General features: G+C 37.7%; 1 protein-coding gene across 1 annotated transcript; it reads left to right on the top strand.

The window, feature by feature from the left end:
• The first annotated feature begins 46,019 nt into the window (after positions 1-46,019).
• Positions 46,020-49,466, top strand: PPDPFL (pancreatic progenitor cell differentiation and proliferation factor like). The gene is made up of 5 exons (XM_054285048.1): positions 46,020-46,087; positions 46,191-46,287; positions 47,312-47,401; positions 47,487-47,586; positions 48,017-49,466. The coding sequence occupies exons 2-5, from the start codon at positions 46,233-46,235 to the stop codon at positions 48,027-48,029; spliced, it is 258 nt and encodes an 85-aa protein (XP_054141023.1). The 5' UTR covers positions 46,020-46,087; positions 46,191-46,232; the 3' UTR covers positions 48,030-49,466.
• Positions 49,467-72,089: the final 22,623 nt, after the last annotated feature.

Genomic DNA, 72,089 nt, shown 5'->3' with positions numbered 1-72,089 from the left:
AGAAAATATAATATATGGCATTACATTCAACATTCTCATCTGGGTACTACTTCCCTCAGAGCTCATCAGCAGTCCTGCTCTAAAGCATGACTTTGATGTAGGTGCATTTTTTAGCTGCATATAGATGAGAATTAGTTTTAAGATTATTAATGAGTCTACAAAGACAGAATCATGGCAGGGAAAGACAGAAAGCAGCCCGTCATCCTCCTTTCAATTGTGTGGTTTCCAGAAATGAAGTAACTTGAGTGAATCATATAATCAGTATTCACACTGTCAGATGCAAATTTATGGTCCTACAGCTCTCTCTAAATGCAAATACTGGGGCTAGATCAGTACTTTGCTAAAGAATCAGATATTGGCAATGTCAGCACATACTGAAATAGGCTTAGTTAAAACAGTTTTAGTGGAATCAAGCTACATCTTTAAAAGTGATGTCCTTTGTCATAGAACTTTAGTTTCTCTATCTAATTTCATAGCAGCACAGAAATCCAGGAATAAAGAACTCCCTACACTTCCTAGATGTCAACATGGGTACAGAAGAAGAAAAGATTATACAGACTTGCTTAACAAACACAATGTTGCAGTCAAGGTATGAAAACATGGTCTGCCAGGCAGCACTGAACCTAACACTGAACCAAATCACATCCACCTCTGATAATAAATTACTAATGCTTTACAGAGCTCCTTGAAAATTAAGCTGAAGGTCTATGGAATTGATCACCAAACTTAATCACAGAAAAATCCAGCAGCCACTCACTCTGCTGAAGTACATATATGTTGTGGCCAACTGCCTCTTAGAGGTGTTCATGTGTAGATATAGGATTGGGTGATCAGAGAGAACTGACCTTGAATTAAGGGGACTCTCTCAACCTTCAGTTTATGATACTGAGTTTGGGATTTCCTCCTGAAAGCCACTCCTTCAGTGAAGAAGATGAGAAGAGTACCTCCTGCCCTGCATGGCCTGGCCAAATGACATTATTTCTGTCTCTTATAGCCTGTGACATAGACACACAGGGGACAATACTGGCAAAACAGAGAGCCTAAAGCTAAAGCAGATTGTATAGGGAGGGTTTGTAGGGAGATCACGAGGGAAAAACACTTTTTACTTCTTTTACAGTTAGATAATTCACTCCATAATTTTTTTATTGAATTATCTTTGGAACTGTTACCTTTTGGGTCTGCCTTAAAAATATTTGCATTATGTGGCTTCTTATTTTTCATCCATTATTGTGTCTCAAGGTTTCATGAGAAGGGCTTTCACGTAAATTGGTATGCAGCATTTATATCTTATCATATGTTACTTATTATGCCATTAAAGAATGAGAAAGAATAACTCCTCTATGCCAAAAGAAAAGGCTTTACAGACATCTCAAAAATCCTTCCTATAGTCTTGCCGCGTCAACAATGTTTGAAAAGAGGAAACAATTTAATGGTAATTAGGATGTAACACCTACAACTTTGCATTGATCTGCACAGAAATGATGTAGGCCAAGAGAAGACAAGCAGAATGCAAGGACAAGGATGTAGCATCTCTAAGCCAGCAGAAATCCCTGTGCTTAACTTCCTTCTCGAGGGCTGCTTTTTTCCTTAAGGATGCCAACACACAGTTTGTGAAGAGAAAAGGGCTTTATCATAATGACAAACGAACAGCTATGTAATAAACTCTCTTTGCATATACAGACATATGCTACCCATCTCTCTTTTGTTAAAAAGTAGTGACTTGATTTTATCCAATCCTATAAAGTGTACCTTTTGCTAAGACTACTACTAACCCCAGAAATTTCAATGGTATGCTGTAGATTGTATTAGGTTTGAAATTCACATGAAAGTGTTGATATTTTGTCCTAAAACCAAAGGAAAATATTAGCTTAATGGCAAAAATGCACTTTGAAATAGGTATTCTCTCTCCTCACCAAAATGGTTATATAATGAAACTGAAATACATGAAAATCTGAAGGGAAGTGAAAAGAGACTGAAAAAGATAGGGTGACACAGCAATACGAACTGAGGTGGGAAATATCACATTGGAGAGATTACAAATGAAATTAAAGGAAAAGATAGTACAAGATAGGGGACACAATGTCAAATGACAAAAGTAGACAAAACCATTAAGAAGATGGGGGGATGTGGGGAGATAGTGATTGAAAACTGTAGCAATGTAGAAGGATGTAAAAGGGAACAATGACAAATTGCAAATGAAAAGGAAGGAGTAGGTAAAGGAATTTAAAGACGTTTATGTCCAACAACATTAAAGGGAATAATTTAAATTACAATGTTAAAAAAATCTATAGGTATACACTACTTAAAAAAAGTAGGAAATGAATGTTGCAATGAAATAACTGTGTTCAGAAAGATTGCCTTCTAATTTGCGCCTTCAGAAAGAGATAGAACAAATAAGTAAAAAAATTAAGCACATCTGGAAGTTTTCCTTCCATGAGTACAGCTAAACTGAGATAAGCTTATGTTTATGTTGGTAATAAGACTTTTCTTACCAGCCCTTATATGTGAAATTCTCTAAGGGAAAAAAAAGGGATGCAGATCATGTTGTTAATAGTTTGACTTCAGAGAAGCTGTGCTTCCCAGCTTTTACATTACATGAAATGAATTTTGCAGTCCCAGAGTACTCAGGAATGGATGAATTCCAAATCATGTAATGTCTGTGGGACTGTGATAACTCATCACACTTGGGAAATCCACCCTTTTTTAAACCTAGGAGTGTAATAAAAGAAGGGAAGGAGAATATATCTAAGCTGCTGTAGCAGAGGGGTGTATTGGATGAATTTTGTAAAATATAGCCACTCTGCCTGTGACTGGCAGTTCTTTTGGAATTTATTTATTCTAAGCTCAGAGAAAACCCAAAATTGCTCTCTAAATGTTCCAACAAAGACTCATGTGTGTCTCTCTGTTATATATAAGAAGAAAAAAAAGATGAAGAAGAATATTTTTTTCTGAAAACAGTATCTCATAAGCAGTAAGACCATGAAACAAAGAGCATGTTGTTGCAACTGATCTTTCCCCTGTGTGGAATCCTGCATTTAATGTTATGAAAGCAAGATACGACTGTGTTTGCCAGCATATGACTGTCTTGTGATTCTGATATAGAGAAACTTCTGCCTAAACTTTGGAAAATGAGTTAATCTTTAGTATGGTTTGATATGTCTGAAGAGAATTATGACTCATAAAATACATAATCCATTAGCATTGATATACAGAAGTGACGCGTTTTGCTTTTGCATTCACATTGTCAGCATTTCCATGTGTTCACTACAGAAAAGTAACTTTCTGTTTGGAAGCCTCTAATTCTAAAGTGAAACCTCAAAGAGATCCAAAACAAATGTTCAAATTTTTAAGAGTGTAGTATTTTCGTATCTGCCTGTCCCATTTGCCACCTTGAGTTTTTGTTTATTGAGATCAGTTTTTTACATTTTAAACTTCCTTTCAATAAGAGAGACAGATCAATCACATTTACCAGTCACATATTTATGTATACAATTTAGAACAAATATTCTGCTATAAAACCAGTAAAAGAATAGTGAAAAAATAAAGCTTTTTAAGATACTCAACAATATCTATACAATTTAAATCCATAATTCACTCATAGAGTTCTGCCATTGTTTACAATGCAGAGAGATTACTAAAACTTAGATTTACTCACTATCTGCCTATGTGACATTCTGCTTTGAGAAAAAAACAAGTGTAAATCCTACTAATATAAAAGATCAGTACCTACGAAAATGGAAATGTTCATCAGTTTATATTATTGCTGCAACTTTATCCAATATTCTGAAGGAAAAAAAAAAAAAAAAGATGTATAGGAAAAAAAGCTATACCTATAGCTGTACATAGGTACATGTACATGTACATGTATGCTATAGCTGTAGTGCAGTGAAACTGTGGCTTCTCTACCTTAAGCTGCCAGAAACTGTAATTTAAAGCTCAATGTATTTTCTTAACTATTATTTTGTACTCCTCCAAATTTTGCTCTAAACTTCCATTGTGATACACAGAAATTAGGTTTGTTGCCAACCTTTAGTGAGGTCTATGAGTACACTTCTGGATAAGACTGGGAAAATGCCATGTAACTCCAAAATTTTTTCTGTTTTAAGAGTGATCCTCTTCTTCCACAAGATAGAAGTATGTACAATTCACAGGAAGAGGCCTTGATCATTTGTGCTTTTTTAACATAGAAATGCAGTTTGTTTTTGAGGCTTCAATACTTTGGTAATAGTGTAAGTGAAGTAGCACTTGCTGTCTGTTCCCACCTATACTTTCTGCCAGGAGCTCTAGAGAAGGTCTTATCAAAGGGTGAATTAGGTTGGCCTAAAGCACATCTTGTGATCACATGATGTGGAGCTTAAGACTTTCCTTCCTTGTTCTCTAGAGTATTGTATGAATTTTGTAATATTTTATAGAGTTTTTCCAATGAAGTCTTCATGTTATGTGTGGTGGCATCACAGCTGTGCACTGTTCTATCAGCATAGCAGTGTACTTAACACAATGCATCAACCCTCAGGCTCTGATCCCTTAGGATTTCTTGCCCTGCAATTTAATGTATTTCTTTTTGGATGCCTTGCTTTCAAAAAAATCCCAAAAATGAAACTAAAACCCAAACGAATAGACCCCCCCAAACAAAGAAAACAAAACAAAAACAAACAAAAAACCCCAAATAAACAAAACTAGAAAAACCCCAACTAACAAACCAACCAACCAACCAACACAAAAACCTCACCACAAAACTAAAGCCAAAACCCCCATATATTTTATTGGTCTTCTAGGTCAGAGAGCCAAACTGCATTTGTCTGAATTTTTCTTTGAAATGCTAAGGGGACACCTTACTGCTATCTCATACTAATACCAGTGTTGATATGTTCCTGCCTTTCATAAAGTGTTCTTTGAAAGTTATTCGCCAATTTTGTTTTTAACAATGAGCTAAATGAACATTCAAGAATAAAACCAAGAGGAACTAAAAGAAGTGTAGAAATATGGGTGCATTTCTAAAGTCAGCTACGTCAAAAAAGAAACCTGAACAGGCCCCCTGCAAAACCAGAGGCAAAAAGATGATTTACTGTATTAAAGCTCACATCTGCCTCAGCACGTGACAGGATCAGCTGCTCAGCCACACCAAAACACTACGTCACACAGCACTGTATTGGAAGACCTGAGTGCAGAAGTTCACAGAAGAGCTTTTTCTGTGGCTCATCTGATGCAATATTGACATTTCAACATGCTTATACAGTAAAACAAATTTTGGTAAGGCTTATCTTAAAAATACCTCATAATCTTAATTGATTTGCTGCCGCTTTCCATGAATCGGTGTATGAATGGCGCAGACATGGCAATAGTTTACAGGTATGATGCCTCCAGGGAAAAACAACCAGCATCATGGAAAGCAGAAATGGTGAAGGCTGGTTTTCTTCTTTTCTCCTGCTTGTGTCAAACAAGCAGTGATTTCCAAATACAGCATTTCCATGGCTGCATTTCCATTCTTCTTGGCAGTAGATTTCTGGATGCGTTTTTGAGAGATCAAACTGCATGGTCTCAGTAAAGGTACTAAGAAAGCCATTCTCATCCAACTGGCTGACTTTTTTCTATTTAAATTTGAGAAACTGACCACATTATAACTTGTTGTTAAATTTAGTTGTGTATACTATAAGCAAAAAATACAGGATATGCAAACTCACATATGATATATATTTATTTATATATATACACACACATAAAAAGTGATTGCATAATTCTTGTGTCTTTGTGATAAAAATGAATTATGGCTTGCCAGAAGCTTGAAAAATAAGGAGATTAAAAGGGAAAAAACCCCAACTGCTTCATCCATCCGCTTTCTGGTGTTTATGTGCATAATTCTCTGTACTGAACTAAGAATTATATCTTCAGATTTCAAGATGTTTGAAGTTATCTGTACATGTGAACATATTTAGCATGTAACATAGCAAGAAATATTTTAATGAAGCTATGATTTGCTGACCAATAAAATATTAAACAAAATAGTTTTATGTTCTTCATTTAACACTCTGTAGCATGTTTTTTAATTACACAAGCTGATAGAAGGTTAAAGTGTCTTTGAAACAAGTATATCTGCTCTTTAAAAGTGAGAGTTTGGTACTCCAAAGGCATAATCATCTCAAGGAAGAATTTAATCTCTTATCCTCTGTTTTATATTCAGAAATTTGACTAGTGTCTTTAAAAATTAAAATCTTCTTATGGGTTAGTTTTCTGTTTCTTTATTTTCCTAGGTAATTATTCACCAACCATTCCACAGTCATGCTAAAAATTACTTATACAGTTAGAGAAAGAACGAATGTCAAGGTTTTATATACAAACTCTGGAATATTTGGAGGACAATCCAAATTTAGCATGAAGAGAACAACATGAGGAACAGAAAAAATTTGTCCTTGAATTTTCTCTTTGAAAGCTGGATATGAAACAGGCTTAAATATTGTACTTGATATATTGCATTTTATGTTTCCTTTGAGCAATTATCTTTATAGCAGTAATAAAACCAAGGAAATAAATTAGATATTTTTAATGCAAAATTACCAAATCAGTGAGAGATGCTAATTAGTAATAACTAGGTATTCAGTTTTTTCTCTTCTTGATTCTGGATTTCTTTCATTATTTCCCTGTGTATATTTTTCCCTAGCTTATGGATGATGGTTGAATTTGGAAAATACAAAATTGTTATAGCCTAATTGAGATCTCTTTCTTGAGTTATGACTCTATAAGTAAATTATTTCACTATTCAAACAAATAATTGAATATCACCAATAATATTTTGTCTCTCCCCTGTGAGTCAAAAAATTTGAAGTATTTTGAGAACTTGAAGCACCTTGCTAGTATATACATGTGGAAGATTTTATGGTGTATGTTTAATTGGGTAGAAGTGAAGACCAGCTGAGATACCACCCTTCTGCAAGCTGTAGCATTCTCTTCCTAAAGGTATTTCCCCACGGCTGAGGAACAAGGAAGGTATTTCCCACCAATTCATTTAATTTGGGTGTGTTCTTAAGCACAATGGCAGTTTATTGCTCACCTTTCTCTGCATCTGAGATCAATGAGAGTGCTAATCAGACAGCTCCAAAGGGGAGCACTGGGAAGAGGTGGATAGTGCTGTGAAGGGGATGACAGCAGCCTCTACTGCAGGATGGAGCCCAGCCCTGCTGTGCCTCACCAGGAGGGCATGTGTATCCCCAGAGGGTGGTTCTTTGGTACCAACCTGCCTCCAGCCCTGCTGGGCCTGCCTCGTGTGCACTCCTGTGTCCCACCTGACTGCTCGAGGCAATGCAGGTCTGGAAACCTCCTTGAAATGGAGGAGCATGGAGGTAGGTCTGGGCTGAGCCCACACCGGCAGGATGAATGATTTTCCTCTGTTCTAGGTTTTGGGTTTTTTTAATAGTAATAATTTTAATAATTCTCCAGGAGACAGTGAAATATCTGAACAGTGATAGACCAGGTGATATAACCTGGGCTTCAGGAAAGCATACCTTGGCCTCTTCAGGGATCTGCCTGGTAGAGTGCCATAGGGTTAAGCCCTGGACAGAAGAGGAACTCAAGAAAGCTGGATGACATTCAAGAATCATCTCCAAGCTCAGGAATACACATCCCAACGAAGAAGAAGTCAGGCAAAATGCCAGGAGTCCTGTGTGGATGAAAAAGGAGCTCCAGGACAAACTCAGACAAAAAAAGGAAGCCTACAGGGGATAGCCTAGGAGGAATGCAAAGGAATTGTCCTAGCAGCCCAGGGATCAGGTTAGGAAAGCTAAAGCCCTGATAGAGCTAAATTTGGCCAGGGATATTGAGTGCAACAAGAAAAACTACTATAGCTATGTTGGTGAAAAAAGGAAGACTAGAAAAATGTAGTCCCTCTCCAAAAGGAAATATGAGATTTGGCTACCTGGCGTAAGGAGAAAGCTGAGGTATCCAAGACTTTTTGTCTCAGTCTTCACCAGCACGTGCTCCAGCCACATTGCCCCAATCACAAAACTTAAAGACAGAGACTGGGAGAATGTGTTGGGTTCCATTGTAGGAGATCAGGTTTGAGACCAGGTAAGGAGCCTGAAGTCTGTGGGACCCGATGAGACACATCTGTGGATCCTGAGGGAACTCAGAGCCATGAAAATGATTGGAGGGCTGGAGGAGTGAAACCAGACTGAGAGGCTTGGGAATATTCAGACTGAAGAAAAGAAATTTCCAGGAAGACCTTATAGCAGCCTTCCAGCACCTAAAGGTACTACGAGAATGATTGAGAAGGTCTTTATACAAGGACATGTACTGACAGGATACAGGAAAATGGCTTTAAACTAAAAGAAGGTAGGTTTAGAAGAAAGAAATACAAGGAAGAAATTCTTTACTGTGAGGATGATGAGGCACTGAAGCAGTTTTCTCAGAGACATTGTGGATGCCCCATCCCTGAAAGTGTTCAAGGCCCAATTGGATTGGACTTTGATTGGATCAACTCAAACCATGCTGTAATACTGTGAAAACCTGTGAATGATAGACTTAAAAATCCATTATAAAAATTAGTATAGGTTAAAGAGAAGGCCATATTAAATTATTCTTTCAGTGTCAGGAGTAATCTTTTTCTTTTCTCTACATGGTTTTCAGGTAGTTAAGTATTTGGAGGCTGTTTCTGATAAATTAACAACTTAAGTAATTTTTCCCGGTGGGGAGAAAAAAAAAGAAGAGCACAAACACTTCTCTAAAACATCTGTTTAGGCAGGTTTTGACATTTGTAATATTTTGTGACAGCTTGAGAATTACTGCCAAAAATCCTGCAGATCTTGTGTTAGAAAATTATTGTCTTGTAAAGGCTGGATCTGGCCACAGGAGAGCACTGTAAATCCAGAGAACACCAGCTTCAGCAAAGTTCACGAGACCCAATGCAATGTTTTCCCCCACTGCTGTCAGAAAGCTCGAGAAATTATAACTATGTTTATTGATGTTAGCACCAGACAGATAATTAATTATTTAGGGTTTTTTTCTGAGAAGTGAAAAGGTCACCTTCATTACACACAACTTTGAAAAATACCGTGCATGATACTGCAGATCATGAAACATTAAAATGCAAGCAGTGATTGAGAATTTCAGAGCTCATGTATTTGCTTTATGTGTCCTTTCAGGTTTGAAATGCTCACATTTCTCCATAAATGAATGGTTTGAAAAATATTTTTCATAGAAAAAATATGATTTTCAAACCCTACATTGAAAAACAGAGGCTGAGGTCTTTTCTATTGTATCTGTAAAGAAGATGAGAATTGCTGAAAAGAAAGGCTGAGAGAGATTGCAGGGTATGGTTTTTCAGTTTCAAGAAAGAGTAGAAACCTAACAAACAAAGGGCCAAGACCAGAAAAGCAGGGAAAAATAAAATCAGAAAGGAAAAAGAAAAAATTAGGCTCTACACAAGAAATATTAAAAGGATAGGCTAGAAGGCAATGTGAGAAACCAGATTTCCAGCTGTACATCCTGACAGCCTCTGGGCACGCAGATGACTGCTCACTGCATGTGTCTTTCTCTCCAAGCTTCTCCAGCAAGCAATGACCATATTCCACACCTGTGGATGGGATTCTCCTTGGGTCTGATCACAGAAGCTTCTGCTAAGCCTTGACCAAACTGTCTGAGCAGTGAAGCATTCTTGGACCTTTCCAGTTGAGCTGTGAGGCACTCACTCCCTGATTGTAGCAGGAGATCTTGCATTGCAGAAGTGGGAATAATCAGAAACCTTGAATGTCCAACCAAGGTGTGGAACATCCATATCCTTTGCACCCTTACTCCATTTTACATTCCTGGCATCCATGTAAATAATTCCAAACTGCTTCTAATTTGATCTTCCTTTGTAAGCTTTACCCCATGTAGTAAGTAATAGAGTAAAACCTTGCCATTGAACTCTGTAAAGTTGTATTTTCACAAATTCATATTAAACCTTGATTTTGCCAGGATCTTTCACCATGTTCCTTTAAGTGATCAAACCACTCCTTCACAACAGCTGCCCAGGTCAGCTCTAACAGCTCTTCCTGTCTTAGGCTTGGGAAGTCCCATCCTCTTCACACATTCCCGCTAATTCTGCATGATGAGGCTGCAAAGAAAGACTCACCTTATTTTCTCTGCTTCCTTGGATGTCAGTTCCAGATATGGGGTTATTTCTTGTTTAAGACTGATAAAAGAGCAACACCCTATCTCCACGTTGCCTTGTAATCCCCTCTCTAATCCTGTGGCTCCCCACTGCCATGGAGAAGTGTGGCCATCTGCAGGTTGGGGTTGTTCTCTGGGGCAGTGTCCTGCATGGCCTTGCTGTGGGAAAATGGAAGAATAGCACAGTGGGACAAGCACCTCTGATCAGAATTTGTGCCAGAGATGCATCAACCATTTGGGCAGGGATAAGAAATGGGTTGAAATAACAGTGGAAAGTATTTTTAAATGATAAATTTTTTTGTATTATTTCTGCTGGGTTAATCAAGTCTATTTAGAAGGGTTAGCAGGGAGAAATTTCAATAAATACCTGTGAAACATGCCAGCTGCAGGGTCTTCCAGCAGTGATTCTTGCAAAATACGAGTGTACAAGCAGCTTGAGAGTTTTACCCAGTTACACAGAATACAAACCTCCTAAACTCACAGAAAATAAGCAGTGAAACAAAGTGTGAATAAAGGGATGGTTCCGTGACATCAAAAAATTATGTCACTTCTGTAGAGATCATATTTTAGTCATCAGAGAGACTAGATTAAAATAACCTATAATTTACTTTATGCTTTATGTCTCTTCTCTGCTGTCTGGCTTTAGCCCTTAGAAAATATCTTGACAAGGAGAAATAGAATGTATAGAACTGTAGAACTCAAGGTGAAACTGAGAAAAAGAACTGCAATGATATGAAAAAGATGAGGTTGTGCATTAAATTTCTTGATAATTCTTTGTACCTGAACTTATAAGGAACATGAAATGAAACTAGTAATGAAATTAAACTTGCCTTTCAGAGTTGTTTACAGTGAAATTTGGTGGTGTCCAATGGGTAATAAAAAGTGAATTTCTGCTAATAAAGCTGCAACATTCCTGCTCAGGTGATTGCCTGCCCTGCTCTGCATGCAAAGCCACATTTTTATGACCATAATTTGGCAAGATTTGGTGGTGCCTCAAATTTCTCTTCTTTTAGATGCTGTCAAAACCTTCCTTGATAACCTGTTTGGTTAAAAGCTGGGTGAAATACAGACAGCTATTCCACTTTCTTTGCTCTTGTTCTTAATATATCCTCTTTATCCAAGAATTATGTTTGGTTTGGTTTTTTTCTCCCTATATGATTTTTTTCAAATATTACTTTCTTGCTGTCTTGCGAGGGAGAATTAAAAAATTGGTAGCTCTAAAGGCAAAGCAAAAAAGAAAGTGGAGGAAAGAAGAGATCTTGAGGAGAATCTTTGGAGTTTTTTTGGTTTTTTTTCCTATTGATGCTGGGTTGTTGCAAGCTGAGCCCTGGGGGCAGGGTGTAAGCCCAGTCTCCATGCTGTGCTGAGGACAGGTTGGGGATTTACTGTTCCAGTGTGAGGTTTGGTTGGACAGTGAGAACCTGGCACGGGCACTTTGATAGTGGAAGCCTTAGGACAATCTCATCCTATAAGACTGAGCCAAGGGATATGCAGAAATCCAGTTTTGTAGCAAGGAACACCAAACTCCTTCCTACTTCCCAAGGAACTGGCTAGCTCCCCGGCTGTAGCAGCGGTGAGTGAAACTGTCAGTCCTAACCACAACAGGTTTTTGGATGAAAACAGGGAGCACATTTGGCTTCTTGCAGTTAATCCAGGACGGAAGCTCAGGATTATTTGACTTCCATCATTTTGCTATTAGGTTCCAAATCCCAGGCAGTGATTCAGCTCCCAGAACACCACACTAATTTGATACTAATCCGTGAAAGGTCATTGCTGGCATAACAGTATCCCATAATAGCAGAACAAGAATATTCAGTGGCATTTTACATGTGTTTGCTGATGTTAAGCTAGCATTTTGTGACACTACAGGTCTTATGCAGTGGTGAATGTTAAAACTAAGCCTTTTCCCCCCCTTAATTCTACCTTCTAATGCAAATATAAATACAGGCTAAGACAAATACATACTGGAAACACTGAGAGGGCAATCGATGCACTGTAAATGTAATGTTAGTCCAAATTTGATATTTGATGAGATGCTATCTGATGAGGCAAAACAGAAGCTCTGGGTCTTGATAACAGAGCCAGGAGGGTCTGTCACAGAGGAAATACTATAAAAGTTGGGAAGTCCCCAGAGCCTTAAGAATCTGGAGAAACTACTTAAAGTAGAACTGACAGGAATGTTGATTTCACTGCGGCTTTGGTTTTGCCACAGGCTCAAAAAGTTCCAGTTTTGTGAGAAATGTCAAGAAAATGTTGGTTTTAGCCTTATCCAGGCCTAGCACTTGTGCATTTTTATCTGCACCTTTTCACTAGATGACCATGTGCTCCCTGACTATCACATCTTCCAACAGACAGACAGAAGAAATTGTGAGTGGGACTGAAAACAATTGCTGTTCTCAAGTCCATTACATGCCCAGCATGAAATACTTCACATGTAACTTATTTTCATAATGCTTGGACCATTATTTGAATTAAAGAGTAAAGCCTTTCTTGTATTCATGTTGAGAAAGTGACAGTCATTAAAATGAACAAGTGCCTGTTACCTATGAAGTAAGCCTTGAAGCAAGTCTCTCTCTGATCCAAGCATCCAAATGAAGGAAGAGATGAGAAGGGGAATGGTAATGAGAAACTGGATGGAAGTTAAAAAGCAGTTGCCTTTGGCATGTTTTTATTAATTTTTGGTTGATATGCAAGAAAGGGTTGGTGTGTTTAGTGATGTTCCAGTGCTTCACAAAATTATGATGAAAAGAGAAGTAACAGCAAATAAGTGTTGAAGTAAAAAATTCTCAGAAAATATTCATATGAAGAGTAAAAAATCAGGCAATAAATAATTTTCCAAAACAGCTGCTTTATGTACTTGTCCCATCAAAGTAACAATTAACATCTACCTGTCACAAAGCAGCACTTTGAGCTGGTGGGTGAGAAAAATATTTCCTGGTTGGGTGAGAAAAATATTTCCTGGCTGTTCATTAAAACCATTGAGAGAGAGGAAGAGCCAGTTACTCTGGTTGTTGTTCCTTTCCTAATTTTGTGCCATTGAATATGAGGAAAATCCAGCCTTACACTCTGTGAGTCTCCTTGCCCTAGGCTGTGATCGTATTTGGTTGAGACTTTCTTCCAAGAAATATTCCAAGAATTAAGCTGAAAGACAACATTTTGATATTGCAGTTCGGGGGTGGGTTTAAAAGGTAACGTCTTCTTTTTTTTTTTTTTTTTTTAAAGTAAGTTAGTGTTTCAGAGCCTTCTTTCACTTTTGCCACTGTTCTATTCAGAGGATGCAGGTCTCTGCAGGAGCTTCTGTTTTTGCATGGAAAGAAGCACATTAATTCTATTTATGCTAGGGACCTCCTTGGAAACATCCTTTGAAAGTTTGCTCTTGTACTACCTGTTGCAATACCACAGGACTGGAACTTCTTCAATTCTTTCAGTTTCTAAAACTTCCAGTGAGAATTTGATCAGTGGTAACCTGGTAGGCTGAGCACAAATGTACCTGTGCATCTGGCTGCAGAAAGCCTTTCCATTATTTGCTTTATTTTCTTGTTCAGATAACAATTTCCTTTGAACTATAGCTCCCTTTTCTATCTCTTTGTGCAACTCCTATGTCTTGGAAATTCTTGTAAAGGAGTTTCCCATTGAAATTCTGGCAATTTTTTTTTCCAAATATAAGACATCACCTTTGTCTGTGTAGTTACATACTCGGTCAATGCCTTTGTAGTTAAGGTTGGTAACATTATAGATTCTGCGCTGGGTTAACAGGCAGACATACACTGAGGGAGAGGAATGATATGGGAAAGGTGGAGAACAAAAAACATGGGAACACCACTTCACACTCAATAAGCCCACAGTTCTTCTAATAAAGTAAGTCACTTCTTTCAGGAATGTGGGGTTTTCATAACATCCATAAACAATTTTACATCTTTTTGTGCTTAACAGCATTTTGGATTTGTAACCCATATAAACCACATCTGTTGCAGAGATGAGATGGACTTGAATTGCAGCAAAGAACTTCTGTCATGTTACAGTAGAGAAGGAGTACAAAAACTCCTAATTTCAATATGCATTGACACTGAACATTTTGCAGATGTTTGGTTTTGAAGACTTTTACAAAGGCGAGATTTACAAAAGAAAGGACCCCAGAAAAAAAAAAATTAGGTACTTCAAAATGAAGAAAAACCTTTCAATTAGAAATTAATCAGTGGCATAAATAAATAGTGCATTACATATCATTTTCATGACGGAAACAGTCAGGTGATATTTTCCTTTCCCCAATCTTTTTCCTGCAGATCTGGGTGTCTGAAGCTCTGTCTCCTTCTGTGAACATTTGTGCAGTTAGTGATTAAGGCTGAATCTATTGCATACATTAGACTTCAGCTGAGCATCAGCTGTGTAACATGAGAGTTCAGTGTAGATGGTTTTGGCCAGTTGGATGCTTTGTGAAATTTCACAATTGCACACCGAATATTAATTAACCAGTTTCCATTTTTAATTTAACTTCATTTAATTTTAATGTTGTTGGAAGAATTACTTAACATTAATATGTCAAAAGCACTATAGATATCATTACCAAATTATTATCAGATTTGTTTTTAGATAACTTCTCTTTTGTCAGGACAGGTGCTATCACATATCCATATCACAAAAATGTTGGATAATCCAAGAAATAGTCAATAAGTTAATAATTATGATAAAATTATTACTTATTTTCTCTGAGATTACCAGGAACATTTGGCATGGTTTATGTTAATAGTGTGTTCAAAACCTTTCTGTCAAATGAACCTGTACAAAGCTGTAGAATCATTTATGTTTGAAAAGACCCTTCAGATTAGGTCCAACACCTCCAGGTCTGCCACTAAACCATGTCCCTAAGCCCCAGGTCCACATGTTTTTAGATACCTTCAGGGCTGGTGATTCAATCACTTCCCTGGGCAATCTCTTCCAATGCTTACAACATGTTTGGTGAAGAAATTTTTCCTAATATCCAAACTAAACCTCCCCTGGCACAACTTGAGATGGTTTCCTCTTGTCTTATTGCTTGTTACTTCTGCAAAGACTGACACCTGCTTGGCCACAGCCTCCTTTCAGGAAGTAGTAGAGAGTGATAAAGTCTCCCCTCTGAGCCTCCTTTTTTCCAGGTTAAACAAACCCAGCTCTCTCAGCTGTCCTTCATAAGTACTGTTTCTATGTTTTATATTAATGAAGAATTATCTGATTTTCAAATAAATATATTCATACTGTTGGTGAGACAAATGTGGAGTCATAAGACATCAAGTATATTGGCTTAAGTGAAGGCACAACAAAGTCAATGAACAGCTTTGAGTGTGTTGAATTTTGTTGTAATTAAAAGTGTCTTTTAAAATATCACCAAGAAAGATACTATTTGCTGTTCTGAAACAGATCTTGCATCCATAATAATGATAGATATCAATAAAGATAGACTAGTATTTTACAAAATGGTCTGCTAAGGTTTAAGGTGAGAAAGGACAGACTTCAGGTTTTTGAATAATTTTCATCTTGGCATAAGCCCAGGAAAATTTAGATGTTATTTTCATAAAAAGTGTAATGTACTGCTGTTCCTAATTATTTCTTTGACATTCTTTTGTCTTGGCTTCTCAAATTCCTATCTTCCACCAGTCTTAACCGTTACTACACCCTAATAATTTTTTGTATCCAAAATCTTTACTGTGCTTATTGTGTGAGTTAGCAGAGGCAAGCAGCTGGGGCAACCACAAATCCATGGCTAAAGCACAAGGAGTAAATTTATTTCCTTTACCTCACTGCTGGGGTATGCCCAAAGCAAACCAGGGCAGAGGCACGCAGGCAGGGACACACATGCTGTCATACTCAGTCCGTGCCAGAGGATTACCAGCCTGCTGTTCACACTTGTTTATCAAGGGTTATTTCCAACTACAAAATCACTTGGGCATATTTACAGTCCTCCTTGCCAGTCACTCCTAATACAAAACTCCACCTTATAACCCTGTAACCAGGATATTTACATCTGAGGGGCACTCTGGAGGTCACCTAGTTCAAAATCCTGCTCAAAGCAGGTCTATCTCAATTAGACTGCTAAGTATTTGTACAGTTAAATATCTCTAAGGATATTTAGATTCCCTATCACCTCTCATAGTAAAATAAATACATAAACCTAATGGGGTAGCAATACCATACCTTTTTAAAAATTTATTTTTTTCTTTTGTAGTTTTTCTAGTTTCGCCCCACAGACTTAATAAGCAGCAAGAGATTTTATATTTGCTTGCAGATCATCTCTTCTAGCTCATCCTTAGCTAAAGAAATCATCTTCCCAATGTGCAGGTACAGTCCATCCTGTGAACCAAGCAGAGACAATGACTTCAGAAGAGCTTTTCTGAGCTCAACTAAAGTGCTTATGCTGTCACACAAGGAAGACCTGTCAGGACCACCTGGTGATTCATTTAAGTTTCTTCATCTTTTCTGTTGACTGCTTTAATGAAAAACACATCTGATTTTCTGTGTTATAACCTGGTAGCAGTGACAACTCCTCCAAGTTTGTGGTCATTTCTAGCAAACATTCATAGACCTTTGAGCTTCCTTTATAGGAAATTTGACATCTGCTAGATTAAGGAGGTGATACAGATCTGCTTTGTAATGTCATCTGTTGGATTCTCTCTGAAACAGGGGGAAAATTCTGGGCTAGGGTAAGATACCAGGTAAATATTGGCTTACAGCAAAGAGATAAATGTTTTGAATTTAGACACAAATTAGAGTTGGGTTTTTTCTTTTAATTTTTTTTTATTCAACAAAGTAAATTTTGTTGAACAGCAGAATTTAGATTATATATTCTTATCCCAAAAAAATATCAGTGAGAGAGGTAGTTTTTGCTTTAGTAATGTGAACAATGCTAGGGGTCTGAAGAGTCAAGACACAGGAGTTTTTCAGAAAATAAGTTTTTCTCTACCTCACCTTGATTCTGAAGAAACTCCTTACAATGTAATCCTTCAAAAAAGTGAGATTTTTGTGAGTTCCTAATAGAAGTTGAGCATTTTGACTGTTAATTGAAACTTGCAAATTAGAGCCATTGAACAAATTATGTTCTTGGTTATGTTGTATAACCAAGCAGTCACTGAGGGCTGTTATATTTCTCACAGTTGGAGAGCACAGTAGTTTTCAATCTAAACTCAATTTAAGGGAAAATAGCAAGACTGAGAACAAACCTGAAACTTTTATGACAACAGAACATGAATTTTCTGTACCATAGTATAAAATTCTCCTTCAAAAATGACCTTTGCCCCTGCAGAAATGGATTTGTGAGGATTTATAGATATGGTACCAAAGCAATCTTTACAAATATGTAGCTACATACACTCTGGTTACACTGTGGTAATTTAAACCTCACAGGCATGTTTGTTCACTGTTTGTTTTTTGTGCAGTCTTGTAAGAAGGTTCAAAAGTTGTGGTTTCTTGGCAGTATGTTACTTTGATGCTCAGTTCCCTTTCTTCCCGTTTAAGTACAAAGACACAGGTCTGACTAAGAGGTAAATTTTAATAGATGAAACTATAATACCCTGAAAATAATACAACCCCTCCTCAACTCTTTCCCGTTTTGTTGTGATTTTTTTTTTCTGAGTCTTCATTCCTGGTCTAACAGGCCCCAGGTGCTGTGATAATCCGAATACAAGATATAGTGAAAATAATGCTAGGGCAGGAGGTCCCTGATCCTTTCTTACCTGAAAACAAGCTCTAGACTGTGTTTATATGCTGAGGAAAATGCTATTGATGGTTCTTCCTAGGTTCTTCCTAGCATGTGTGACTGCTTGTGGCATCGCACCAGAAATGGCAAGAGTGAGATGAACAGAAACAAACACAACAGGATGGGTGCACACGAGCAGGAATGGGAAGGAACATTGGAATACTAAATTTCCCTCATTATCTGGTGCTCTCTGAGGCACTGTTGCTTTTCTCAAGCACTCCAAGCAGTCCACAGGACCTCTACAGAGGGGTGCTTTGTGATACCTTTTATATTAATACATATATCTATCACAAAAATATATAATTTAGGAAGACAAGCAATGTACAACATGTGAACGAGAAAAAAATATAATTAATTAATTTAATAGCAGTGCAAGAGGACTGGTATTAATTTCACTTTTTAAACATGAAGTAAGTTTTACAAAATATAGGATGGTCTTACTTTAATCTGTTTTTCTGCTGACTTCCCTGCAATACCCTGAGGGATAAATCTAGTTGCAATCCTCAAGCAACAAGCAACCTCTTCATTAAAAATGAAACATTCCACTTAATATAAGACATCCATTATCCTATGCTTTGTGTCAGAGGTAAATCTGGAGTGACATAATGGAATCAACAGAGTAGTACTGGGGCTAAACTGTTTGGAAATTACATTTTGCCAGATTAGATTCTTCCCAGAATTTCTCATTAATAGCACATTTTTATGATTCTTCAGTTGAAATTAAACTGGCACAGAAACTGGGTAGGATATATTATGTCCTTTAGTCTCTATGTAAACAAAGCAAAGCATTTTCTAGGCATCATCTGTCTTGCTTGTTGGACTGAGGAAATTATAATTTCCTTTCTACATTTTCTCTCTCAGTTTGAAATGATACTTTCAAACTTCATCTCTGGTCCCCTGATCATCCATTCTAAATTAATTCTATTTTTTCATCTGGGAGACTGTAGAAGAATTAAGTGTGTTTCAGGAGTATGGATACATAGTATGTGAAGATAAAATCTCTCAGCATTTCTTGAGAATGTCTTTTGTGCAGGACAGCCCCAAATATGCCTTGAAGCACCCATGAAAGGAAGCTCAAGTCTCGCTTTTCCCAAAGAACCTGTTTTAGAACTTCTTGATTCTCTTTATTTTGTGTTTGCCTGGCTCTGTTCACTAACAGAGGAGGCTTTTACCTAAGACAGCCAAAAAAGCTATCAGAAAAGAGCAGTAGAGGGTTGCTATAAGCCTGGTGCTAAACATGGCTGAGCATCTTGCTGTTTCTCGACATGACAGATACACCGGATACTGTAAGTCAAGTGCCAAAAAAAAGCTGGTGATCTGCATGAAAATCCCTGACAAGAGAAAGCAGTTATTTCTTTAGCATGGCAAGTTTTGACCACAATGACACCTTGGTATCACTCACTGTCCAAAGATTTCTGGGCATGAGGCCAGGTGTGGTTGTGCAATGATGTCTTTATGCCCTACATCCGTCACACCCGTTTGTTTCAAAGTTGTTTAATAATGGTGTTATAAACTTTGTTCTTTTCTCATATAGGAGGATTTGATTAGGTTTCCTAGATGATAATGAGTACAATAAATAAATGCCCATGCTATTGCCGTGTGTATTCAAAAGCAGTAAATTGCTCATCATTATTCTAGTGCAGGAATGAAGTTAAAAGACTATGCCATTAGCCAAATGATGATGGCTATAACTTTTTAATCAAAACATATAATTTTATGGCCTATAAGTTAACTAATGGTTGTGGAGCCTGACATGTGGTTGATACATGATCATAACACAGGTTTCAGGGAGGATCTTGGTTGGTCTGAAAAAACAAAACCAGTTCAAATATAAGGCCTATGCCTTGTTTCGCATCAGTAGTTGTCACCTTTTGCTATTTCTAGAGCAAACATGAAGATTGATACATCTAGATTTGTACTGTGATGGTGGTTCTCCTTAATATAACCTCCTCTGTCTGCAGTTTTCTTTGTAACAAACTGGCTGTGAGACCTTCATCTGTCAACATTTCAAGAATTGACAGCCCACCTCTGATATGTTTTGGGTACAAAGCGTTGAATCAGACTGCTGAGAAAGTTGTGAAGTTGAGACAAAATTCTGACAATGTTTGCCAAGTCCTTAAGAATTTTTGAGACATGGCAAATGAGGAGCCCAACATTCTGATGAGAAAAATATTGGCCCAACAGGGTATAAAATTTTCAAGGGAAGAAAGTGATGCGGATTCATCCAACTGCCAGTGCTATTGGTGTGTCAGTATTGATGGAACTGGGGTATGACAGCAGCTCAGCATCAGTCAGGGGCTCATTTCCAGCTCCCTGACTCTCCTCCTCCACTGATTGATCCTCCCCTCACTGGCAAAATATCTTTTCAGTATTTTGTTGGGGTGGAGAATGTGCTAATGTCTAGCCTTGAAGTCTGTGAAATCCCAGCCACCACCTTCTGTGTGAGTTGACCAATAAATTACTGCTTCATACTTTTAAGTGTACTGTTTATAGATCACCTTTGCACAGCCCAGGATATCTAAACAAAATGGCCTCCAAACATTAAAAAATATATAGATTTGTATGGCCCTTTCCAGGAACAAAATACACTGCATTTGCCTACCAGAAAACTTGAGAAAACATACTCTTTTGGGAACAATTTGATAAACTATGTATTTTTCTAGAGGCACAGAACTGAGTTAGATAAGCACAACAGCTTGTAAAGAGTGGGAAGTTTGATAGCTTTTGCTAAATGCACCATGTCAGCAAATATATGGAACTAGAGCCCCAAGAATCACACCATGGGCTTAAAAATGTTGTCCAAAATTTTAAATTCTGGCAAGCTTTGTGATTGCTTCCCTGGGAAACCTGTTCCAGTGCCCAGCCATGCTCTGGGTGAACAACTTTTTCCTAATACCCAACCTAAACCTCTTCTGTTATAGTTTCAGACCATTCCCTTGATTCCTGTCACTGGTCACAAGAGAGAAATCACTGTCTGCCCCTTCTCTTCTCCTCCTGAGGAAGTTGTATTCTGCAATGAGATGTCCCCTCAGGCAGGCTAAGTGACCTCAGCCACTCCTCTTACGACTTCCTCTCCAGACCCTTCACCATCTCTGTAGCCCTGCTTTGGATGTTTTCTAAGAGCTTTAGATCTTTCTTACATTTCAGTGACCAAAACTCGGGTAAGGAGGAGTGCGAAAATCCCTTTGCTAGCTTGAAGGTCCAGATATTGTCTAAATGAGAGCAGACAATATTTCCTTTCCTTCACTTGAAAATCAGAGAGAACACAAAGCTTAGTTTTCAGTAGTGGAAGTGGGAGTCAATAGGTTGATCTATGGCTTTAAATCCATCTTTTGTTTGTTTTTTTCCAAGCTTGGATTTTATATTTTCTGATTTGGAATGTTTTTTAACTTGTTTGAAAGTTGAGTAGTGGTGTAAAAAGAATGAATTGCCTATAATACAGGATCAATATAGATATTGAATTGAAATAATGGAAAAGTTTTTCCACTTTGGCAAATGTCAGGTGTGTTCAAAGAGAGCTTGACTGTAAATACCCAGGACAGAATTTTACCTTGTTTACAGAGGTGTGTGTGGCATAAGGAGTTTAACTGTTCAATGTGATAAGTGGAGAAATGGTTTCTGCTTTTTTCCTTCCTTCCTTCTCTTTCTCTTTTTCTTTCTTTCTTTCTTTCTTTCTTTCTTTCTTTCTTTCTTTCTTTCTTTCTTTCTTTCTTTCTTTCTTTCTTTCTTTCTTTCTTTCTTTCTTTCTTTCTTTTTCTTTCTTTCTTTCTTTCTTCTCTTTGTCTCTTTCTCTCTTTCTTTCTCTTTCTTTGTCTCTTTGTCTCTTTCTCTCTCTCTCTTTTTGTCTCTTTCTCTCTCTTTCTCTCTCTCTCTTTTTCTCTTTCTCTCTTTTCATAACTCGAAACTTTGATTCTGTATTTTCAAGCAAATTGTACTGTTGCTGAGGTATAAGGGCTCTTCCTATATTTAAATCTGTTATTAAAATAGGGTTGTAGCAGTGCTGGCTAATGAGATTTCTGCTTGCCTCTCTGAGGGCTTCTTGCTGTAGGGTGAGAGCTCTGGGGCACTCACACTCCAGGGGACAGTGAGCTGCTGAGCTGGCTGGAACACCAGATTTTACCCCGGGGGTAAATTCTCACAATCTGTAGTGTTTTAATTTTAAATTATAAAATTTTAATTTTCTCTCAGGAGATAAAACTTTTTCCAGTGAATTTTGATTTGGACGTTCAAAATCATCATGCTTAAAGGATTTTTCCCCAATTTGTGCCCAAATATTTAATCTCAATAATAAGCCAATGCCTGCTGTAACAACACCAGTTCAAAATTTCCCTCTATGGCATAGAATTTAAGATTCTAGATGGATCTGTAGAGAGGAACCACTGTGTTTTGAGTTTGAATAAGTCTAATAATTTTCCACCAGAAACATACTCAAAATGAGCACTTTGTTTTTGGACCAAACAATGTTTTGCAATAGACAGCTGTGTTATAAAATAAACATTTAAACATTTATGTTTGTTATTTCCTAATTTCAGCCTCATATTGCTCAAGTCAGCACTATAAAAAGCTCTACTATTTCATCATGTAGGGGTCAGTACTAAATGGTGTCTTTGCTTAATATTAAGCTTTCTTTTTTTTATGATAAAAAAAACTCATCCTAAATATAATCAAAAATCAGTGTCTTTAAAATATTAAAGTGATTATAAATGTCATATAAGTGATGCACCAAAACAGGGTAAAGTTCACTGTAAGTCACACCTGCCATCAAGCTCAATATCTGCATCACAATGCTTTTCTGCTCCCAAGGCTCACTTCTGTGGTAACTTTTTATGTTGAGTCTGGTTCATCATAAAAAGAACAGCTGCTCTTTGTCACCCTTAATCTTCCCAAGGTGATTTAGATTGTTGAGATTTTGGGGTTTTTTTTTAGAAAATCCAGTCTATAAGAGACAACTGTCCTATGTACCCAGGGACCTTAGATTTTTTCCTGTCCCTTCTGTTCCTTAATAGATATTTTCCAAGCAACCCTGGTGAGTAATCTCTGCCCTTCCAGAACTGAGCAGGTAAATTAGCCAATTAAAACTCTGATGGTATTTATAACATGGACTGTAACTGCTGGAAAATTAAATAAAACCAAAGAAGCACAAAAAACCATAAGTACAAGTTTTATCAGCTTGAAGATCAGAGAGTGATGAACATTTCATGAATGCTAATAAGAGTGCAAATGCATTGCCATGTTGTGTTGAAAGTCTATGTTTTGGAAGACAATAGCCTTAATTTCAAAACTGATAGACACACTACAAGACTTAGATTGAAATAAAAAAAATCTTTAATTTCTTAAATTTTCTTACCCCAATTATTTTGGGCTTGTTAAAAAAATGGGTAGAAATTGAAAGGGAAAAACACTGGAAAGCTAAAATGGTTAGATGAGAGAGAAATGTAGTTCAGTTTTTTCCTTAATGAGAAGGGAATATAGTTCGAGCTTTTTCTTACATCTTGAAATGCAAGAAACCTTAACATTAATGGCATTATGCAAATAATGGTGAATGCAAACTCTTGGTGAATTTCAGCTGCAATTTCTCATGAAAAGGCTATAAAATCAGAATCAGTTGTACAATACCAAGTGCACAGATTATTATTAGTTTTAAATTGTACTAAGCAGTACAAATACAGAAAGGAAATTCTGCAGTATTACAGTGACCTTACACTGAATAATGATGGCAGTGAACAACACCCCTGGGCTAACATTTTGTGCATCTGCTGGTGATGATCCTGCCACTCCAGAGGCAGGATAGGACGCTGCCTCTGCCTGAAAGAGAGATGCCAGTGTTTGGTAAATTCTGTGCAGGGCACACTGAGGACAAGACAGGAAAGGCTACGGCAGGCATAGAAGCCTTTATGTGGAATTAAATTTTTAAATAAGCATGGGCTGGTACTTAAGAGAGCAATAACTTACCTTTATAACACCCACAGGCTCAGATTCTCTGTGTGGATGTAGTGAGGGATCAAAGCCCTTTTCTGTTAGGTTTATATAAGAAGTAGATAATATGAAGCCATTAATTACTCTCTTAATTAAATGTATTGATTGCCTCTTTTAAACCAGTAAATTAATTACAAAACTTTATTAATCAGCTTATTACCTAAGAACACTTACAGTAATAAAAATAGCCAGCAATATTTATTTTGTTAAAACATTATAAAAGCAGAAAGTATCTGCTGAAATTCATGCATCATGCATTCTGGAACATGTCCAGTTGGGAAAAGGAACTGTAGTACTTGAAGACCAGACATTCATTCACAGCAACATTTTAGTAAATTGCCTGATTGGTGGGTCCTAGGAGTATGCCTGTGCCTTTCTTTGTGTTTGTACATGGATAAGTAAACAGGAGGATATAGCTCATATCAGATCTTGCAGACTGAAAGAGTTTGTGCTCCTGTTAACTCTGTTTCTGTCCTGTAGGCACAGATCCTACATGGCATTGGTATGGATCCAGAGGAGTGCTTTCCATGAGGGAAAATGGTAGCAGCAGAGTTGCTTTTGTCACTATGGTTGAGATACAGCCCCTTCTTTACATGCTGTGAGAAATTTTTTGTGACTGTTAGGATTTGTACCTTGTGTAGAAACTGACTCTGTAACTATTCAAGCTGATGACACAAAACAAGGAAACTCGCTCAAGAATCATCACATAATTGCAGCATGTTGCTGAAACAAATAAAAATTTGTTAGCATGCTTCCTAGCATAATTTCAGTTCAGGCCAAGTAATCTTTGCCACACAATTCCTGTGGGAGAGTGATGTTAGGGCTGGCATAGACCAGGGTTTCTGTACACAGGTCAGTGTGAGGCAGACTGCTCCGGAAAGCAGAAGGTACATCCACATGCCGTGGTTAGAAAGCACGCTATGCCCTTTCCCAGAAACCAGGCCTGGTTCTGTGTGTTTATAGCTGTGCAGCCAGGGATCCCTCTCTGTTTACCAGCTCACCTTAAATGACATGCCCTCCAGAATGGATCATTCACATTAAACAGGCTCTCTCTTTTCTCCCACTGACATCAAGTATCATGAGCCTTCGAGACGAGGAGCTCAGGGCCTGATACAAACTTGGGCAGGAGAAGGAGCAAGAGCAAACAGTAATGAACAAGTATTAGAACATGCTGTAATTTTCTTTGGTCTGCAGTAGGAGAAGATTGTTCCTGACCTCAGCAGCTCTGCTCTATATCAAGGACAAGAAAATGAAAAGGTCTCATTACAGTCAGATGAGATAATGGGGAAAAAGGTAAAACAATAGTATTTTGGTAAGGACTGAAGTTAATAACTCAGCTAGTGCTATGAATCTTCACACACCAATTAGCCCAGCTTTGCCCCCTTTCCGGGATTTTCAAGAAGAAAGGCATAAAAAAAGACTTTCCTAAATTCTAAGCATACATATGCACATACATATACACCTATTTAATTATATAAATACTGGAGAGGTCTACATGAGATGTCTCATAAGCCGTTGATGTTAGTGGGTCACCGTTAAATTAAAATAAAGTAGTCAATTAATTTATCAGCATGTCAGAACTATTTCAATGGCACAAGAAGAATCTGCCAGGGTATTCTGTTTACAAAATAGCACCTGCATAGCATGCAAAATCTGATTCTTACTAGTTTTTCAAAAGATGTTCTGGGTAACATAAAGGAGAACCTATTAAATGTCAAACACAAGCTAATTTGTGAACAAAAGAGAAAAGCAGAGACTGGATTATTAATCAGTCAATAGAAACTGATAATTTCCATTAAAAAACCTTTTGAAGAAGGTAATGAATTGGACATGGTGCCTAAGGCACTATGCATTAATACAGAATTTATTTTTGCTTTCAAGATATCTCTGACAACATTAGACATTACTAGCTTGAAATAATCTGCCTTTGCCTATCTCACTGTGCAGTTAGGGCAAACAATTTAAGATGACCTATTGAATCACTGGGTTCTACATGGCTGTGGATGAGAAAAACAGGGTCATCAGCAAAGATGCTGCACTCCATCATGTGGCAGTGATCAGCCAGCCATTAAAGAAATCTGCTTGTGCTCTGCTTTTTTCTTGTTTTCCTGTGCCACAGCTTTTTCTTATATTTCAGCCTGGCTTTAATTGTCAGCTTCAGACAACAACATGTAAACAATAATCTCTGTAGATGATCAGCTCTATCCTTCACCTTTACAGTTTGGACAGATCTGGGCAGAGTCCTAATCCTAGACTCTGACAGAGCTGTGAATTTCAGATTAAAGGGAAAGCTAAAGGTGACTATGTTCCAGTACTTCAGAGTTACAGATGAATTTATATATATATTTTTATATACACATATATATATGAATATGGTACATACAGGATGAATAAATGTGCATTAAACTGTAATTACACCTAATGAAATGGAATTGGTTTCAGGAAACAGATAAATTGTAAGACATAAAGGTTTTCCCCCCTGAGTAGTGAAGAAATACAATGTGCAAAAGCATATTTCCTATCTACACAAGCATCTTAGCATTGGGAATAACCGAAAACTGGTCTGGAAGGGATCCAAAAAGGTCGGTCAGACTATGCCCTGCTCCAAGGCAGAATAAGTTTTATATAAATCATCTCTGACAGATGGCTGTGTTATGTCCTGCTCAAAAACAAACCCCAGTGAGGCAGACACTATAGCTCCCTGGGCAGTCTTCATTACTCAATGATCTTTCCATTAGAGAGTTTATCTCTGGCTGCAGTGCAAGATCCTGCTTCTTTTCCTGTTGTTGTTCAATCAAGATTAGAAAAAGAGGTTTATTCCCTTTCTCTTTGCAACAAGAATGTGCTACAGAAGAGCAGAACACTCTTAGGAGAGTGCTCTACACATGGAGACTGTGGCATGGGCCACACAGTTTTCCCAAATTCAGCAATGTTGGGAGGCCTGTCCAGTTAAACTCATGTAATGAGTTATCTATCAGTACAAGTTCCTGAACAGAAAGCTAAAGAATTCATTTAAACCTTGCTGGTATGTCCCCACCACCTCTCCCTGGGGTTTCTTTTAGCTATGATCCCCCAAGACAAGCACACCAAGACTCTGTTCTCCCTCTGCCCTGGCCACAGAGTGGGCATTCAGTGGCCACGTGTGATGGACCACATTAGCAGGACAGGGTCATTGAGCCTGCTGGTCTGTGAGTTAGCTCACAACACAACCAGAGCAAGCTCTCACCCTTCCAGAGCTGCCTTTTTTAGTACTAAAGGACTGCTTGTATGGGGAGGTTAGTGTGAGCAAAGCCAGGAGACAGGCATGACATTGATGAGCTGCTCCATAAGAACTGTCTGTGTAGGAGGCGTTGCAGAGCATCAGGGATGAAGGAATAGCAGGCTGACCAATTAAAATACATCTCTCTGTTTTCCTGACCCAGTTATGGAGTTCTGTGGGTGATAGCAGAGAAATCAGACCACAATGTGCCTTGGGTGACCTGGCAGGAGCCCAGATGCAATATGATACAGAAGAGGCACAGCTCCAGCACAAGGCTGTAGATGGAGACAGCCTGGTGCCTAGAGGGGCCTGTTAGCTGCAGAGCCTTGCACAGAGGTAAGGCCATCACCCTGACTCCTAAGAAGCTCTAGATCTTGGATATGAGGTTCCTTTAGTTAGTGAGTCCATGCACAAGTGGGTTCATAAAGGAACAAGGCCTCCAGGAGAAGAATGAGTGAGGGTCTCTGTGCATGAATGGTAATGCCCTCTAATTTCATACATTACATCACTTCTCAAAAATCTCATTTCATATGTTAGCCCCAAAAGTACTTCTGTGTGATGCAGCTGATTTGACATTAAGTATGGGGCAAATTATTTCAGTCTTAATATACAGTATGAAGAAAGTGGATGTTAGACCTAGCACACTGATGTCCCCATGTAGATGCGCCCACACAGGTAAAAGTTGAATTTAGTTCAAACATGTTTCTCTTTCACCTGACGTTTTATCTTCTTTTCTGCTTTTTTTCACTGTGTTTCTAACCAATCTCAGTTTCCTCAGTGGAGGGTAGTGGTACAATCTTTCACATGTGATTGAAATTTGAGACTTCACCCTTCCTTAATACTAAAGATAAACTAAAAAATTAGAAAAGTACACAAATTTAGGTTTAATACCTTTTCTAATCTAATCTTACTCTTTATCCTTTATAGTTTATATAAGTCATAAAACTATGTGCTGATACAAGAGAATTTTAAGAACAAGAAATACTGCTGAGTGGTTGAGTCAGCAGTTTTTGTCCTAACAATTAATTTTCCAGCTTTTATGCTTGCATCCACATTAAAACAGTGAACACATTATTTGGCCAAAGAATCCCCATCCTCACCAACTGAATAAAATAAAAATCAAGTAATAAGCTGGGTAGAACTGTGAGACATGCAGAGGCATACACATTTCTTTCAGAACCCTTACAGTATCTCTTTTACTTCTATGCATACATCAATATTTTGAATACATGACATGATAATGAAAACAAGACTCATGGTTTGCAGTAGGATTCTAAAGCTTCTTAAAGAAATTGGAGAAATTTGAGATAACACTTAAATGTATAACATCTTTAGCCTTTGGATTCTGTTCTTTTGTTCTTGAACGAGTCTAAAAACAACTCTGTATTGATAGACATGTAACAGATAACAGAAAAACACCTGCTGTACACAGAAGCAGTCTATCTCAGTGCTTAAAATACAACCATTCAAACATTTGCAAATTATACTATTCTATAATTCAATGAGTAGATTTATTTTCCCCTCAGAACATGTATATTTTATGAATGTAGAAGATTGTCATCTCTATATGTAAGAAAACCATTCCTTATGAGTTTGGCATCTTTCTTCTCTTTGACATCTGGGCAGAAGGCTGAGGAAGAAGAGTGAGGTTTTCTTTTTGTTTTCTGAAAAAGTACATTGCTTTCCTCTGGCAACTTGCTGATTTCAGTCTTATGGTAAATTTCTTAAATATCACTTGTATTTATGAATAATTAAATTAAATATATGCATGTGTGACTTTTCAGCATTTAGTTTTAAGGTGGAGTGTATGTGTTAAAATACATAAATACAGAGAGACCACATTAAGAGAAAATTTTTTTGCTACAACATGGTATTTTAAAAAGACTTACATGGGCACCTAGGGAAAATCAAAATGTGAGAATTTTTGAACCATAGAAAATAATTTAAGAACAGAACTCTCCCAGTGTTTCCAGCAGCAGAGATGTGCTCTTTCTGAGCTTTAAATCCAATATCAACAAACTTGGTTAAGCCATAAAATCCACAGAGGTTTGGTATTCTTCATGTTGCTAGGAATCCCATAATGTACACATTCTTAAAACAATATATTTTCCAGACACATCCCATTGGCTTCCTGTGAAAAACATGTTAAGAAGCCTAAAATAGAGAAAAAAGCCTAAACTGTGGCTTCCAGCAACAGAGACAAAGAGCCTTGCATGAGGCAGAATGTAATTAGGAATTTGCAATACAATGATGCTTAATGCCTTCTCAATCTGCAGGATAATCAGGATGGTGCAGATCATTTGTTCTGCAGCCTGATGCAGCCTATAATTGCTACCTTTGGGCAACCTTGTCCAGTCTGCAATGGCTCCTTTTCTTACTGGTCTTTCGGGACATGATTTTTGAGTCAGGAAATAGTCCTGAATTCTGAAATTGTGACTGTGACCTCAACTCTTTGTTTGAGGGTAAATACTCCTTTTAGCCAAGACTACAATGATGTATTGCATTCTGGCTTTTAATATTTATAAAACCCTTAGACAAAAGGTACTGCATATTGCAAATTACAGTTATAAGAGTTTTCCCTGAAGCCTTTTTTTTTTTCATTTAACCTGATGAAGAGGATTTTAGTTGAATTAGCATTTGGTCTGTATATTATTATTATTAATATATACCAAGAAAAATATCCTAGCTTGTTTTGCCTATTTTCATGAGGGCTTAAACTGTTCTAAGCGGCATTAAAGAATGCAAAATCAGAATAATTCATTTTCCTCATAGTGGTGGTGAGGTCCTGAAGCATGTTAGCTTAATACACATTCAATTTCCTTGCTTATAATTTAAGTCAGAATATAGAGAGTTTGTAGCAAAGAAAAAAAAAAGAGATTGGATAGAAAATACTTTAGATATGATTCAGGATCATGAGTGTTCTGTTCAGAAATCTCAACCTGGGTTTCAATAAATGTCAGAGGATGTTGCTTGCACGTAGGATTCAACTTTCGATGTTTTCCTCTCGCTGTTTTCACTGTATTCCTTTGGGTCACCTTTGCCCTACAAAAGGCTCTTGGTTACTACATGCTGTACTATACGTGAACAGCAAATTAAAAGCAGAGGGACACATCTACAGCACAACAGTCTATTTTAGTACCCAGTGAAACTGGAGTAAAGGTTACAGCTGGTTAGCAAATATTTTGGCAGCGCATATAAAGGAGCAAAAGGAAATCCAGAGTGCTGAGCTTTGCATTATCAAAGGCTTTTCAATCTGTATTCATTTTTAAACACTATAAATTGCTTGGCTTGAACATACAGGCATAAAATGACATTCATCATGTTTTTTAATATGAAGGCTTGAAACAAGGAGCTGCTGACACATCTTTTGAATGCAACTCCACTGTTACATATCTTAAATGGACAAAATTTTCTTTTGAGCTATTTCATATCAAGGCAGCTGAATACCTCAGCTGGAAATATAAAATAGGATGAACCAATTTATTCCTCCTCCCACATGCGGTTCAGCAGAAACAGGATAATATTCTTTTAGGGCTTGACTTTACTGACTGGTTGTCTTAAATTACCCTACTTGAATAATACTGACAGGGTTTAATTCTAAGGAATATAAATAAAAAAAGCCGAGAGATGGGCAGAGATGGTTTGGAGTACAGAAAATGGCAGTTTTAGCAGAGGGACCACACGAACTCCTCTCTCCAGATGAGCATCACCAGCATCCAAGTTGAAAACTGTCCCCTAATCTGCCAACCTAAGTGCAACCTTGTGTATGACTCAGTCTGAAGTGCAAAGCTTTGCCAGTGCGGATGAGTATTCAGAGAGGCTTTGAGCTGGCCTTGCACTCTGGGCTGACACTCCTGCCCAGGCAAGACTTTAGTCCTGAGTTTGTTCCACAGAATGGGAAGGCCATCCTGCCTGCCTTGCAAAGCCAGGCTTGAGGCACCTGTAAGCCTGTCAGCCCATCTCATTAGTTTGTGGGGCAGAGCATTTCACTGCCAGTGACTTACACAAGAATTTACAAAAGCTCATGGAACATGTATTCATTATTAGTTTGAGATTCACTGGACACTGTGTTTTAGTCAAGTCAAGTTTTCCTTAAAGAGCACTATGTAGAGATGACTCACAGAAGGCTGGGCAGATAGCAGAACGTTGTTTATGTCTAAAGAACAGGGATTTTCAGGGTAATGTTAGTGCTGTTTCCTGTTTCTCAGAATTCCAGTGGACTTTGAGCAGCGCAATATGTAACTTGGCACGCTGTGCTTCCAGACACTCTAATACATATTTGCTCTGCTTCTTCCAGCAATCCTCTGTATCTCATTCACCTGATGCTGGGAAGAGAGGCAGGAGAGGTTGCAGCTGAAAAGTACATGATGCTATTTTGAACACATTTTTGAAAGATGGAGCAATACTCTGAACTTCCTCACCAGTTTAGTCTCTCTCCAATTGAATTGATGCCAGGGACTGACAGCAACAGTCCTTGATGCAAGAGAACCATCATTCAAGGTTTGGCTCAAAATAAAATAAAAATATTTTTCACAAGAAGTTATAAGCTATGCAAAACATAAGTCCTTTCACCTTCCAAACAGATTTCCTCATAATTACAATCATATAATTTTCAGTCACTCCATAAAACATAAAGTAACAGCCACTCCATAAAACATAAAGTAACTGCAAATAGGATCTATAGGCCAAACTACAAAAAATATGTATGTTACAACAAGAATTCAGCAGGTTCTTCACATTCTTCCACACGTGTCTTTCAAAATTACTTCATTAAAGAGGCTCAGCACAGAGTCCATACTGAGTTTTATCTTCACCATATTTTTTACCTTGTTTCCTGACTTAAAGAAGCATCAGCAGTGGAAAATACTTCTCAACAGCAACCCAGGATGGTTTCAAAGCAAGGCATGGCAACAAATGGTTTCCCCGGAAGATCTGTCTGCTTGTGGCAGCAGGTTATACACACACAATTGGTTTTTCTATCCTTTGTATACTTTTAAATTAATTTAGCAGGAAATTTATGGATTTTGACAGGTGAAACTCTGTTCCAGGACTTTCTTCTGAATGAGGTGCAAAGACAATAACTAAAGAAATCCAAACATTGGTATAAAAACATTTTTCCCATCAAAAGTGGTAGAAAATGCCAGCCTTTCCCTTGTATCTGTGGCAAAAATAAATATACTTATCAGAAAAAAAGGGTGCATAAACAGTTCAACAGAAAATTATCTAAAGCATCAGCTAGGTGATAGGGTGGACCTAGCAAGGGATTTCAACTTTTGAGGACTATAATAAAGTCTTTCTTTTTATCTCATACTAGTAAAACCAGTACCAAGTAGGTACAAAGGATCATATTTCAAAATATGTAGCTTTGAGGGTTCAAAACCTTTGTGAGGACAGTGTAAGTTTTAAACTTCTGATGCAGGGGCTAACTTGGAGTTCCAGTGGTACAGAGGGATTGCCACACAGAAGTGCTAAGTTCACAGGAGTCCTTTATGAGATGAATCAAATGGCACGAAGGATGCCTTGCTGTGCTGAGCACTGGAGGTACAGAAGAAATGTACAACCTAAGCTCCCTCCTGTCCCCGTGGAGCCCTACAGCCCTGTCCCAGCAGAGAACTCAGTGGTGCAGCCCATAATTCTCAGAGTGCAGAGCCTGCAGTGGTACTGGGCTTACTGCCGGGGAAGAGCACTGTGGTGGGATTCCTATGGAAACAGGAAAGTTTTGAAAAGTTTTTCTCATGGAAGCTAACCATGCTTATTCTGCTGTATCAGAACTCAGCCAGAAAATTTTGCTCTTTTAAAGTAAATAAATTCTGTTAAAATCAGCTGCTGCTTTAGTTGATGTGATTGCTAGAATAAGAAAGGCTCCTTTCTTGTGTATCAGCTTTACTAGAACTCTACATGGGCTTAACTATCAACAGAGACCAAAAGAAACAAAAGATACCATTTTGGATGCCATTGTGCAAATAGAAAAACTGAGATTACAGGAAAATACAGGCAGGCTGGCAAAGAAGTGGCAGGGTCTCCCTCTTTTGCTGCCTTCAAACTGAGATCAGGTGTTTCCTGGAAGATATTATTCAGCCAGAGAGAAGTCAGAGGCTAATATCCTGTGGCTGATGTTGTACAGAAGCTTGAATGAGTTTATTTACTAGCCCTTAAACTCAATGTAAAGCTGAAAAAAGGCAAGGGAAAGCAAAGACAGAAATGAGGGGAGGAAAGAGATAGAACATTTCCAGTCTTATAAATCAGAAATGAATCCTTTGTCAGGAACAGATTTACATCAATGTAACAGCAGAACATGACCTACAGAAAACTGTGTTAAAAAAGCCTTGCAAGGGAAAGTATAGAGTTTCTCACACCTGAGGCTCTGCAGACACTTTCAGGAAGTAAAAAAAAAAAAAAAAAAGAGTTTAAAAGTTATAATGTGCAGCTATAAAGGATTTTTTGACTTTCATCACATGTGAAGCAATTTACTATAGTTTTGGAAGTGTATAGGTAACTGTGCTGCATTTCTATATTCTTCCCAGTATCACATGCTCTGTGAGTAAATTTTTTTTCCTGCTGCTGGTAGCTTATAAAACATTGATATTAAAATATGTGAATAGTGTTGTAAATACTGCAAACAGGATTCTAGTGCATGTTGCAGAGAACCAGTAAACAGCCAACAATGTATGGGTAATGTGAAATGACTGGCTGCTCTTCAACAGTGCTCTAGGAAAATTGTGATTTTCAGTTACGATCTGTTCAGTCAAATTAAAGTCTGATGACTGCCTCAAGATGTTCATTTATCACCCAAAATAAATCAAACTGAGAGAACAGGCAACAATATGTGATTGTATTCAAAGGCAACGCATCAGTACCTATGGGTAGAATTTCCAGCAGCAGTCAGATAAAAGTGGCTGGAAATAAGAGTACAACAATAGATCACATCAGGACAGGATATTATAGAATCTCATCTTGGTTCATAAATACAAAATAATGAGCTACTGCTTTCATAGTCTTACCTGCCAAACTGTATTAAAAAACTTGAAAAAATGATATTTCCACCGGCTACAGGTGTTGATTTGGTAAAAAAAATTTAACAGATTATACTAAATGTGTGCACTGGCTTTTTTATTTTATGTATCCACACCTGAAAACAAGAAAAATAAAGATAATAGAGTATGTCATGCTCATTTTAAGATTTTCTACCTGTAGCAGATGTCTGCATGGCTCAGTCTTGTGTGCATGCATTGCCTCTGGGTTCTCAGCCCACGAGAGTGTGTTAAGCACTGGCCTTGCCCAGGGAACCCTGAGCAGGCAAAAATGTCATCATCACATCCCACATAGCACAGCTGAGTGTGCTTTGCCCTCTGAACACAGCAAAGATGTCCAGGATGGTGTAGATTTTCACCAGACAGGAAAACAGCAGTTGGCGGTGGCCTGCAGACTTTCACTGCATCCACAGCCACAGCAGCTTTACTAACACCAGACTGCTGTGCCGTGGATCTAAAGGAGTCTGGCAGAAACAGCTTTCAAGAAAAAATGCCTATACACTTCTAGACTTGGAAAGTGGAAAGAGAAGCAGGCATGATGCCTCTCCAGCACTGAACAGTTTCTGAGATGGGATCAAAAATCAGCACCAGGAGGGGCTCATGATGCATATCCAGAGCTATTAAGGCTTGGCAAAACTGAGTTTGATGGTGCATCTGGCATGCTTTTAGTGCATCAGAAAATCAGACATTCATTTGGTGTTGGCACAACTTTTGAAGAGCACAGTGAAGGAGATCCAGAAGCTGAATGGCCTCCAGAAACCATCTGGGAAGATGGGTTTTACTGTTCATGAATCTGGAGGATACCTGGAGCTTTTTGCCACCTCTGTTGTCCTTTGTCACAAGCTGTAGCTTGCTGTAATAGAGTGATCACAGGGTAGATGCTGTAAGGCCGCAGCAGGCAGTGATCTTACAGGTCCTGTAGGTCTGTGCAGGAGCAAGAGACATCTTTCAAAGGAGATAGAAGAGCTTGCATGGTTGCAGTCATGGCCTCAAGGACTTCATCCTTGGCAAAGCACAACATGCCTGTGGCAGACTAAGGGAACTGCAGACAGACCAGGCACTGCATGCAGCCTGAGCCTCCTTCCTGTGCTCCTGGGAACGCTGCTGACAGGGGTTAATTCTGCCTTCTCGTCTTGCAGCTCTGCAGATCCATGAAAGAAACAGCTGAACAGGTAAATAGCTGCCTTTCTCAGATTTCCACCTAGCTCAGATATGTGCATATGTAAAAGGCCAGTGCTAATGTTTCATTTCCAAATGACATCACAGGATTCATAAGGTTTAAATACTTGCTTTCAGATCTTCCATTCAGAAAAAATAATAATTTAAAAAAGTAAAAAAGTGAGTTCTTGTAGGCATGTTTAAGAATGTGCCTTTTTCCTCTTAAAAACCAAAAATGAAAAAAATTAATTTTAATGATCATTTGGCAAGATGCAAATTTGCAGAAGGGGGAATTTGGAGCCCTAAGGCAGCCAAGAGATGCTCCTTTCCAAGCTGAGCCTGCTGCCAGTGCAAAGAACAAGGTGAGCCAGATTTCATTTACTACAGCAGGGAAACCACAGGGAGAGGTGTTCACTCACTGATAACACAGCTGCTTCACAGGCACTCTTGTGCTTCTCAGGTGCTGCCAGGGCCACCCTGGTGATTCTTGTGAGCCCTGCTCCTTGGGCAGACACCTGCACCAGTTCAATCTCCTGGATTCGAGGTCCAGTATTTGTAGTGAGGAGGTGACAGGGCCAAATGACACTATTTACTCCCAATTGCTGAGCTTACCTAACTGTGACATTAATGAAAGTGTTGATGTGGATTAAGTGCTTGAGTTTAAATAATTCATTTAAGGAACCCTAAATAAATGAGTCAAGGAAAATGACAGAGTCCTTTAAAATATACAAAATACTATCCATTACAGAACTATCAAAGTTCCCATCAATTTCAAAACCACAACATCTCTCCCACTTTAATACAAATTTTTATTAGAAAAATATTTTGCAGCTATATTTTGGGAGAAAACTGAAATGCTGCAGTAAGATTTTCTGATTTTTTTTTTTCATTTTTTGTACTTCTGGCAAATTAAAGAAGTCATTATGGCAATAGAGAAGGATATAATTTTGGACTGGGTAACAATTAAAATGAATGAGGTTATGAATTGTATCAGAAACACCGCTTTTATATTCAGAAATGTTGTTTGGTTCAGATGCCATTTTATGCCTCTACTATATGTATTACACTTTCAGAAAATAAAAAAATAGAAAACTCTTTCTGTGATATAAATCACAAAATCACAGTAATTATGTGCAAAATGTGAATGTTTGAGGATAGGACTTGTTCTTGTTGGCTTTTAATTTATTGCTGACTAACTGCCCCTGCTCTATGTGCCTGCTTTGATTAATGCAGAACCATCTTGTCTACATGTGCCTGAAATTCTGAATATTGCAGCTTGTGCATAAAAGAATATGCCTAAAGATTTAAATTATTGAATCTGAGCTGGTCTTATTTGTGAATATTTTGTTTAACAAGCAAGTTTGGAGAAAAAAATCCATTATAAAAAAAGTCTCAAGATTTTATGTAATAAAATTTTTTAAAGGGTGGGGTTTTGGGAATTAACCTCTCCAACAATATTCATAAACATAACTTCAGGTATTTGGCATCCCTGAGTCACCCAGATGAAATTACAGAGATGGAGCTCTGCTGTTAAACCAAACATTACCTGAACCCAGATCCTCAGAAGTATTTAGAAATAGTTGTCTTGTATTCTGTTCAGGCACTGATCCTTCCAAAGGCTGACAGCACCAAGCTGGTGAATTACAGAGCAGATGTGTGAGAGTTGAAGCCAATGCTGATCAAAATGACTTTGTTCTGGCAGCTTGCCTGACTTTAACCCTGCTGTGCATGACCCAGCTCCAATACCAAAGCTCTTTCAGCCACACAGAACTACTTTTTCCCAAAGGTCACTTATAAGAAAACTAGAGGTAGAATGGAAAACTGCTCTTTTCAACAAATATTTCTCAAACTGCAGGCCAGTATCTTTTTGGCAGTCCTGAAAGGGCCTAAAGTGGGTTGCTCAAATATCATGTGGCAGCAGTTCTGTCTCAGGGTCGCAGCAGCTGCTGCATTAACAAGTGAGGACAGCCTAGGAGCGCGGTTGCAGGATTGATAACCACCCTAAACTGCTGGCAGCAGTTTATTTTCTCCAAGGCAAAGGAGTGAATATGAACGCTTGTAGCCAATTATAAACTCTTCTCTCTTGACTGATAGGGAGGTTCTGAGCTGCTGGAAAGTCTAATTGAAGGTAAATGAGATGAACCAAGTGGAAGTGACATTGTCAGATTTGCATAAAACAGTCCTAGATGTTTCAAGATTCTCCTGCTGAGTTCAAACAATCTATTCTCTGCATTTATTCTGCAGTGATATGTGAAATTAATCCAGCACTTTTCACAGCTCCTTTTACTCTTGCAAAAGACAGACACATGTCCTGTATCATACCCTCTAGAACATTTTCAATTATTAACCATCAACTAATTGTTTACAGTTTTATTGGAGTAACTGTTTCACCTTCTTGCTCTGTTTCATTATAAAGCTTGATGTGTCCTACAATACCTTTTGTAGCTTTGATGCATAAGCAGTTTTGGTGATCTCTAATTTTGCAGTCTGCTATAACTTGCTTTTCTCAACAAAATTCTTCAAAGATACTAGATTGCATTGTCACAGATGCATGATAGGAAACAGGAGGAAGAATGGGGGGAAAAATCAGCAGTAATCATAACCTCTGATCACACACATAATTATTTAGTGTACCTTTTGATTACAGCTAATTCCACTATTCTGCCAAAAGTCAACTGGCAATGAAAGTGTGAAATACTTTCAATTCAAAGTGTATGAAGGATCTGTTGAACTTGAATTCACTTGAGAAAATTGCAGTTAACTGCAGTGCAAGCAAAAGAGAGGGAAAAAACCCCAAATTTAAGCAGGGTGAGGAAAATGGGCTATGCACTTTCTGTCTGATCAGACTCCTCATGCCTGAGACTGATCCTTGTAAAACTATTTCAAAATTGTTGTACTTCAGTAGGATGAAGATAAATGAAAAACTGCCTATCACTATTTTCACTGGTAAATCAGAAAGTAGATAAACTCAACCCTTGACAAGAGATCCAGTGATAAGATGTAGACACAACACTGACCAAATGAAAATAATGCGAAAACTTCATTAAAGTGTATCAAACTTGACTGCATTATCAACTTCAATCTTTAGATTCTTGTAAAAGTTTGGTTTTTCAATATTGGCATTTGCTAGGAAAACCTACTATGAACCTAGCCAATAAAATAATACTGCAAGAATGCTTGTGTTCCTGAAATTGCAAGACTGCATGTGGGCCTCAGTTCTCATTTGTTAGAAAAAAAAAATTGACTCAACTTCTAAAAATATGGGAATTATTTAAACTATAAGAAAAGTGAAAGTCAGGGAACTAAGTGTTTTATGTCTAGCAGCTGTATTCAGAGTCAAGTCTAGTCACTCTGAGGAGAGTTACCTGTAGCATCACCAATGTGATCAGACTCTCATTTACCTGAAGGAGATTTCCCTCCCATCAGCAGAACATCAGTGACTAGTCCTCTGATTCTTCATCAATTTTTATATGATTCAGCATCACAGGAAGTAGACAAACACTTGTCAGGACAGATTGTGTCATAAGAGGCAGAAGATTGGAGCAACACATCTCAACTGGGTTGGTCTTATTTAGAGTAAATTACTGTCTCTTTGATGCACTCAATGTAACTCTGTGGTGAGAATGGTTTGTTTATGTCTTCTTGCTAGTGCCTTGGCAAAATACATCCTACAGATTAAGAAACTCTGGATTAAAGGACCCCTTGCCATATTTAATTTAATTTAATTTAATTTCATTTCATTTCATTTCATTTCATTTCATCCTCTTCTGTGTTTCTTGGACAGTACTAATACTGTTTCAAGCCTGTAATTCTAGTGGTTCAGTAGCAGTGACTATGGCCTCAGATTCCCATGTGGGAATGTAAACAGTATATCCTGACACAGAATAACCACTTGCATCCACCTTATAGTTTGATGGGATGAAGAAGCTCTACTGTCTTTCCTCAGCTCCAGGAAATGCTGCCAACCATGCCTGCATTGCCAGTGAGATGAGTTCATATTTGGAGAAAATTCTGCTGGGATGCTGGGCAATTTTACCTTGTGAAGAGCTCAGCTTGGCTACCTTTTCTTTCTCATAGGGTAAACTGAAGTGCAGTGTGTGTATGTCATGCTTAGAGGATCAGCAATGGTGTCAGCTAGGATTGAGACTGGGAAGAATGGTCTCCCAAAGAAGTTGCATGTCTAGCTAGGATTGAGACTGGGAAGAATGGTCTCCCAAAGAAGTTGCATGTCTAGCTAGGATTGAGACTGGGAAGAATGGTCTCCCAAGGAAGCTGCATGTCTGGCTATTTTCTCTCCTGTTTTTTGGTTTGTTTTTTTTTTTTTTTGCTCCTAAATGGTCACAGAAACAGAGATTGGCATTGCCTGTTCTCCTCTTTTTTATGTTGCATATTTAAAGCAGAAGGCCCTCCCTGGTTGTGTGAATGGGACTGTGCTCTAGCCCTTGCTGTGCTAAAAGACTTGGCACTGTGTGTGTGGAGGCAGCTTTGCAGAAGCCTCAGAGAAAGACTTCCTGCCAGCAGCATCTGTGGAGAGGGAAACTGCCACTGCATTAGATCCATTAAGATCTAAAGAAATGCAATAACTGGACCCTAATTAGGCATCTACACCTAAATGTTAAACATGGTAGGTTTTCAAATGGATGCCTAGCAGAGTAATTTTTCTGCCACCTTATTGGACTGGATCTTACACTAGGCACCGGTGACGTCACATTAAATTAACTAACCCTTGAATTAATGCCAGGGAACCTTGACAGGAGACAGAACATGATTGTCCATTCTATTAAGATAATTAGAAATGTCCTGGAATGGCTTAGGGCTGTCCCTGGCTTTTTCCCAAAAAACTGCCAAGCAGCTTGGGTTTTAACACAAGCAAGAGAGAATTCTTCATCATTTTGGTTGTAAGCATCTTATTTTGCACTATAAAACAGTGTGCCTGTTGGCCATTTCATAACAGTTGTCTTCAGGGCCAAAGAATGGTACTAAGCATATTTAAACTCTGATTTCAGGTGAAATTAAGTGTGTGGGAGTCTAGAAAAAATGGCAGAGTCCCTGATCAGTCCTAATAGTGTTTGCACTTCTGAGGTCAACTGGTTAAATTTTGAGAGAAGAAGGAAACAACAAGCATAATGAACTGAGGATCTGACCCGACATCCTGTTGTGATAAGCCTGACACAGCCAGGCTTCCTCCTTTGCATGCTGGAGGGATTTGTGAGTGAATTAAGGCTTTAATGTTTCTTCAGGTGGTGCTGTCACAACCTCACCATATAGATGTAAGTCTGCCACACCTTCAGGATGTACAGTTTGCTCTAAGAAAGTTGCACAATTACACTTTAGCTTCTTAATTTTGGAACAGTTCAGCTCTGTGTTGTCCTGGGCTAGCTCTGTTGCTAGGTTAATGGGAAATTTTCCAGCTGCAAAATTATGAATATGTTCTTCTTATTCACAAGTTCTCTGATTCTTTTTGCACCTCATGCTGCTCCATTCTGAGCATCTGGCCTGGTGACAGAACAACTAGTAAAGAAATGAGGATGCCAGCATGCCTCAGTGCTGAGGAATATGATGGGCATGACGGGCTACTACAGCCTTCTAGGATGCCTTTGCAGAGGTGACAGGTTGTGCTCAAACTGGTGAGCCTGAGTCCATTCTACTTGCAAGGACAGAGAGATAACAGGTACAGAAGTGAATGAGAAACAAGTCTGTGGGTGTATATCAAAATGCACAGAACTCTTTACAGCAATTTGAAAAAGTGGATGCTATTCAATAAAATGTTTTAACCAAAATGGACAAGAGTATTAAAAATATGCAATTTGGCCCTGCATCTCAGTAATGGGTGTGAAATTGAATAACCAGCCAAATTTCTCATCTCTATAGATCGATAAATTTCCAGGGACAGAATAAAAAGGTATAATATAAACATAATATAAACATGTTTCAATCTTGCTTTATTCAGTTACATTTCAATTAATTACATATTCTGTTTTGTAGGAATACAATTTTTAATCCTTATATTTGGTGATACTGGGAGCTTATATCTTCTTCAGGATACTTGAGAAACAAAAGTAACAAAAAGTCCAAGTATTGATAATCCTTCTGAGAAAGATGTAAAAGATGTCGCTTGATGGAAGAAGTTTGTGCAGCTTGTTGCATATGGATCCAAAGAAAAATGGCTTTAGTTAAGAGCTAAGATAAAACTAAAGTGACAAATGCTAAAATGTCTTTCTTTTTGTGTGAGTGTAGTGCTGCATTGGACATGAATTGGACTGAATATAGAGAAATTTGTAACTTTTAGCCTTTGAAAACTGTCATTTCACAGTAAATGCACAAAGATGTACTTACAATTTAGAAATGTACAGTCTTTCTCAGTACTTTTGCCATGCAATTTGTATGTAAAAGTATGTGTTTTCCCTGCTTTTGCTGACATTTCTGGCAATGTGCATCATTCAGAGGTGTTCTCCATGCTCTCTAGAGATCAGTAGTTACCCTTTGCTTTCAGTAGTCTCTCATCCAATATCTTAAATGGTCAGGAAAAAAATCTTTTTCTCTTCATCAAAGGTGCTGCTTCGTTTTGTTTTTTGCCAAATTTATATTCACATTTGTAGTAAAGATTAAAAATAAACCCAATGAAAGAAAGTGCCACAGCTCTCAGTAAACAATCAGCTCATTTCTGGGAGTGGTCATTACTACAGAGCTGATGATTTGCAGTGGTGTCACACACTGCAGTGGTGAAGACAAATTTTTCTTGTCCCTTCTGTGCTCAGGATCTCCCCAGCAGCTCTATGGTTCCATGTATCTTGCAGGGTACATACAATATGAATTTCCATTCCCCTGCCACCTCTCACTCTGCCATTTATATAATTCTCACACTGCCATCAATACCTCAACTCCTCTTGTTTTTGATAGATGAGCCCTGCATTCCTGCAGAGCTGTTTGGCTTGGAGGAATATTTGAAAAGTAAAACAAATGAATGAAAAAAGTAAGTGATGGCACTGGTCCTTGTAAGCAGCTAACAAACTAAACAGGTTTTGATAAGTAAATTTCGCATGGCAAAGTTTTTTTACTTCATATAATGGAACTATGACGTTTCTTTAATGCAAGCCTCTTTTATAGACTCTTCTCAAAATTTGACAGACTAGGTATGCAAAACAATTTGTTGAGATAAATAGTAAATAATTAGAGTAACTAATCCATGAGATACATGAAGGAAATGTTTCTGAAAGTTCTCTAAAAATGTCAATGCACCCATTACAAAATGGATGTATTAACAAAATTCAAGGAAGTTTGGTCTTCTCATGGAGAACTGGTACACACTTCCCTTAAAAAAAGAGTGATTTATAATTTCTGTAAAAAATTGAAATGACATGTTAGCTGTAGATGGGTAATAAGATTAATTGAGATCAGCTCAGTTAGTTAGAGCAGGGTGCTAATAATGCCAAGGTGTGGGCTCGATCCCTGTATTTGCCACTCACTTAAGAGCGGGACTTGATGATTCTTCTAGGTGCCTTTAGACTCAGACTATTCTGTGATTCTATGATTTATGAAAAGGTGCAAAATCTGCTTTTCCAGAGACTTGTGGGCAGAGAATATTCAACCCTCATGTGCCAAAACAGTACCTTTCTGCATATGCATTCAGAAAGCTGCCTTCACTCAAATTGTTCATATCTCTCTAAACATTCTCAGAGCACCAATATAATCATACACAGGACACAGCTCTGAAGCAACACTGTAGAATTTCAAATGCCACAGTACTCTTAGAGAAGGTTAAATGGCAAGGAAAAGTAAAAAAATGTCATAAAAGTGCATGGAAGTAAATACCCAAAACAAGTCCCCAGAAAGCACCAGGCTCACAGATGTTCCAAGAAGTGAACATTTTTTTGTAAATAATTAACAGATCAGCTTCAAAGTATAACTCAATATAGACTGTTTGTTTTTCTTTTTGTGACAGTGATGTTTTGCTTTTAATGTGCAATAAAGGGTTATGTCAGGTAATCCTGGCACAATACAGTGGGAGATTGATCCATTTAATCAGTCATATTGATATAATTTTTAATTTCAAGTTACTTTCTGAGAAGTATCCATGTTTCATGGGATCACAAACAAAACAGCCTCTATTTAATAGTTATGCATACAGAAATGCTATATTAACACTATTGTTAAGGTCATAGTATTATTAATTAAAGGGGCTGGAAATGTACATTTTGTAAACACGTTTTTACAAAATTGGGGATTATGTATTTATTTATATCTTATTTATTTCATAGGGCCCCTGCCTCTTCTTGGATAAAGCATGGGTATGAACTGAGTTTGTTATATTCAAAAGACTATAGCATGTATTTAATAGGACTACTTCCATATTCATGACAGAATTTGAGAAGTGATGGAGCCAAGGCTTTCAGGGAGAAAATAATGGGTCGGTGGTTAAGGCAATTGAATGCTGTCTTGAAAGTTAAATAGCAACCTTGCCCCTGAGTTTGTAATTGATGCTATGTGAGTTTCTTTATCGCAGGTGGCCACTAACCAAGTTTTTCAGTGTCTGATTGAGAATCTGATTTATCAACATACTGAGTGCTTAAATCTGGATCTGAAGTAAATGACAGCTATAAGTGGGTAAATGAAGTATGGAATTAAGCAGTTATAAAAAAATAAACTCCTAAACAGCTCTCATATGAGACATGTAAGATTTTTGGTAAATTTTATCTTAGCTCCTATGGATCTCAGAATTCCTCTTGTTAGCTGAAGACAATAGCATGCCTTGGTTTTGTAGCAATACTTTAAAATAATTGTGCCAGTATTTTAGAAACAGTCTGCCAGAATGACCATGCAAGAAAAAACACTTGGGAAACCTGCAGTTCTACATTCAGAGGATGCTGTATTCTTACTAGAAGAAAATACAATAGATAGAACATAATGACAGACTAAGTGAGAGAAATAGTGGAAATTTTCTCATTAAATAAGCCCTTTCTATTCCAGTGCATTAAAAAAGGCTCTAAACCAAAATTGCTACATGACAATGTACACTAAATGATAAAGCCAAATTATACACGTGCAGCCATGAAACAATTGAAAATTTTACAGACCTGGGGTTCCCCAGCTCCTGAGTATTTTGGCATGGCTCTGAAATGGATGGATATTTGTGAGGCTTGCAAGAGAGAAAATTATGTCTGTTTCCTTGTAAAATACAAAGCCTATACCATGGGCATGTTAGAGCCTAAACAGCTTTTCTGATAATGTCCTTGACAAACCAATGAACATTACCAAAACATTAAAACAGGATTTTAAAGCTGAAAGACAAAAGCAGATACAATAAATGATAATGTTACTAGCTCTGTCTAGGACACAATGCCATCACTACAAATGCCCACCCTCACAGCCCAAGAAGACCATTTCTTATGGCTCTTTGGGAAGACGCTTCCTCTCTTTCAGGAATGGATCTGACAATTCAACAGTGCTCAGTGTGAGGGCACTTATGGTGACAAAAACAAATGGGGTGTTGCAGAAATTTATTGCCTTCAAACAGAACAAGACTGAAAATGGAAATTGATTACTAAGGCAGGAAACGAAGTGACCGATACACTGAATTAATGGCTAATAGTATTAACAAGCTAATACATTTCCATATCCATAAACAAGAAGCTGCAACAGTGAGTACTACTACTCTTACAGTGTTTTTTTACATAACAGGATAAAATGTATGGGGTAACTGGTGTTACTGCTTGGTATGAAGTCATCTGCAAGGAATATCCTGTGTCTATCTTGCAGATTTCTCAGTGATAAGCCTTCAATCTTTGCTCTCTGCAAGGAGAGATGACCACATTGTCAAGACTGACAGCATATCAGTAAAAAGGCCTATGAAAACACACTCTGCTTACCTGCTACAAATGCTGTGTGGGTATTGTTTTAGAGGTGGTGCCCCTGCAGTGTGGTTTACATTCTTATAAAAATGCTAGAAGCTATTATGAGCTATGTCCTTATCATTTGAGATACAATTCATTATTCAAGCAGATGTGACAGTAACATCGTACCACACACACTTCACCTCTGTGTTCTTACCCACAGCCCCTGCTAGGGAAAGAAAAAAAGGACAAAAAGTTTTGCTGTGGAGCGGGAGCAAACCAAATAGCCAAAGCTATTTGTTACTTTTTCCGTTGACAGTTCTGAAAGGTGAGGTCACACACAGTTGTACTAGTTTTGCCATACAGTATGATTGCAACAATGGAAAGGAGCTGTGCATTTATCTTGGGAAAGCAAAAGTAGTTTTGTGATCTATCTTGGACTTCATTCTAATTTTACCAAGACTGCACGATCACAGTTTTAATTATTACCGTGAGAGTGGAGATAATTCCTTTGGCTCCACTAAAGAAATTAGTGTATATGCATAGCCACGTTCGCGATTCTGAGCAAAAATCTTCATCCAAACCGGCACCTGTCTGCTCTTCCCATTGCCCATGGGGACGAGAATATTCAACGCAGCAGCTCCTAATCCCAACGCCAGCGATGTGCTCGGGACCACAGGCAGGAGCGGGGAGCGAGGGCCCGCTGCGGGGACGCGGGAACCGCCGGGGACTGACTGTCCCGGGCCGACCCAGGCGGCGCAGGGAAGCTGCAGCCCTGGCCTCCGTCCCCTCCCATCCCCTCCCGTCCTCTCGCTCCCGTCCCCTCGCTCCCGTCCCGCCTGTGCCACCGCCCCCGGGCGGGGGGAGCCGCCTGCCCGTCCCATAAAGGGCGGCCGCGGCCTCTCAGAGGCTCGGTGCGGAGCAGGGCCCGGGTTCTGCCTGTGCACGGCCGCCGGCCCTCACGCAGGTGAGCCGCAGCGACGGGAGAGTGCTCCCCGCGCCGGGCGCCTCCTTTCCCCGGCACAGCGCGTCCTTCCCCCGGCACAGAGCGTCCATCCTTTCCTCGGCAGGCTCCTCCTGGAGAAAGCCGGATTCCCCGCCGAGTAGCTGCCATGGCCTCCGTCCCGTCCGCCGGCTGCCTCCTGGCCAAGAACCAGTACTACAGGAGTGAGTGCTCGGCGGGGCGGGAGCTTGTCCCCAAACACACCCCGCGCCCTTCTCTCCCCTCTTCCTCTCTCCCTGCCTGGGGAGCGCCTCTGGAGGAGGGAGGCTGAGCCCCCGAGCCTCTCCTGAGAAAGTGGCCGGGTTGTTGGCACTTGTGTTTGAAAGTGTCAGAAAGTGTTTCAGGTGATGTCTAGATGAGCTGGAGGCAAAGAGTTGTCTTTGCCTAAATAGCTTTTAATTTCTTGGAGAGTTTTTCATATCACAGAACTTTAGTTTTAGTGACCATCTGCTTCTGGTTATTTATCTACCTTTATTTTTTAAATTATTCTACTTAGAATTATTTATTAGTGTCTTATATATACATATATCTATATTTATATATATATGTATATATATATGTATATATATATGTATATATGTATAAAACATGACCTAGTAAAAGTGCTAGCCTAGCAAGTCATGGTTTCTACCTTTACTTCCTATTTACTTTACTTCCTATTTACTTCCTACTTACTTTACTTCCTATTTACTTTGGAAATCTAGGCACAATACAAATCAATTCACATTTTTGTTTCTAAATATCTGAAATAATCACTGCTTTGCGAGTACACGTGGCATGTTAGGACTCCTAGGTCCACGATGGACACTAATGGGAGTGTAGTATTTAGTTGTGTCATAAGGGAAAGCATGGCAATTGGGTTGTTGTGGACATGAATGTTCAAGGATGTACTTGCTTGTCTTGACAGCAGTGTGGCCATGATCAGTGGCTTTGTCAGTGATTTCAGTGAAAGTTATGCAGACAGATCTCAGTATGCTTTTAAGGGAAGTATGAGTAGAGTGAGAGAGAAACTGATATCAAAGTTCTTATGAAAACTGTAGTAGAACAGTTACACTCTGTGGCTCAGTGAAATTGTTTCCTCTGAGGTAGCAGCATGTCTGAAAAGCTCCTGACATATAAAGAGTGCACTCTCTCAAAGCACTTTTTTTTTTTTTTTTTTTTGCGTGTGTCTCTGTTTTCCACGAACAGCAAGACTGAACTCGGAATCCAGCGTTTCTTCCAGCTCCTCCTGCTGTTTGGATGCTGTGAACATTACAGACCAGGACAAAGCATTGCATGGTATTGTTCCCTTCTTTGAAACACTTTTCAGCTTTTCCTGTTATTCATCCAGTGGCTAACGTTGTGGGCTTTTCTCCTTTGGCAGGGTTACCAGAGTTAATTGATAAACATTGGTGGATAAAAAGCTTCTTCCACAGTGAACCCTCTCCACCCACTGTTGGCAGAAAAACACTCTCAGCAAGCAGGTGAGTCCTGCTTTTAAAACAGGGGATAACTTACTTGCTCTGCTTTCCTTTTGGTAACAGTTTTAGTAAACAAGTCATAATCAGCTAAAACCATCTGGTGAGGTGCAATGCTGTTTTGATGATTTAAGTAGAATATACATCAAGTGTAATGCTATGCAACCTTTCTATGTTTTCATTTTAACAAATGAACTCATATGCTACTTCACATTAGGCAGGTGGCAGTGCCTATTACTGTTTCACACTTATGGTGATGTTTATTTAATCATCTACCTCTACAACTTGCACAACCATTTATACGGTTTGGCCATTATACTTTATGTTAAAAATCTGATATGAATGCATTAAAAAATACTTAGGCAGATAAATAAATGTCTTTGAGGTAAATACAGTGAAAATTATGTTTATAACCTTTATAAATATATTTCCGCAGTACCAACAGTTGAAAAGGACAGCATGATGGCTTTTCTGACTGAGATGCTACATACAGACTTGTTTTTCCAAGAGGCTTGGGATCTTCCTAATGTCTGGATTCAGCTGCAAGAGGAAAACAAAACCTTTAGGAGAGTGGAAAAGTGTATTTTCAAAATATTTTTTCAGTAGCTAAAATGATACTGCTTAATGTACATATCCATGGCCTACTGTGTTCTTTCCAGATTTGCCATAATTTGTGATGTCTCTCTAATGAAAGTTTCCAGGAATAAACATCCTGATGACTCGAATAATTAGAGAAAAATGACAGAAAAAATAAGACATCATGGATTTAGGAGGAAGATGTGTATTGAATGACTTTGCAATAGGTGATTCAGTTAAGCTGCCTTTAAGATACCAGCTCTATAGGCAGTCACACTGATGTAAGCAAGATTCAGATATATAATCCAGAGTAGGACTGCTGTGTGGCACATGTCTTTTATCCAGTATTTGTGTACCAGTTACAGGGTGTAAGTTTACAGGAATGCTTGTCAGTAGCTTTGCTTTTAGAAAGCCCAATTATATGAACAAGCAATAATCAGTTTGGTTTCTTTGATCAAGCAGAGTGCATAGATCCCAACTTCAAATATCCAGGTACCACTTTCATTCCTACCTATGTATGCTGGTATTTGAGGACAGAATAGAGGAGAGGAGCAAGAAACCAGTAATCCTAATAGAAACTGACCTTTTCCAAGGATAAGAACAACCATAATCAGAGTTGATACTTCTAGTTTGTTTTAGATTTCTTCTGCCTGCTTTGTTGTGGCTTAAAGACCTACTTGTTCCTAAGTGGCAAATTCTATCAATATTCTGCTCTCTGCCAGATTAGTTATGAGGGCTAGATCTGGCAAAGGATTCCACTCAAAGTAATCACATTATTGTTGTTATCCAATGTACTTTTGTCGTGCTCTTGAAAGGCACTGTAACGTTGCATTGCTGAAGACTAAATGAAGCTAATTAGTATAACAATTGTTTATTCTACTGGGCATGACTGAAACACATCGAGGACTATGGGAAATAACAAGTATTTGGCTGGATTATAACATTTGTGACTAGTATCTATGCAACTTTTTGATGTGCTGTCATTAAACCTGCTGGATATTTGTCCATCACTGGATGAACTAACAGTAGCAAACATTAATGTAGGCAACATCTTTTTATTATAGGGTAATGGTTGTCATGGTTATGCATAACTCCAAGGTGTATCAAGTGGTTGCTTCAGGGAGTTTACAGTCTTGGTGGAGGCAATAAAGGCATGGCAGATGACAACAGAAAAGAGCACAATTCTGAAAACTTGATTTCAAGGGTCTTTAAATTGACTTGTGTCTTACTTTACTGCTATTGTATAGTTTCATCTTTGTCTGTTCTCGAAGTATACAGAATGACCTTTTTTATACTAAATTTTTTTTATTAATAAAGATTTAATCAATATTTTGTCTGACTTATTTTTGGCCTCCAAAAGCAAAATGGTGTTCTATGTTGCCTGTGGTGGAAATGCTGTTTAGATTTGGGTTTTCTGTTTTGAATGTGTATTTATTTATTTTTTTTTAAACAAATTGTTTGAAAAATTTAAAACCCCCTCAAAAGTCTATGTTGTGTGTGCATCGCATTCTTCCTTTAGTCACTTTAAGGTCTGATGTGACTTTGAAAAGGAGTGCAAACTAAGAAAAAAGCCCCTACACCTTTTTCTATAAAACCATGTTGTAAAGGAAGAAAGACAACACAAGAATAGTTACAAGAAGGTGACTGAGACTCTCTTTGAAGATCTCTCTTGAAGTCACAGAAGAAAGAATGCTGTAACCTTATTATTATTGCACATGTGAAATACGTGATTCAGGAAACACTGTGGAAAATCAGTGACAAGTTTCCATATTACTCACTGAGCTTAAACTGCTTCTGTCCTTACAGAGCCAAAACTTGGGGTGCAGAACAGGCTTAAAAAGTTGATAAGCTGCTAAATCCCACAAAAGCTCCCCTGAACCAAAACACAGTTATTTTTCAGGGTGAGGGGAAGAAGGCTGCATGTTTGCTTTCATCTCCTTAGGCTCTATGAACAACTTGTTTTTTGTAATGGCAACCATATGATAGAAATGCCATCCTCATGCCATCCACATCCTCTGCTGCTGTGATCAGCTCAGCATTTGGGCACCCCTGCCAACTCACAGTGGTCTGTGCCAGTTCTTCAAAGTATGCAATGGGCCAGCTCCATTAATTAATATCTAATGTTGCTATAACAAACTCCTGAGAGGATATGGGTAAACGGAACATGAAAGTGCTTGCAAACAAAGGCCTGCAGTTTTTTATGTCCAAGTAATAGGGAAATGTTAGTTTTCTTGATTTAAATGCCAATTCAATGCACCTTTGAGAGTAGGGGAAAGCCAAAATTTAATTGATTTAAAGAGAAGCTGAGATAAATAGGAAGGGGAAGCTATATTGTATCGTTTAAATGTCACTTAGAGTAAGGAAAACAGGAAGACAGTATCATTTCATGTGCCAGCCTGGCCAAGACAATACAAATGTTTGATCAATGATTAATTGTAATAGAAAAGAAACACTTTTCTGCTTTTTGCTGTTATAAGGTCTATAAGTAGAGATCTATTTTAAGTTAATCTGTACATTGTTATCCATCTAGAAAAAAGTGAGTATTAGACACAAGAATTGTGCTAGCATGTAAATACCAAGTTAGATCCAACTATCATAACCAGATTAGGAGTGGAAAGCTGGCCTTGAGAAAGATTTTTCTTTTCTTTACCTTAAGCACATATATAGTAATAATACGTAATAATAGATTTCCATTTCTTTTCTAAAAGGAAATTTAAGTCATAGTGCCTTGGTCCTAGCAGTATCATATTTAAAAGTTAAAATAGAATAAAATTCTTCTACCATTTGTTTTGGTTCAAGAAGGATGAAATCTGCTGCCCTGCACATTTAGAGAGAGAAATTCATAATAATGAATTTTCCCTAGTTGTTATTTGAAAGAAATACTGTAAAGTTACATTTCTTTCCTAGAGTTTTCTTGCCTGTATGTGAGGTAAGCAATACTGTATATTGTGGATGGACAATAGTGAGGATTAACTCTAAAGACTGGAGCTATTTCAGTGAAATGGGATTTTTAAAAATAAACTTACTTTTTCTGCAGAAGCAAGAATGATAAATGGACCGAGGTACATACAACAGATTTTCAATATAAGAATGAAGAGAAAATCTAACAGCAAATCAAACTAATTTTGAGTTCTTAGAAGTAAGTAATATCCTTGTAATTTTTTGGTTAGGGTTACTTCTCTTTGTGGTATTGCAACATCCTGATACTTGAAAATAATTGCAAATCCCTCTTCATTTTTTTTTTCATGATCTTAAATAATAGTTCATTATTTCTTCTTGAAAGAAGGCTCTCTATTATTGTCTCTTCTCAACTCTTCTATGAGGGAAAACCCAAGCAGGGTTTACTCAGACATTTCTACCAGGATTAATATTGTTTGCAAAACATTTCTCGGGTTATTGCACATACAGCTGCTGACTGAAAATTTTGACCATGACCATGTTCATTGCCCTGGCTGACTCTTCATTGATGGAGGGATTCTGTCAGATTTCTTTTGTCATGCACTCTGTCATATGCCATCTTAAGCTGTTCTGGCAGTAGCAGATGTGAAATATACTTTTTATAATCACTAGAAGATAGGTTTTTGTAATAGAAAGAAGCTATCACTACTAAAGAAGAGAATCAGATCACAGTTTTGGGAGGGAGTTGTGAAAAGCATTTTTTCCTTTTTTTTTCCACTTCCATCCCTCTCAGAAACTGCAGCGAAAGAAATTGGTGTTTCCCTGCCCTATGAAAAAAGAGAAGATTCAGGTCCCACTTACAGTCCTTGATGGTATGTTCAGAGACACTCTATTGACTTTTTCTCAAAAATAAAATTATAAAAGTGCTTTTAGTCAAAATGACAGAGCATGATCAGTACAGAGATATAAAGTTAGTGCAGCTCATAAAAGGAGTAAAAAAGGGCCTCTACACTCAAAAAGTTTCTTTTCTTAGCTATGTTAACCACTGTGTCTCCTTCAAACTCAACCATCTTTAGCATCAACAAAATTAATTTTCATTTAATTGAATTTCAGAGCAGGCAGATTTCATACCTGTAATACAGAAGATATAATCTCACTTCACTTGTTTAGTTGAAGTAACACCACTGGGTGCAAGATAAAATTCTTTTTTCAGTTAGGAGAACTAAGGTACAGGTTGATGTCAGCCACCCTGTGGGGATCATCTCCAGGACAGACTGAAGCCTGGATGTTCATGAGAAATCCAGCGGGACTGGAAGTAGCTTTTCAGAAACATATTCTGATTTTGTCTCCCTTTCCTTTCCTTTTATTTTGTTTTGTTTTCTGTTGCTCTTTTGGCACAAAGTGAAAAATCACTTCATCCTGACTTTGAAGTAGTCAGGGATGGAGAGTCTGTAAAACAGCCTAAAAGTAAAATAAAGTAAAATAAATTTTTTTTGTCGTTGATCACCTTCATCTTTAAAGATCTTTCCCACTGGTACCGACTTGAATTTCTCTGTGGACAGCAGGTCAGGTACTAGTCAGAAATGCACAACCTAAATTACAAGTAAAGTTTTAAAGTGCTGATTCCAGCTTCTCTTCAAGAATCTCTCTGAAGAGGTTGCATGATTTTGTTTAATATCCAGCTACACCAACTTCAAGAAGTATTTCAGCACTGTAGAAGTGGATCAATAAGTGGAAGCAGCTGGTGATGTGCTTTTTGCTTCTGTGAGTCAAAGCTAAAAGCTAGGTTCCCAGAGTATGTTTTGGACTCTAGTTTACAGACCATTGCTAAGTGATCCAAAAGAGAAGGAAAAAGTGCAGTATTTCCTGGCCTTTGGTGCAGTATTGGCATGGCATCAAAATGTTAGCCATTTTGAAATCTTGGATCCTGAACTGCCACCCAATTCACTTTGAAATGAAATTTAATGAGTAAGTTCCTTAACATCTCAAAAAAGAATATGTTTAAAGAGCTCTACTTATCACATCTAAATACTTGTCCAACTGAAACCACACATTTTTTAAAATTAAATTTTAAAATAGCTTTTGATCCTCTCTTTGAGAAAATGTATTGTACATTTTTTTGTTTTAATTCCATTATTTAATATTATTACATTACATAGAGACTAGCTTCTTCATCTTGAAAAAAAAGCCACCTTACACTTTGAATAGAATTTTGGAACCTATGGAAGATTCTTACACTAAACCTAGTTTGGATAGAAAATATCTTTCTAAGAATCTATAAATAAAGTCATGTTTCACTTTTTCATAATAGTCCAGAAGTGAAAGGATGATATTAGGGGTAAAATAAAAAATGAAATAAGTGTCTTTAAATAGGTGTTTCCCCAACATATTTTAAGCAGGTTAATTAAATGCTGCCATGACTCCAGCTCTGACTCACCATACATTTAAGTTCAGATGAAATCTGGAACCACCACAGCATCACATTGATGGGATGTGTTAGGTGGCTGCACAATATCTCCATGGCAGTAACAAACTGAGGGGAGTATTGCATGTAAGAGGCAAGGTAACTGTATGTTTTATGTATTAATACCTTCACATTATGTTACAATGAAATGTCTGCCTGCAAAATTCAAAATCAATTTGTGAAAAAAATAAACCAAAACAAAACACTGCAACAAAAATTTCTTCCTCCTTCATATGTTGTACTTTCCAAAGATATGTTTTTCTTGATGAAGTATTACTTCCTTTGTATTTCTTTCCAATGTGGCTGCAAAAGACTGACAAACAGAAATACATTTTGCAAATAAATTGTTACTTCCACTGCTAGTTCTACTTGGTGTTATAATTATTGTCCTAAATTAATTTTTTTCTTTTACTGTTTAATGTATCTCGTGGGGAAGTTGTTTTTCTGTGTGTCTGTCACTGTACTGTGAATTTAACTCATTTTTTGTCTGGAGGGGGCACCTTTATAATAGAAATACTTCTTAAACACCTACTCACCGCTAAAATAGAGCTCCAGTAGCTAAACCAGTCAGCTCAGACCTTCTGAGAGAAATGTGCTTAGGCTGTAATTCTCTCATGTAAGGATTGACTTTTATTCTGCATTTTTACAACATAGCATTGGCTATTAATCTTGAAAGGCATCAACTGCTTGGCATTATAAAATTATATAAGGCCTTTATAACTAATTCTGAAAATGGATGCCCCTTCACTTCCCTTTGGACATTAAAGCATCTGCGGCATTTAAAAATACACAGAAAGAAAAAGTGCTTTTTGTAATAAATAAATGTAAACTCATTGTTGATGGATTTGAAGTAAAAAAAGACCAAAACAACAAAAAGGATCACAAGGTGGATGGTAGTGATAGTCATTCACACCCACCTAAAACCCTAATTATATGTAGGAATCATTATGACTCAAAGGCTCACAGAGTTTTTTATATTTTTATCATCAGAGTTTTTTTCCTCTTCTCTCCTCTATCCTTGGTTTTCTCTGCACTAATTAAAAACAAACAAACAAACAAACAATACAGGAACAAACTTCATTTTAGCACCCACATAGAAAGAGGAAAATGAGAGAGAAAGGACAGCCAGGGCAGTCAGCAGTCCTTTTAAGCCTAGAATGGATCAGCCTATCTTTAGGACATATTTTCTGCCTCTGGTTAAAGGAAAAAAAGCCAACCCTCTCCCTGCCCACCTCCCTCCCCCCTGCCAATGCACAAGTATTTTCCTGTGTCCAAGAAATAATCTAGGCCATATTAGAAGCTCAGAAAAAGCAGACCCTTGTATCATTTATACGGAGCCAACTCTAAAAAAGGAAAATGGATTGAAAGAAACCACAATGTGGCTGTAAAACTGGGGGCAGGACTGCAGCACAATCTTTTACCTCAATAAAACCTTAACTTTTAGGCTGAAAAATAGCATCCCTGGAATGTGTTGACAGGATAAGTTCCTGCAGTGGCTAACGGGAGTTTTGTTCCAGACCTCTTTTATGGGCTAATCTTCTCAGAAATTGCTTCCCTTGTTGCAATGTAGTGCTGTCCCTCCCTCACCCCTGCCCCCTCAGTTTTATGCACGTTACATTGAAGTGGGTGAAGCCTTTATGGGGCACGTGGTGATGGGCTGTAGCCAAGCAAAAGCTCCTTGAGATATGCCCCATGTGTGCATTTAATTCAAAATGTTGTGAATTTCAGGGAAAACATAACTTTTAAAAAACATGCAGTATTTCAGTGAAAGAACAGAAAATATATGTCAAAACATTTTGACTGCTCCTAACAATGACTTCTAAAAGATGTAGAGTGAGGAATAACCTGAATTTAACATTTACCTGCAAATCAAAAGGAGCAAAAATTTTACTAATCTCTGAGAAAGCAACATTAAATGCTGCAGTAAATTGTATATAGGGGCTAAATTCTCTCTTCCTTCCACTAAAGAGCACTAACAGTGATGTTTCTAAATAGACCAGAGCTATCAAATAAGCAGGCTGAAAGTAGGAAAGGAGGGTGAATAAACCAAACCCTGACTGGCTGCAGCAAATTATCAGAAAGAAAATCTGAAGATTTATCTGGGGTCCTGACAGAGCATGACAAATATCTTGGCACAGAACCAGTGGACGTTGTTCATCATTTTACAGTAAAACAGTCAGTATTTATTTATTTATTTATTTAGCCTGATGAACATTTTAGCTGTAGGGACTGGAAACTCTAATTGGCTGAAGATTCTTGGGCAAATGAATGCTGAGAGATTGATGTTATTAGCTTTTATCTCCTGAGAATTTATATCTGAAACACAACTATATAGAATATCATTGTTTTGATATGCTTTAGTTAGTAATAATCAAATTTATTAACTGAAGTTAATTTTTATTTATATAATTTGCAGTCTGAAGAATGACTATGCAGTGTATGGAAAAATGTAGGTAAGGACATATTTTTAGTAAGGTTTCAGCTATTTTGGTATCCATTTAGTTGATGAGAGGGGTGCACTTTCAGTGTGAAGACATAAAGGACAATTTTATGGTGTCTTTTCAGGATTGAAAAGACTGTACAGCTGAAAATAAATTTCAGTTAATAAACCTCACTCTCATTTCCCTGATGTGGAGGCGTGACCTAGAAAGAACGCTGCTTATGTTTGTCTGCTGAAAGAGTGTTCTACAAATACAGGATGAGGAGTTTGTCTTAGTAATAGATCCTTACTTCCAAGAAATCCAAGTGCCTCTAGTCTTATATAAGTCACCCAGGACACTACAGCTGAAGTTACTGTGCTGTGACTTGCTTAACACTGTTCTATAATTAGTTAGAAAGTCAATTCAACATTTATTTCAAGTGTATGAGGGAGAAGCAACTTCATGAATAGGTAATAGAGAAGGCATACATTGTCTGAATGCATTAGTTTAAAAAAGTGTTCTTAAATTACTGTTTTATTGAAAGTGTGCATTTGAAGATCCTAGATTATTCTGTTTGCAAGTCAACACATTATGTGCATTACACTTGTATTAAATTATTATGCCTTGGCTAAATAAAGGCCCTCATCCCTGGTGCTTGACTTTTATGAGCCTCCTACATTAATGTGTGTGAAGGCGCATGGGAGTGAAGGAGAGAGAGAATTCCTTGTACTTTCAGTGTTTATTGAACCACAGTTTTTGGGTCGTCTCAAAGAGCAGGCACAATTTGAGCAGTAAAAACATAAGCAAATCTCTCTTCTGAGAATTTTCTTTTGAGAATTGCCAAGATTTCCTTTATTATTGTCTAATTATTCCTGCTTTCTTACAAAACGTGAAACGAGGACACAAAGAGTTCTCAATTTGTGGGGCAATGAGGGGCTGTTTCATGAATAGTACATTAAAAAGTCAACAGAATGACAGGCTTACAGTCAGTATTTAAAGATATGCAAAGTCAGAAATGTTTGAGAAGGGAGAAACAGGAACAGAGAACGGGGCATAAAAACACTCTGCCTTCAGACTTCTTTTTACAATTCTCTGCCAACTCAAGTGACTGTTATCAATTGATTGTTTCCCACATTATAACTATTATACTCTTGCCAGCTAAGACTGTCTGGGCAGGAATGGGAATAGCAGTGAATAACATCAGTGATTTCTAACATATGGGGTCTAAAACTTGGATTTTAAACATAATACCAGTAGGTACAAGCTTTTTTCTTTCAATATCAGCTAAAATGTTGTTGAAAAACCTAGATATTTATCCATATCCATCTATCTATTTATTCATAGATAAATACAAAATAAAGCATCATTGCTATATCTTACTAAATGCAAACCCCAGTATTTCTGGAAATTATTTAGAATTTTTATACACAGACATGTGTGTCATGGTTTAACCCCAGCCAGCAACCAGGCCCCATGCAGCTGCTTGCTAACTCTCCCAGCCAGCAGGATTGGGCAGAGAATGGGAAGGGTAAAAGGTAGAAAACTCATGGATTGAGATAAAGGCAGTTTAATAGGGAAAGCTAAGGCCATGCACAAGCAAAGTGATACAAGGAATTAACTCACTGCTTCCTATGGGCAGGCAGGTGTCCAGCCATCTCCAGGAAAGCAGGACCCCATTTCATGTAATGGTGACTTGAGAAGACAAAAGCCTTCACTCCAAACATCCAGCCCTTCCTTGTTCTTCCCTCCGCATTATGTACTGGGCATGATGCCATATGGTCTGGAATATCTCTTTGTTAGGTTTGGGTCACTTTCTGTCTCTTCCCCACTTCCCATCCACACCCACTTTCCTCACCAGCCTGGCAGCACGAGAAGCAGAAAAAGCCTTGGCTCTGTGCAAGCCTTGCTCAGCAATAACAAAAACATCTCTGTTGTATCAACTCTGTGTTCAGCACAAATCCAAAACAAAGCCCCATACCAGCCAATGTGCAGAAAGTTAACTCTACCTCAGCCAAAACCAACACAATACTCTATACTGCTCCTTAAAGAGTATAGATTGTATTTATTGGACTACAGCATCTCCCTCTAAAATTATCAATACAGTGCTCAGCATTTCCATAGAAATTCTTATTAGCATATACTACCTTTTTCAGCTGCGCAATCTTCAAACTGCATTAACATTTTTTCTTTCATATAAAATGGGTGATTCATAGAGCAATCTATTTAATTTTGTAGCTCCCCTTCTTCAGTCTCATATCACAGAATCCCAGAATAAGCTGAGTTGGAAGGTACCCACAAAGATCATTGACTCCAACTCCCAGGCCTGCACAGCACCCTCCCCAAGAGCTACACCATGCTCCTGAGAATATTGTCCAGATGCTTCTTGAACTTTGCCAGGCCGGTGCTGGATATCAAACCACAAAAGTACCATTAATGATGCCTTTGTCAGGGCCTCTACCAGAAATGTTTATCATCGAGGACACTGTGTATTGGTGTTTGCATTTCTGCAGGGAAAATTGTTTTTGTGCATAGTATATTCTTATACAGAAGCCTTCTTTTTTCTGGCAGATTGCTACATCTTTGCAAAAAAGGAACTTTCATGCACGTTTTTGTGTGTACACATAAACTTATATCTAGAATTTTTCATACATTGTATATTTTAAATTTTTTTAAAATATATCAGTAATATTAGACCCAGTAATTTGATATTCCTTGTAATGCTTATGCAATCATTAAAACATTATTTAATTGGAGCTGAGCTTCAGACTGAAACAAAATTTTACATTGTACAATTTCCCATGTGGTTCATCTTTTAAGCACCAGAGTTAATGACAACTTTCACAATAACTTCTACCAAGCCAGCTGAAAATATACAAAATTTGTCTTTTCTTTTACTGACAAAGTGGTATAAAAAAATAATTGTGTGGGTGAAGTTACCTAGCCTGCATTATGGTCCTCACATTCCCACTGGATACAGAATCATGAATCCAAACTCAGTTGAGACTGCTCTTTTACCAGAGGCATATTGCTTTAGGTTTTTAATGATTGATTAAGCAGGCCTATGCATATGTCATCCGCCTTTCATATCTATCTAATCCCCTGTGGCTGGGGATCCATCAACAAATTAAATGACCTCTCAGTAACTCAAATTAATCAGTGAGTCCAGAAATGCATGTCCCAGTATTATGCATGACTGCTAAGACATGCATCAAACATTGTAGTAAAATCTGCTCTGCTATCTCCAGAAGCAGCAATGATTTTAAGTTGTAAGATCATAATTTGGAAAACTGCTATCTGTGCCAGAGTAATTAACCTCAGCTCTGTTGGCCCAAGATGTTTTTTAGTTCTCTTTCCTGATGGTAATAGTCTGTGTCTAAAGCCTCTCTGCTTTCCTCAAGATTTAATCTTATTTCCATTAAATTTCCACTGTGATTATGATCACAAAAATAACTGTAATGGAAACCTCACTTCTAGGCCCCCCTGAAGAGGCTGTCCCTGTAACAAAATATATTTCAGGAAAGACAAATCATCTTGGTGAAATTATGCATTTAAAGCAGGTTTTGAACTTTACATTTTTGTTCTTAAAGATATGTTTATTCTTGAGCATATATTTCCCCTTACATTTACCAGGGACAGGTGTGCCCTTCCTTCTTGTCCAGTTCTCATATTTACGACAATTCAGCAAAAATAAAAATCAATCAAGTTGCAAAGGTGTGAATTTGGCTGGAAGGCTTTTATAATGGGAGTTACTTTTATCGGTGAGTCTAGAGGCCAAGGGTTTCTTCTGCTGGGTTTAAATGGTGTTCCATGTAGGAAAAAGAATCAACAGGTAAAATGAATATGTAGAATGGCAGTCCCTGGGATTCACTATTTGACATAGTGTACTCATGTGCATTTATTGTTAGTGGCATAATACTCAATAATTACTCTTATCTATTTTTATGTATAGGCCTTCTCCTTTTCCTTTTGGAATGAATGCAGTGTGGAAGTGGCCATTTGTTTATTGAGCCTTCGTAATTCCATACATGGATTTCTGAGTGTGTGTGCTAACAAAAGCTGCAGGCATGACCAGTTTTTATGAAAATACATCCCTGAGGAGCCAACCTGCCAATTTCAAATTCTGCAGGTGTTATAAATGGAAGTGAGAACATCAACCAATTTAAATAACTTCCCATTGCCAAGCTATTGCTCACCCTAAGAGGATTCTAAAGCACATTTTGCCCTAGATAAAAGGATGTTGTTTGCTATTTTTCTATGCAGCTGAATTACAAATTACCTCTTCAGCATAGACCAGTAGGGAGAAAAGTAGATATGTGGGATATTGATACCCAGACATGATTTTAGTAAATAAACAGACAAGAAATGTTCTGTCAACAGCTGATTATGGTCACTCTCACTCATTCACATTTTCTGCTATACACTAGGTACCAGCAATGTGCTCAGAGCTATGCACAATACAGTTGCTGCCTGCTCCTTAAGGTCACGAGTCAGACAGCATAGATAGTAAGGAGGAAGTACATTTGTGATATGCCTAGAGGAAAAACAAAAAAATTGGAATTATTTTGTTTTAATTGCTTATTTCTGTATGTTTGCAGTGGAAAATGCCACATAGCTTTTTAAAGACAAAAAAAGTTTTATAACCTTTGAAGAAGGTTGTCACTTCTAGTAATGTCATGCCCTCATTTGTCTTGATGAGCTGGATAATGTGATTTTCAGACAACCATCTAAATTCTCCTGGATGAGATGATGGCTGTTCAATATATTCAAATTTCCACTCAATATATGGCTTAAAAATAATTTATCAATGATAATATAAATAAATTATATTTCTAATTGCCCTTTAATAGATGAAAATATACACACAACTGTCTATCTAAGTCCATATTTCCTAATTATTTATGTACTCGTTCTTTTAAATGAGCGTGATTTGCATGTCAAACATCTGAATTCCAGCCTGAAAGAGCATTGAACCCAACCATGGTTCATGGCATAGGAATCATGACTAAATAAGCAATGTATCTGATGTCCATGGTTCTGGTTTGAGGCAATATTTCACTATTTTTCCAGAATGCCTGTGGGTTTTTTTTCCTGGGGTATTTATGCCAACTTTATATCAGAATTTATCACAGTTAATTTTTGCATCTACCACTTTCTTAAACTTTTTGAAGACATGGGAGTGAAATCTGCTCTCACTGAAATCTCAACCAAGAGCTCATGAACAGGTTTAGGTGAGAAAAAATTCTGAGTTTTCCTCAGAGTTTAGGTGAGAACTCTTTATGCAAATCAAATTACTTTTGAGACAGCAAAGTCCTCTGCTTTGATCAGAGATAATTTTATCCCAGACTTTTTTCAGCATACTAGCCACACATAGTTCCATAAAATGAACATGCAATGTCTGGGTTATGTTTAAGAACTCTGGTGTAGTGTGTTTTTAAGTTTCTTGTTTTTGCTCCCCCATTTTATGTATTATTCCCCCCCTGTTCTTTGTAAAATGGTTCTTTCCCCTCCAGTTTTCCCGCCACAGAGTCTTTGGCAGTTATGTTACTATGGTTACCCCTGCCCCTGTTAATTGTCAATCTCCAAAGTTACATAACTGCTCCTCCCTTATCCCACCATATAAGTAAAGTTTTCCTCCTCCCTGCTTTCTAGAACATTCTTCTCTCTGGGGGTGGTGGTTGGCTGACGTCCCAGGACCCCTCCTTTGTTCTATGTTTATTGGATAAGTTCTTGCGTCAGTTTTCTTATGTATCTCCCCACATATTCCCCTATTGGTTAGCTGGGCTTCCCCTCCCGTCTCCACCCCTTCCCTGTAAAACTCTGTCTCCCCCCGTGTTCGGGGCCATTTTGCTGTGGGTTTTTCCACCTGTTGGTTTGCCCTGTTCTGCATGTGGGCTCTTCAATAAACCGACGTTTTACCCCCAGCAAGTGGTCGCCTCCTCTCTCCTCTCGTCCAGCGCGAACCCAAGTCCGCAATCCAGCCCAGCCCGAGACCAGGACGCCAAGGGGGGCTGGCCTCAGATGCGCAGGGGCGTCGGCCGCTTCACCCCTTCAGCTAGCCGGACTTAGGGCCGTTTACGCCTGCTCGCAAACTCAATAGTCAATTTTGTAAAAGTCACTTTTTAAAGTATAAAATAAATTCAAAAGAACAATAAAAAAATTCACATTTCTGAAAAATGTGAAGAATAAAACATTAGATTAGTCAAGGCACATCTGAAGGAGAAAGCTAGTTTTGAATTATTAGTACAAAAAAAGCAAAATGTTCTCCCTTTTCTTAAAAGTCAGTTCAGCTCACACAGGATTACAAAGTGATTTCTGTATTTCTTCATTTTTGACAATTCCAAATCAGGTGGGAGAGGATGGAAACCTCTTTCTGCACAGAGGAAGATTTTGTTTGTATTATAATTTCTCCATCACTTTATTAAATAGTAATCCAGACAGGAAAAGATACTTTAAAACTTAGACTGAAGAACATTGTTCTAAGAATTACCTTTGCCAAACATTGACTTGCATAGGTTTAGATGCCCTGTCTTCTTACTTCCAGTTATTTATGTATAAGCAGAGGGAATGTGATACCTTTACTATTGGTTCCACTATGTTTTGCCCAAAGTTGTGCTGAGACACAGGTCTCTCCTACAGGGTTTAGTGGGCAGAACTGATGGTGGAGATAAAGCAAGAATAATTTGAAATTAATATCTTTTAAGCTGAAGCATTTTTAGGGAAATGCATTTTACCAGACTTGCATCAGTGATGGTGTGTCAGGCCATAGACTCATGTTAAACAAAGAGGATTTGTTTTAAGGGACACTAAACACAACAGACTTCTCTGGGCCTCAGTGGTTGTCAGCGAGTACCAGATGACAGCACAAGAAACTAAGAAGTTAGCAAAACTGCTTCAAGTAAACTAAAATGCCATGGCAGTGTAACAAAACAAATGAAGAAGGATTAAGCTATCTCTATTCATTTGATATTTGAAAGAAACAGTTGTCATAAAAAATTAGAAAATCATAGGCAGCTTTTTCAGAAAACCCTTTGAAGTAGATATGGACTTCACAGATACGCAAAAAGAAGAAGTGTAATTCTGAAAATATATTACATACCTGTGAGGCCTCAATTAACAAGAGATATAAAAGGGAAAATGTTTGGAGACAAAATGCCTATTTTTTTGTTAAAAAGGGGACATATCAAGAGAACTTGGAGCAACACTGAACTAAATCCTCTGAGAAATCATTTGAGACTTTTTCCAAGGATAAAGAAGCCCTGAACACTAAGCATTGATACCTTTGTTTTCCCTGGAAGCATTCCCCCCTTTCTAATTAACAACTGAAAGAGGAGTAAGTAGATATCCTGCCATGTACCTTTTTTCTCAAGAGAAAAACATTAATCTCTCTAATCACTGAACAAAGGAAAATTGGTGAAGCATTTTATCTAAGGAGGCCTGAAACAGGCAAGTCACCACATGCTCCAGCACTAATATTTAAGAAGTACTAACTCAGAGCTGCTGATATTGAGATTTGTGAAACAAGAGCCACAGAGTGTCCTGGAAGCTTCAGAGAAGGGTTGAAAACAGTAACGAGCAGTGTTCCTGTTAACTTTCTAAAGAGGTGATGGTCCAGCATCAAGTGAGAAAAGGGAATTGAGCCATGGGGACACAAAGATATATGACATGGGAGCAAACACTTCACCTGTCCAAGGGATAAAGCTAATCAGTGTCACAAATCAATGCCTGTTTAGGAGGTTCATGTCTTACTTAATGTTATGAAGGAAGACCTTGCTCTTTTACAGGGCAAAGGTGTGGAGCAACTGCATTTGAAGCAATTCTGCTCTGTCTTGACACACTGAAACCAAGAGTTCACTCCATGCTGCTACTGCTCATGAGGGTTAGCTCATGCTGTTTCATGAGAATCAACTGTCTGCAATCTCAGGAGTCCAGTGATAAAACCTTCTGAAGGGAAAATCCACCATAAAACAGTTAAGAATTAACTGCATTTAACTGTAATTGCTGCAGAACTGTTTCCATACCTCATGCGTGTTCTGCTGCAGACTGAAAATATTACTTTCCATGAAACCTCACCTGCAAGAGGAATTAAAAAGATTCACTGGGAAAGGGCAGAAAGCTGCCTCCTAGCAAAGAAATCTGCCATTAGGAGTAATAGAGCTGAAAGAACACCTGGGAAAAGTAGGAAATGCAATTCTATTTATTTCTATACTATATTGTCTTTCAAATCTGGCCTTGTTGCAGAGACGTTTGGACAAAGTGTTTTTTAAAAGCAAAAAATAATAATTTATTGGAATCTTGGAATAAGGTAAAACTTGCATGGAGTTCCAGATCTCTAAATCAGATTGACTGATGTCTGTGCAGTGGTGATAAGTGATACAGTCAAGGGGGTCCTCATAGTGCAGCACTCAGGTGAATCTGGAGAGACTTCTCAAATTGACATTTTGGTCTGTTCTTACAAGTCAGCTGGCCATGATGCTATGTGACCATCCCAGTGCATGTACAACTCATTGCTATGGATCCATCATAGCTACCCACAAAGATCCTCTTAAGGACTGTGGCCATTTCTGCTGGGGCAGTTTCTGTTGACTTTTACAAATGTCTTATCCATGCACAGTCCGACACTTCAACACTTTGGGACACTCCCACCATGGATATTAATGGGCACATCTTGGAGAAAAAATTGGGCCAGACACAGGGGAAGGTGCTGTGGGGCAATACGTGCAACCATTCCAAACTACCAATGGCAAGGCTGCTGTGAACATCAATCAAATGTTTAATGATGATGGGTCAGTCATTTTTCAGGCTGGTCCATTGCTCCAAGCTGATTTATTATCTCACTTGTGCATGTGACTGACTGGGGAAGTCCCAAACCCCTCAAGGAGTTAAGTGTGCACTGGGCACATATGGACACATACGGGCACAGCACCAGAACTCACATGCACCACAATTATGAAATAAGAGGAAACTTAATTTTTGTACTTTGAATTCACTTTCAACTAAAACCCCATTGGCATAGTTTGAGTATTCAGAGAGATCATATTTTCAAAAATAATGATAAATATTCTGCACACCCTTGTGGTAAGATTTTTCTTTTTTTTTTTTTTTTAGATATGTTTCTGCAAGTTTGACTAAGGAAAGAGAGCTAAAAGGATAGTAGGATAGTGTCTCTCGAAAGACTTGATAGGTAGAAAGGTCGTTAATTGAAAAAGACAAATAAATATGGGATAATATTTCTTATTTCAATAAATGGTAAAAAAAGAGACAGCAATATTGATGTATTTGGAAGATTTCAAGACTAGGAAGAGAAGTTAGTTCAATTAAAATGGGCAACAAAAGAAAATAATTTATTTAATGAGACAAAAGAAATACAAACCTTTTTGCTAATTCACAGATTTCTGCTGGAAATTAATGGCTTGCTTGCTTATGAAATAATTAGAGGTGGCATTGGGAATAAAGTGGGGGAAACAGGCCTGACAGGGAGGAAACTGAGGAGACAATCAACTTCCACATTTCTGGTTAATGCAATCCAACTGCCTCCAGGAAAAGGGGATTAACTGTGGACAGTAACAATAATGATTGCTATTTGCATAGTTTTCTTTTTAAGATGAGAAAACAAAAATTGTTTAAACTCAGTGAATATGGAAGCATATTAACTGCTCTTTAACTGTGAAGCAGCTCCTCAGGGCTACACCATAATTTTTTCAAGAATTAAAGAGTTACAAAAGTGGTAGAACAGCTGGCTTCCAGGATGTGGCTTGATGTTAGTGTAGGCATGGACCATGTCTGTACCAGATCCCAAGTACAAATCACATTAACTTGTTTATGTAGGCTAGACTACTGTTGTTGCCTCTTGATCCCATTTCTTTAGACAGTAAAAAGTGGTATTGTTTTATTTGAAATATTTGTAGTTGGTTTGAATATGGCAGTGTTTTATTAGAATACTCTAATTTTCCGAATGTGTAGTTCTATCATGCATCCTGAGATCAAATTCTTGACTATCTCAAAATTATCATTTACCTTAAAAAATCTGTTTTGACTTGACTAAACTTCCAGTGATTGTGAATTTGACTGATACTGGTTCATGAGTAACTTGCTTTAGATCTGAAGCTACTTTTGCCTCTAAAAAAGAGAGTGAAGCTGTACCCCAAAACCTCTGAAGGTGTCCAGACCTCTGCTGTGTCTATGGAAAGTAGCATTCTCAGCCTTTGCTCTCATCTGTGAAGAGACTGAAGAGGATTAAATATGCTTTAGACCTGATCCAAATACTTGGGATCAAGTGTATTTTTAAACTGATCTATTTTTATAATTGATAGTAGAGATATTTTTTAAGCTAGATTTTTTAGGACTACCTGAAAATTAAAAAACTACATGAAGTAACATGGAATTCATGCTATCCCTATATGTCCAAAAGATGATAAAACATTTATTTTAATAAAATGTTGGATGAAATAATTTTTTTTCTTTTTCTTTTTGTGAAAATTCATTCTCCTCAATTTTTGCTGGTTAGGGTTCTCAGCTGTAATATTAACATTTTCTATCATTACTTAACTCATCTTGTTCTGACAAAAAATTATACTTTAGACTAGACAAACGTAACTTCACTTCTCTTTCATCCTTTCTCCAATTTCCCTTTCAACTGACTACTCAAAAGATTTAAAAAAATAGAATCACTTCAATAACAGAAGTTAACTTTGTTTCAGCCTTCCTTCTTTCCCTTTCATTAATTTTCTGGTTTTGGAAACTTCCAAAAGTGTTGTGTTGTTCCTAATGAGAAACAAATGCCTTTCTAAAGCACCTCTTCCTTTTACTACTTAGATAAAGATCTGGTTTAAGAAGAAACCAAATGGGTCCATCCTTGATCAGTGGCTTTCTTGTGTTCAGGATGTGAAGCCAGAAATAGCTCATAATTTAATGGAAATTTTAAAATCTGAAGGTTGATAAAATGTGGGGGTTTTTTTCCTAAAGAAAGGTGATGCCCTTCTGCTCCTAGAAATAGGTTTTGATTTTTTTTCTCCCATGTATAAGGAAGGCCAGTCCCAAAAATTATTAGGACTTACACAGCTACTCCTGACAATTTCACCAGAGCAAGATGTGCAGGATCAGACCTTATGATTTATTCATAAGTTGCTATTGTGTTGGGTTTTCTTTCTAAAGTTAATTGGAATTAGAGTCTTTACTGATAGAAAAAGAAAAAAAAAAACTGATTGATTTTAAGCTAGCTTCAAACTAAGTTTTTAATTAAATGACTGTTTTTTTATCACCACAATTTGCGATCTCAGGTAAGAAGCTGGGGGTACTCACATTAGAGATAATGAAACCTATTTTAAAAACAAATCTGACTAACTTTTAAATTTTGCTTTAGACTTCTAACCCAGACTCCAGGCTTCAGTATTCTATAAAGTCCTGAATGAAATCTCTAAATCTGAATGTCTCCACCAACTATTCTTTGTCAGAGGCTGCTACAATCAGATGAAGCTAAAAGTAATTATTATACATAAATGAACTGAAAGAAGTTGATTTTCCACAGGCTTTAATTTCACAACATTTATTGGAATATAAAAAAATTGCTTGTAGAGCACTGCATGGGAACTAAAAAAAAAAAAAAAAAGAACAGAAAATCACATTCTCAGATCCAGCTAAAGCTTTGTAATTCATGCAGAACCTAAAATCACAGACACTTATATTAGAAATATGTAAAGAAATTAACTGACTCTTGTAAGTTGTGAAGATACCTCCTTTGAAGTGTTTGGGTTTTGGGGCTGTTCCATAGCTGCTTTAAAATACCTCTTCCCCTCAGTGAACTCTTAAATTAAAGTACCAAGCAAGTATTTAAACTGTTTGTTATCAACTGTGTATGCTTGTTACTCTTTTTTGGAAACTTGGGAAACATCTGAGACAATAATCATCTCTTAATTAAGGTATAATTTTGCTCCATCACACCCTGTATATACACAATCACTGCACAATATTCTTCAGGCTTTCTGAAAAGAAACATCTCACTGCCACATACAAGTAAAAGCTTTAGAGGATTAAATAGAACTGTTGGCTTATTTTAACTCGGTGGCATCATTACTGAGCTATGAAATTACTGAATTAAAGGAAATTTAAATATACTGTGATACTATGCATGTCTTTATTCGTCTAGCCAATCATGTGTGTAATGATCAGGAGCCTTTATTAGGAATCTTCTCTCCAGAAGAAGCAACCACTATTATTGGGTTTATATTCAGCATAATTCCTCCACAGGTGAATGCATTAGCCATGGCAAAATGCATGCCAGAGTGATTCTGTGTGAACACCTAGTCTGCTGGGTAGGAAGAAGCAAGAGAGGACAAAGAAGGGAAACTGTAGATGGGAATGGAGAACACTCAGTCATGATTCAAGGATTAGAGAAGACAGATGCTTCCTATGGACACTGTGGGGATGTTATTTCCTCCTGCAACACCAAATGCCACTGGTATTTGCTGGACAGAGATTAAGTCTGGAGTATCCTGCAAGGTCACACTGGCTGTGAGGGATGTATGTGTTCCCAAAGCATTTTATTTTGATCTGCCAATTGATCAGAAACTTGCTGTGCTCAGAAAGCTTTTCTATCTTGTGCTCCTTTTGTCATAATCTCCTTTAAGAAAAATAGCAGGCACGTTCATCTCAAGGCTTTGGCTGAATTTAGGTCCTATCACAAAGAATTTCACATTTTTTCCAGGACATTATTTACCCTAATTTCAGATAGACCTCTTCTGAGAGAGCCATAAATCATAGGTGCACATTTTCAGTCCTGAATACATAAAACCACACATCTAGAAATACATGCTGGTCACTGATTTGCCAAATTAGAGGTCTCCTGAAGATTTTCTAGTGTTCTGTTCCTGCTATCTTGCAGTCTACCTTTGCAACTGAAAAGCACAATTAAAGTACTGTTGAAGATTAAATAAAAGTAATGTCAATAAAATCTCATTCTATAAATGAATGAGAAATTGTTTCTGCAGAGTACTCAGGCATTGTAATAAAGTGTAGAGAAGAAATGCTGAGCTCCCTAAATGAGCTTTGGGAGCGCTGGAGTATCAGCTATTAGGAACTGAATTTGACTTAAATTTATCTTAATCCATCCATGTAGTTTTGTGTCATGAAAGATAAAACCTCTAGACCTTAAGGTGGAAAATGGACACTTCTCTTTCTCGTTATCTGCCTATGTCTCTCTTTTCACAGGCAAACAGGACTTGATGTGAGGTAGGGTACAGTTAGTTAAAGTGGTTTCTGCTTTATACATATTTTCACATGCTCCTGTTCCCTTGTAGTGTCTGCTTACAAATAACCCAATCTTAATTATTAAGTTATTTGCTTTATATTCCAGAACTATTCTTGGCAGCAGCAATCTTCTTGAATCTATCATCACCCAAAGCAGGGAAGATACTTCACTTTTTTCCCCTTATGAGAGCTAGTAAGTTCAATGCTGTCAAAAAAGAAAGTGTTCTCAAAATGAAACATTTACTAAGAAAAAAAAAAAAAAAAAGAAAGATTCAGTAACAAGGTAGCTCTAAACAATCACTTCATAATCAAATTCTTAGAGCCTAAATTTAACTTTGCCAGTGCTGATCTGGACTGGTAAAAGACTACTAGATTATTTGAGGGGTCAGTGTTTAAAGAAATAAACATACTGGATCAAGTTTTGTTTATTACCAAGCTTTATATTCTAATTTTAAGCTCTACCTTTGCCTTCTGTTTGAACTGTTGAACTGATGATATAGAGACAATAAAATACAAGTGCTCTTATGAGTCTCATTAAATTAAAACCCTATGAACTGCTGTTTTTGCATATGTTCATTTTATATAGCACCCTTTTTAAGCAGTTACTGGAATGGAGTTTTTCTAAATAATCTAATTTTCAAGTTATTTTGCATGACTGTCAAGTGCAGTTAGCAATATAAGCACAAAACCTTGCCCCCAGTTCTGAAAGAAACTATAATGGAATTGAACCTTACAAGTGTTTATGCAGGTGCTCAAACAGGTCTGTATATTCCTGAGAATTACCTTGATCTTGTATTCACTATTTGAACATCAGTTGAGAGTATTTGCTTTTCCTCTGGTTGAAAGCATCTGCTGCTGCTGTTGCTGATGCTGCTACAGGAATTATTTAAATTTACTGTTGCTGTAACCAAACACATTTTAATATGTTGACCTAAATATTGTATGTGGGTGCTCTAAAAAGGTCTTTATTCTTGTGTGTCTAAACCTAAATTTGATTTATGCTAACAGTATTACTTTCATAAAGAAATTTTATGTTCCATTTTTATGTAGGAAGCTTTAATATCTGATTTAAACACTTGTTAGCCATTAGGCAACTAGAAGCTTTTCCCTGAAACTGTGTCTTGCAAGAAAAAAAGGTGATTACTTGGTTCTGTAATAATACTGATGAGCCAAACAAAGATTTTTGTCTTGAATACACATAATTATAATATGTAGGCATCATTGCAAAAGGGACATTTCGTCCACCAGAATTTGAAACTAGCACTTTTAATTTTTTGCTTTACCACAGCAAAGAAATGGGTACCAAAAAGAATTGCCATAGCCATATATACTTCTATTTAAAAATGTGTTTCAGATTTCTGTTTCAGGATACACAGTGGCCCCAAAGAGAAATCCTTTAAAAATGCCAGTAACAAAACAACCTTGCATTGCATAGTAGTTAAAAATTGAGACAAAATTGGCAGGCATGGCTGTTGTTGCAATGCATCTGCCCTGTTCAGCTTTATCTTCTGTTGTGAGGTCCCATTGCTAAGTTAGCCCACAGTAAACATTTTTAACTTGCATGTGGTGTTGAACTTTAATAAATCATTCTGTTTTCCTTAGGATTAGCAGGAGGTACCTTCCACCCTGCACAATGCAGATCAAATCTCTAATATTTACATTAATTTGCTCCTTCTTGAGTTTGATTATGAAATGATTCAGGTGGATGTGAAAGATCAAGCCTTAAGAGAAATAGAACATTTCTTAGTAATAGTAAGTTACTCTGGGAAGAAGATGACTTCAGACTTTTTCTCTGCTTGCTAGCTCTTCTTACAAAGCCTTGTAAAGCTTCTAAAGGACTAATGGATTCCCACAGGTAATAAGGAAAACTTCAGCTCTCTCTTTCCTTTTTCCGAGAACAAAATACTATTATTTATTGAAACTTTTAAAAACACGTTTTATCATGAGGTAACAAGACAAAACCCTCTCTTACACAAAGCAGGAAACCACAAGGAGTGGTTCTGCAAGGCTACTTCTTCAAGCAATGGTTAATAACTTAGGTTAATATGGTTAATAGCTGAAATAGATATTCTGCATCTGAGGTGCAAGCTAAAATGCAATATTGTGTCCTGAATCTGGGGAACTTTTTTATATCAGCTGGAGACTATATTAAAATACACTGCTTGTGGTTCCCATTTTGGTATTGAATACACTTTGTCCAGTAAATACTCAGGTATTCAGAAAACATATGTCAATGAAAGCAGTTTGCATACACACAGATATCACTCTTAGAGGAAATGCTTTGCATCCAGATAAACAGCTGAATTAGCATATCTGCATGACAGAGAGAAGTGACAGATTGCTTTCCATAAAGCAGGTGCACAGCTTGCTCTGGCAACTCTTTGGTATGCTACAGAGGTATTGATCCAGGAGCCACATCACAATCAATCTGGCTCTCAGAGGGCTGTGGAAGGATTGCAAATGCTTAAGTTAAGTAAGCACAGTAAAAAGTTTGATTGAAATAAAAAGTGACTGCTTTCAGCTGCAGATACTTACTTTTTGCCTTAGCTTGCTTGAAAAAGATAATTATGTGAGCTTAATGACTCTTTCAAAATACTGAGATCATAAACCAACAGGCTAAGGGTGCTGCTTTCTAGTTATAATGTCAAACCACATTAGAGCAACAAAATGTGTTAAAACAAATCTCATAAACCATTTATTTCTAAACTTTCCTCAGAATAATAAAACCCACCTACGCTGAAAATCAAAGTGTGAGACCATTGGCTACTAATGCAGATCATCAATAAATATGCACACGTTGACTCCCCTATGTCTGTATTATTGCTTGCTCCACCAAATAGTAATACAGACATAGGGGCACCACCTTTGATAGTACTGCTACTTCCTTTACTCAAAGAACTCCATTTTGA

This window comes from Melozone crissalis, unplaced genomic scaffold (assembly GCF_028551555.1).
Source record: "Melozone crissalis strain CALT ecotype California unplaced genomic scaffold, PUWL_Pcris_2 ptg000042l_1, whole genome shotgun sequence".
Lineage (NCBI taxonomy): Eukaryota > Metazoa > Chordata > Aves > Passeriformes > Passerellidae > Melozone > Melozone crissalis.
This window is presented reverse-complemented; position numbering and strand designations above follow the sequence as displayed.

Bases quoted from the DNA above. Each gene is read 5' to 3' on its own strand.
- PPDPFL (XM_054285048.1), top strand. From the start codon at position 46,233: ATGGCCTCCGTCCCGTCCGCCGGCTGCCTCCTGGCCAAGAACCAGTAC. The intron at 46,288-47,311 runs GTGAGTGCTCGG...TTCCACGAACAG, and splicing joins CAAGAACCAGTACTACAGGA to CAAGACTGAACTCGGAATCC. The intron at 47,402-47,486 runs GTATTGTTCCCT...CTCCTTTGGCAG, and splicing joins CCAGGACAAAGCATTGCATG to GGTTACCAGAGTTAATTGAT.